Raw genomic sequence first — 72089 nt, 5'->3', positions numbered from 1 at the left:
GGTACTGCCTGTGTGGAGTTTGCAAGTTCTCCCTGTGACCGCGTGGGTTTCCGCCGGGTGCTCCGGTTTCCTCCCACAGCCAAAGACTTGTCAGGTGGTAAGCAAGTTGGCCATTGTAAATTGCCCCTAGTGTAGGTAGGTAGTAGGAGAATTGAGGGAAGGTGGGGATGTGGTAGGAAATATTAATATATTAATATAGGATTAGTATAAATGGGTGGTTGATGGTCGGCACAGACTCGGTGGGCCGAAGGGCCTGTTTCAGTGCTGTATCTCTAAATTTAAAAAAAAAATAATACAGTGTGACAGGTTTATGTGCATTTATTTCTCACCTTTCATGACCTTAGAATATCCTGATTCCTCAGCATGCAATAGAGAAACTTCTACGCTCCAACCAATTCTATTCCTGTTTCCCAAATTGCTGTAAATGTTCCTTTTTAACTATATATAATAACATGAAATCAAGACAGTAAATAAAATAGAAAGCTTTTGAAATTAAGGAAAAAGTTATTGAGACAAAGTAATTTTGAAGGAGTTCCTCGAAGCAAGGGAATAATTTCAGAGCAATTGAAGGATAAGAAGATAAGTACTAAATGTATACAAGGAGGAGCATGTGTAAGCTCAAGAAGATTATAGTCACATTTTGAAATTTTTACCTGATTTGGCAAGGAGTTTTTAGTTGATTTTTAAAAAATATAAAGCCAGATACAGGACATTGGGAATTAACATCTCCTGAGTTTCACTCTGGGACCAGACCAGTTAGTTTGCTGCACACCTTTGCCCTCCCTGTCCTGTGCTTATGACCCAAGTTCAAAAAGGGCCTCCAGGGCAGGAGGACAGGTGCACATTAAGCATTGTGGTTCTTGTCTCTCTTTGGGTGAAAAAGGCAGTCTGCAGTAGGCTTGAGATTGAAATAGTCAGTGACCAGTATTGCCGATCCTGAGATAATATCTGGCGCAGACCTGAAATTTGTAGCAATTATTCAAATACGATGGTGCAAGGCGTGGAGGAATTTGAACATGAGGGTAACGATCTTGAAGATTGTAAGGTGTAGAAAATAGTCCCATCATACAGGTAAATGAATGAATGACTAATAAGCGAAAATGCAGTCTGTCGCAACATGGACATGTGTAACATTTATGGTTTTGACTATAAAAGTCTGAACACTTACTAATGAATGCAAAAGATGCAGTTCTCACTTAGAGCAATATTAAGAAAACTATAACACAAAAGGTATGCAATGAATATGAAGTTTTGGTTATAATACTAATCTTAGATAAATCTATGGGCAGAACTTTCAACTTTGGTGGGAGCAGAAAATAGGAGGGTAGGAGATCGCAGCCATCGGTTACATACCCTGCCCAATGTTCCTTTCTATAATGTAGGAGAAAATAAGGCTGGGTGTTCAACAGGCAGCAGATTCACTGTGGTCCGTTTTACGCTCTTGTTGAAGCTGAAAGTTCCAGCATATATATTTTGATAACTATTTTTAGGTAAAGGGTTGTCACGCTAAATTTGGCTTGCTGTCATTGTTGGTATCCAGCTCAAAATATGCAATCTACTGTGAATAAGATGTGTGACTTTTATATTCAGTTGAATAGAGAGGACATTTTTAACAATATAAATGCACTTCATTTGCAAAACCTATTAAGAGTAGACGTACCTCTAATGCAAACAATTTGTCACAATGACTAGCTTTGCTCTGTGAATGGGCCATTAAGATAAAAGGAGTTTTGTAATCAGGTGACAACTGTATTTGAGCCTGATATTTAAGAGATGGACATGACTAACACTGTTGGGAGTGGTCCGCAGAAATAACTCTGCATCTTTAAATATATACAAGATTGGCAAGTTTATTTAATTTCAAAGATAAAATTTTGATTTCCATTGTTCCTGGTTGAACATCAAAGGATAATGGCATATATTGCAAATTCTTCTGAAGCTATTCAGAAAAGGCCTGGTGACTACAAGGGAAAATAAATGATAAACCTAACAAACAAACATACGAATTAGGAGCAGGAGTAGGCCACTTGGTCCCTCGAGCCTGCTCCGCCATTCAACAAAATCATGGCAGATCTGATTGTAACCTCAACTCCACATTCACGCCTACCCCAGATAACCTTTCACCCCTTGCTTATCAAGAACCTATCCACCTATGCCTTAAAAATATTCAAAGATTCTGCTTCTAATGCCTTTTGAGGAAGAGAGTTCCAAAGACTCACAATCCTCTGACAGATAAAAATTCTCCTCATCTCTGTCTTAACTTGGCGGCCACTTATTTTCAAATATTGACCCCTTGTTCTAGATCCTCACACAACAGAAAACATCCTTTCCACATCCACCCTGTCAAGACCCCTCAGGATCTTTTATGTTTCAATCAAGTCACCTCCTACTCTTCTAAACTCCAGCGGATACAAGCCTGGCCTGTCCAGCCTTTCCTCATAAGACAACCCGCCCATTCTAGGTATTAGTCTAGTAATCCTTCTCTGAACTGCTTCCAATGCATTTACATCCTTCCTTAAATAAGGAGACCAATACTGTACACAGTACTCCAGATATGGTCTCATCAATGCCCTGTATAACTGTAGCATAACCTTCCTACTTTTGTATTAAATTCCTCTCATAATAAACAATAACATTCTATTAGCTTTCCTAATTACTTGCTGTACCTGAAAACTAACCTTTTCCAATTTATGCACGAGGACACCCAGATCTCTCTGCATCTCAGAGCTCTGCAATCTGCCTGGAAAACCAGGCAGCTGCCAATCATACTGGGGGGGGGGGGTTGGGAGGGCCTGCTTATTGGGCACAGGGTGCCCGATGGAGGGCCACCCCCGCTACCTTAACCACGCTCAGCACCAAACACATCCCCCGTCCCCCCAACCGACCACCCTTGCCTCGCTGGGGCCCGACCGATTACCCCTGGCAAGGCAACCAAAAGTTACCTTTCCTCCCGGCTCCACGTCTTCTACTATCTTCAACTGGGCTGCAGTCCCAGCAGTGGCCACTGGTCCCAGTGACGCTGTTGGGACTAAGAGTTGCCAGGCCACTGATTGGCCAGCAGCTCAATGAGACAGGACATCCTACCTCAAGCAGGTGGAAGTCCCACCTCGGCACAATTAAAGCCTGGGGACCCGCAAAGTACGGAACGGATCCCCAGGCGAGGCTGGCTCCCGTCCTCCCGCCGTAAAATTCCAGTCACAATAGCTATATCCATAATATTTGGCACTTTTTCTGGTGTATATTATACTAAACATCTGAAGCAGATTCAAGATGAATTTTTTTTATTCACTCATGGGATGTGGGCGTCGCTGGCCAGCATTTATTGCCCTTGAACTGAGTGGCCATTACAAGGGCATTTTAAGAGTCAACCACATTGCTGTGGATCTGGAGTCACATGTAGGCCAGACCAGGTAAGGACAGCAGATTTCCTTCCCTAAAGAATATTAGCGAACCAGATGGGTTTTTACAACAATCGACAATGGCTTCATGGTCACACTAGACTAGATTTTTAATTCCATATTTGTCAATTGAATTCATATTTCACCATAAGCCGTGGTGAGATTTGAATGCACGTCTCCAGAGCATTAGCCTGGGCCTCTGGGCTACCAATCCACTGACATTACCACTATGCCACTGCCTCCCCGTATTCTCTGAGATTACTGATTTTCCTTGTGTTGTGTAAATACCATTTCATTTTCTAGGGAAGGTGGGGATGTGGTAGGAAAATGGGATTAGTGTAGGATTAATATAAAGGGGTGGTTGATGGTCGGCACAGACTCGGTGGGTCGAAGGGCCTGTTTCAGTGCTGTATCTCTAAATAAATAATAAATAAATAAATAACTAAATAAAATATGAACATAACATATGCTGCCATGAATTTACAATGTTTGTATAGCTCTAGCTTTTAAAGTTTGAAACAATTGCTTCTGACTCATGCAGTATAAATGGTATTTTCATCATCTATTTTGCATTGACTTGATTCAGTTTCATACTTTGTTAGAAAAATAGCAGTCTCAGCATTAAAGAACTACAAGCATATTTTACATTTGTTTGGCAATGGATTATTATGCAGTACAGTCTATTTGGGCTGAACCCCATAAGCCCGCTGCCGAAATCGGCGGTGGGCAAAAGAAAGGCGGCCCGCCCTTGTGGATCGCATGCCAAAGAGCAGCCATGATTCCAAGCGCAGTGGCTCATTTAAATAGTCGGGCGGGCCACCGCCACCCCCCCCACCCATCGATCACGTGCAGGGAGCGGGCTGCCCATCCCTGGCAATGGCATCAGCCATTTTTAAAGGGCTGTCAGCACTACCAGGAAATTTAAATATTTAAAGGAAGATTAAATGAAATTAAATAAATACATCTCTTTTGCCCCTCTCCCACCCCCCACAATAACAATTAAATTAATTATTTGCCCTTTCCCCTCAAAACACTTACCTTTACCATCTGACCTCCCCACCCCCACACCCCCCACAACTGCACAAACTTTAAACTCTAACCCTTCCCACAATCTGCTACACTTATGACATTAATTTGACCCCATTTCCCCCCCCCCCACCCCCACACACTAAGAAACTTATCTCCTCCCCCTTCCCCACCAGTGTTGCGCCTCGTTTCCCTAGATGGGGATCTGAAGGAGCAGCAGTGCCGGCCGCCGGGATGAAGATCGCGGCGGGACTTCAAGAGGTGATGGGATAGTAATTAATGCAGGTATTTTAGTTTATTTAAATAGTTAAATTGCGGTCCCGTCCCTGAGCAGCAGGACGGCCGCCACGAGGCCTCGCCGTTGTCAGCAATATCGGGCCAGGCCCTGCCGGCCTCGGTGGGCCAAAGGGCCTGTTTCAGTGCTGTATCTCTCTATGACTCTAAGATCCGTGACGGGCCTCATCCAGGGCCATCTTCAGGCTCCCCCCACCATGGATCCCGACATTGAGGGCTTTATAGAATCCAGCCCTTTATTTCTAATTTGGTTTGAGACTGTTAGTAATTTTTGGACCCACTGAAGTTGTATTTTGAACTTGACTGCATAAAAAATAGAGAGTAACAACTGGGATTGTTAGACTGCATGATTCTGTTTAAAGTCAAATCTAGGTTAGAGAATGTCTATCCCATCAAGTCCCCTAGTTCCTCAATTTCCCATGTCGAATGTAACTGGCTTTCAAGCAAATCTCTCAATGACCCAGAATTTGAGTGACCTCAAGTCTATGGAGAAAATGGGAACAAATATGATTGATTATCCAAGGATATACAACAATAGATACAGTAATTCCATCCTGTCACTTCATATATATGGATCTTTGATTAATAAGGGAAACTAGCTAATATTGAACAAAATCATTCTGGTAAAACAATCTATTTTTTCAGTGACCTTTCATTCAAAATATACATACATTTTAAATTTCTTACTATGTTCAATTAAACTATTTTCATGTATGCTAGATAATATGAATAAAAGTTCAATTCTCCAAAAGCGTTACCTTCAATTTTGAAGATCCAAACCTTGCCAACAAGAGGCAAGCTGTCAGAAAGCACTGTAACTCTATTTGACTCTTGCAAACACTAGCTCAGATACTGACACCCCACATACTTCAGAGGCCAGGTTAAAGAAGGTGGCTGCATGTAATGACTCACCAGGCACAAGAGTTAGGGCAGGGGAATGAAGCAGAACAGATAGAGAATTAAAAGTAGGGGAACATCCAGGCAACAGTGACCATAATATAATACGCTTTAAAATGATAATAGAGAAGGACATAAGTATGACAAAACCAGCGTAATAGATTGGAGAAAAACTTATTTTAAGGGGCTACGAATAGAAATTGGGAAAATAAAATGGGCAATAATATTGGCAAACAACGAGGTAGAACAACTTTGGGAAACATTTAAAACAGTGTTCAACAGAGAAAAATATATTCTGCTAAAAGGAAAGAATTAACTAAACACTAGTGAGACTCCATGGATGATTAAAGACATAAGGGAACAATTGAGGGTTAGGAAAGAGGCATACATTATGTACATAGACAGCCGATGATTGCATGGGAAGAGAAAATAGGAAGAGATTAGGAGAGAAGTCAAAAAAACAATTAGGAAGGCAAAGAGGAATTATGAACCTAAATTATCAAGGTACATAAAACAAAATAATAAGATATTTTATAGGCACATCAATAAAAAGGAAGGCTGGGATGGGAATAGGACCATTAAGGGATAGACAGGATAATACCATAGGTAAGATAGAGAGATGGTAAAAATATTAAATCATTATTTCATTTCGATATTTGCCTGGCAGATAGAACAGGTAGACATCACATTAAATGATGAGCTGAGTAATGAGATAAGTGCATTTAAAATAAAAAAAAGGGATGTATTGAATAAACTAATCAAATTCAAAGAGAATAAATCCCTGGTCCAGATGGATTGCATGCACACATTTTAGAAGAATCTAGGCAAGAGATAGCAGAGGCATGACTCCACATATTTCATAACTCACTAGAAAAAGGTGTAGTGCCAGAGGACTGGTGGATAGCTAACATAATTCCTATATTTAAGAAGCAGAACTGAACACGTCCAGGGAATTATAGACCAGTCAACTTAACATTGGTGGTAGGAAAAATAATGGGTTGCTAGCTGGCTTCAAGACAGAAAGCAGAGAATGGAAGTAAAGGTTAGCGACTCACAGTGATGAAGGGTGGCTAGTGATGCTCCATAACAATCAATGTTGGGACATCTGTTGTTCACAATTCACATTAACATTTTGGCCTTTGGGATCAAAAATACAATTTCTAAATTTGCAGATGACACCAAATTGGTAGGGGTGGGGGGATAGTCAATACTAAAGAGGACTGCGACAAATTACGGGGGGACATTAATCAACTTGCAGAATGGGCAAATAATGAGCAAATTAAATTCAAGAGAGATAAATGTGAGGCAGTATATTTCGGTCAGAAGAACACTTATTATTTGGAAGCTGTGAGTCTAGGTGGGGTAGAGGAACAAAAATATCTCGGAGTGAAAATACGCCAAATACTAAAAGCTGCACCACAGGTTAGCAAGCCATAAAAAAAGCCTCTGGTCCGGATGGATTGCATCCACACATTTTAAAAGAATCTAGGGACAAGATAGTAGAGGCATTACTACACATCTTTAATAATTTGTTAGAAAAGGTGAAGTGCCAGAGGACTGGCGCATAGCTCAGGTAATTCCTACATTTAAGAAGGAGTGAATATACCTAGGGAATTATAAACCAGTCAGTTTATCATCAATAGTAGGAAAAATAATGGAATTCCTGCTAAAGGAGAGAATAGAAGAACATATAGAAAAGAAAAATATAACAAAATTCAGCATGGATTTCAAAAGGAAAAATCGTCCTTGACTAACCTGATTGAATTTTTGAGGAGGTAATGGATAGACAACGGTAAAGCAGTAAATGTAATTTATCTGGACTTTCAAAAGGTCTTTGCTGAGGTGCCCCATAATAGATTAATGAATAAGGTCAGAGAAAGCAAAGTCAGGGAAAAGTGGCAGAATAGATTGCTAGTTGGCTTCAAGACAGAAAGCAGAGAATGGGAGTAAAGGGTAGTTATTAAGAGTGGCTGATGGTGGGAAGTGGTGTTCCACAAGGGTCAGTGCTGGGACCATTACTGTTCACAATTTACATTAACAATTTGGACTTTGCAAACAAAAACACAATTTTTAAATTTGCGAATGACACAGGTGGGGGCATAGTACTGCGGAGGACTGCAACAAATTACAGGAGGACATTAATAAACTTCCAGAATGGGCAAATAATTGGCAAATGAAGTTCAACACAGATAAGTGTGAGGTAGTACATTTTGGTAGGAACAATAGGGAGGTCACTTATTATTTGGAAGGCGCGAGTCTAGGTGGGATAGAGGAACAAAGGGGTATCTGAGTACAAATACACCATCATTAAAGGTTGCGCCACAGGTTAGCAAGGCCACACAAAAAGAAACAAGCACTAGGCTTTATTTCTAGAGGGATAGAAGTGAAAAGTAGGCAAGTTATGCTAAACTTGTATCAAACCTTGGTTAAGCCACACTTAGGAGTGAATTATACACACCTGATGTATCGGTGGCGTAGTGGTATTGTCACTGGACTAGTAACCCAGAGACCCAGGGTATTGCTCTGGGGGACATGGGTTCAAATCCCACCACAGGAGAAGATGGAATTTGAATTCAATTAATAAATCTGGAATTAAAAAGCTAGTCTAATGATGGCCATGAAACCATTGTCGATTGCATCGACCTAGGCATCGGAAACAACAATGGCAAACCCAGCCCTGTCGACCCTGAAAATTCCTCCTTATTAACAGCTGGGGGCTTGTGTCAAAGTTGGGAGAGCTGTCCCACAGACGAGTGAAGCAACAGCCTGACATAGTCACACTCACGGAATCATACCTGACAATGTCCCAGACTCTGCCATCACCATCCCCGGGTATGTCCTGTCCCACCGGCAGGACAGACCCAACAGAGGTGACGGCACAGTAGTATACAATAGGGAGGGAGTTGTCCTGGGAGTCCTCAACATTGACTCTGGACCCCATGAAGTCACATGGCATCAGGTCAAACATGGACAAGGAAACCGCCTGCTGTTTACCACCTACCACCCTCCCTCAGTTGAGGAGTCAGTACTCCTCCATGTTAAATAGCACTTAGAGGAAGCACTGAGGGTGGCAAGGGCACAGAATGTACTCTGGGTGGGGTCTTCAATGTCCATCACCAAGAGTGGCTGAGTAGCACCACTACTGACCGAGCTGGCCGAGTCCTAAAGGACATATCTGCTAGACTGGGTATGCGGCAGGTGGTGAGGGAACTAACAAGAGGGGGAAACATACTTGACCTCATCCTCATCAATCTGCCTGCCGCAGATGCATCTGTCTGCTCCATGACATTATTAGTAGGAGTGACCACCGCACAGTCGTTGTGGAGACAAAATCCTGCCTTCACATTGAGGATACCCTCCTTCGTGTTGTGTGGCACTCCCACCGTGCTAAATGGGATAGATTTCGAACAGATCTAGCAATGCAAAACTGGGCATCCATGAGGTGCTGTGGGCCATCAACAGCAGCAGAATTGTACTCAACCACAATCTGTAACTTCATGGCCCGGCGTATCCCCACTCTACCATTACCATCAAGACAGGAGACCAACCTTAGTTTAATGAAGAGTACAGGAGGGCATGCTAGGAGCAGCACCAGGCATACCTCAAAATGAGGTGTCAACCTGGTGAAGCTACACCACAGGACTATCTGCATGCCAAACTGCATAAGCAACATGCAATAGACAGAGCTAAGCGATCCCATAACTAACGGATCAGATCTAAGCTCTGCAGTCCTGCCACATCCAGCCGTGAATGGTGGTGGACAATTAAACAACTAACTGGAGGAGGTGGCTCCACAAATATCCCCATCCTCAATGATGGGATTGCCCAGCACATCTGTGCGAAAGACAAGGCTGAAGCATTTGCAACAATCTTCAGCCAGACGTGCCAAGTTGATGATCCATCTCGGCCTCCTCCTGAAGTCCCCAGCATTACAGATGCCAGACTTCAGCCAATTCGATTCACTCCGCGTGGTATCAAGAAACGACTGAAGGCACTGGATACTGCAAAGGCTATGGGCTCTGGCAATACTCTGGCAATAGTACTGAAGACCTGTGCTCCAGAACTTGCTGCGCCCCTAGCCAAGCTGTTCCAGTACAGCTACAACACTGGCATCTACCCTGCAATGTGGAAAATTGCCCAGGTATGTCGTGTACACAAAAAGCAAGACAAGTCCAACCCGGCCAATTACCACCCCATCAGCCTACTCTCAATCATCAGTAAAGTGATGGAAAGTGTCGTCAACAGTCCCATCAAGCGGCACTTGCTTAGCAATAACCTGCTCAGTGACACTCAGTTTGGGTTCTGCCAGGGCCATTCAGCTCTTGACCTCATTACAGCCTTGGTTCAAATATGGACAAAAGAGCTGAACTCAAGAGGTGAGGTGAGAGTGACTGCCCTTGACATCAAGGCAGCATTTGACCGAGTGTGGCATCAAGGAGCCCTAGTTAAACTGAGGTCAATGGGAATCAGGGGGAAAACCCTCCACTGGTTGGAGTCATACCTAGCACAAAGGAAGATGGTTGTGGTTGTTGGAGGTCAATTATCTGAGCTCCAGGACATCACTGCAGGAGTTCCTCTGGGTAGTGTCCTAGGCCCAACCATCTTCAGCTGCTTCATCAATGACCTTCCTTCAATCATCTGGTCAGAAGTGGGGATGTTCGCTGATGATTGCACAATGTTCAGCATCATTCGTGACTCCTCAGATACAGAATTAGTCTGTGTAGAAATGCAGCAAGACCTGGACAATATCCAGGCTTGGGCTGATAAGTGGCAAGCAACATAAGTGCCACACAAGTGCCAGACAGTGACCATCTCCAACAAGAGAGAATCTAACCATCTCCCCTTGACATTCAATGGCATTACCACTGCTGAATCCCCCACTATCAACATCCTAGGGGCTACCATTGACCAGAAGCTGAACTGGGTAACCATATAAATGCCATGACTACAAGAGCAGATCAGAGGCGAGGAATCCTGCGGCGGGTAACTCACCTCCTGACTCCCCAAAGCCTGTCCACCATCTACAAGGTACAAGTCAGGAGTGTGATGGAATACTCTCTACTTGCCTGGATGGGTGCAGCTCCAACAACACTCAAGAAGCTCGACATCATCTCGGACAAAGCAGCCCACTTGATTGGCAACCCATCTCCAAACATTCACTTCCGCCACCACCGACGCACAGTGGCAGCAGTGTGTACCATCTACAAGATGCACTGCAGCAATGCACCAAGGCTCCTTAGACAGCACCTTCCAAACCCGCGACCTCTACCAACTAGAAGGACAAGGGCAGCAAATGCATGGGAACATCACCACCTGCAAGTTCCCCTCCAAGTCAAATAACATCCTGACTTGGAACTATATCGCCATTCTTTCACTGTCGCTGGGTCAAAATCCTGGAACTCCCTTCCTAACAGCACTGTGGGTATACCTACCTCACATGGTCTGCGGCGGTTCAAGAAGGCAGCTCACCACCACCTTCTCAAGGGCAATTAGGGATGGGCAATAAATGCTGGCCCGGCCAGTGACGCCCACAGCCCATGAATGAACAAAAAAAAAATGTCGGGGGTCGTGGCTGGGGGGTCAGAAAATGATTCTGGGAGAGGCCCGCCATGGACCTTGATGCCGGAAGGACCAGCCCCATATTGCTGGCGGCGGTGAGGCCTCGTGGCGGCTTCCCCCGCTGCTCGGCGGGAGCATCAGCATTTGAATATGTAAATTTATTAAAAGTAATGAATTAAATACTTATCTGCTCCCGCTGTCAGTCCCGGTGGCCAGCACTCCCACGCCTTTGGATCTCCGTCCGGAGATCTAAGGGGTATTACTGGTGGGGATGGGGCAGCAGGTATGTATTCCAGTGTGGAGGTTGTGCGCTGGGGAGCCAGATCAAACCGATATGATTTGGTGTATGGGATGGTGGGAAGGGTTAAAGATAAAAGTTTGTGAACTTCAGTGGGGGAAGGTCAGGTGCACAAGGTAAGTATTTTGGGGGAGAGAGAGCAAGGAATGAAGTATTTGGTTATTGGAGAGGTGGGAGAGGGGCGAGGAAAATTTATTTAATTTTTCTGGGTAAATTTTAACTCTCTATTTCTTTAACAATTCAAATGAAATGTAAGGGCTCGAAGCCCTTTAACTAATAGCATTGATGCCTGCGTAATGGCGCCTGATGCCATTGCCGGGTATGCACCGCCTGCCCCCCCCACATCATGGGTGGGGGTTGGGAGGCAGGTGGTCCACCCTGGCCATTTAAATGAACTGCCACGTCCACGATGAGCAGTCCGCACGGGCTGACTGCCATCTTTGAAGCTCGCCGTCGAGATCCGCAGCGAGCTTATAAATTCCTACCCGTAAAGTACTACAAGCAGTTCTGGTTGCCATATGAGAAAAAATATATAGAAACACTGGAGAGGGTACAGAGACCATTTACAAGGATGTTAGCAGAAATATATGGGCATACACAGAAGGAAAGGATAAACAGGCTGGGTCACTGGGTCTCTTTTCTCTTGAAAAATGAAGGCTGAGGATTGACCGAACAGAGGTTTTTACAGTTATGAAAGGTTTGATACAGTGAATACAGAGAGAATGGGCTGGATTTTACCTTAGACGAATGGGAATTCGCCACCAAGGTAAAAGTCGGTGGCGAACCTGCTTCCGCCTAGCCCGGGGATCTGTCCCACATTTTACAGGCTTTAATTGTCCCGAGGCGGGACTTCCATCCGGTTGAGGAAGGAAGTCCCGCCTCAGTGATCTGCTGGCCAATCAACGGGCCGGCAGCTCTTAGTCCCAGCAGCACCACTGGGAGTGGTGGCCACTGCTGGGACTGCAGCCCAGCCGACCAGTTGGATCCATGAGTGAAGGTAAGTTGGGCATGCCTCATCTGGGAGATCGGTCCTTCCTGGTGAGGCTGGAGTAGTTGTTTGGGGGTGGGGGGTTGGGGGGCGACTGCCATGGCCACGCCCCCAGGGTGTGGAAAGGCCAGCAGCTATCGCAGGGCAGCCTTTCACATCCCCAGCACACCCGCTTGCCATGGGTAGAATGCCCGTGGGGGCGGGCGAGGGCCCGTAAGTGGCCTTTAAGTGGGCTCTTAAGGGTCTTGATTGGCCTAGGGCAGGCGGGCTGTTGCCCCTCCACCCCCCCATCCGACCGCGGTAAAGTTTACTGGAGATGGGAGCGGGGCGGGTAGGCTTCCCGGAGTCTCCCGCTCAATTTTACGCTGCCCCCATGCCACCATCCGACCCACTGGAGCGACGTAAAATTCAGCTCAATGTTTCCTCTTGTGGGGGAGAGCACAACTAGAGGCCATCAATATAAGATAGTCACCAAGAAATCCAATAGGGAATTCAGAAGAAACCAGTACCCAAAGAGTAGTGAGAATGTGAAACTCGCTATCACAGGGAGTGGTTGAAGCGAGTAGTATAGATGCATTTAAAGGGAAGTTAGACAAGCATATGAGGGAGAAGAGAATAGAGATTATGATGATAGATTTAGATGAGGAATGATGGAAGGAGACTCAATTGGAGCAAAAATGCTGGTATGCATTCGTTGAACTGAATGGCTTGTTTCTGTGTCATATATCCAATGTAATCCTATGTAACAGGATATCACAGGTGCCAGAATGTGAGGTCACATCCTCCATTTGCTGCAGAGGACTCAAATGCTGACATCAAGGGCTTAGAATATCGCAGAATGATGATGGGCATCTACCAGGAATCAGTACAGACGGAGTGCTGCACTGCTGGAGGTGCTGTCTTTCAGACGAGCATTAAATCGAGGCTCCATCAGCCCTCGCAGCTGGATGTAAATTATCCCATGGCATTATTGGAAAAAGAACAACCAAGTTCTCCTGATGTCCTGGCCAGCAGTTTCCCCTCAACAAACGCCTAAAACAAATAATCAAGCTATTTACTGCATTAATTTTTGTGGGAGCTTGCTCTGTACAAAGTGGCTGCTGTGTTTCCTACGTTAAAATCATTTCAAAACTACATTTCAAAAGTACATACTTCAGGATATCCTGATGTCATCAAAGGTGCTCCTCAACTTCAAATCTTCTTTCTTCTTCTAAAATACAGATTTCTTTTCCTACATTGTGGACCATTTTCCTTTTTACTCTGTCCTCAGATTTCTAATTTTACATGCCTTTTTGTAGTTTCAAATATTTTGCTTATATGTTATTCACCTACTGGTACCTTATTCTCTCCAATTCTCTACTTTACTAGTGTTTGCCTTTTGTTTATTCTCTTCCATTTCATATCATACATGTCGTAACTGAGGAGGTGATGTTTTAGTTTTATCATATTAATCACATGACTCTCTGATTTGGGAGTACGAGTCAATTGTTGAAACTTTTGTAAAATTACAGGGCATGAAAAATAATATGAAACTGAAGAATTATCTATTGGATTGCTGTGCATCAAGTGTGATAGCCCCTCCTGTGAGTGGAATGACAACTATTGAATTCCTGCTCAATGGCCTTAGATTATACCCCACCTTGATAACCATTCCAGATGACCTGCCCTGAGAGTCATGCTATGTCAGCCTCAATCATTATTTCTTACCTCTTCTCTGAATGTGTAGAACAAGCCTTTAGCCTTCAAATTAATGAAAAAAAGCCTAAACTGCAACTTTTCCCCAAACTTCCAACAACAATTTACTTTGCCGTAGAACTCCCCATACACAGAAAGACATGTCAAAGCACATTTAAAGGGCAGAGGAATAAGTAGACACTGTGAAAGGGAGACAAAGAAAACCAATTTAGTCAAGCTTAAAAACACTGCACACGAGAAAATGCTTTGGAAAGTAGAGAGGGAAAGGGCTTGGCTAAGCAATTTAGGAAGAGAGCTCCTGAGGGCAGGCCATAGTGGCTAAAAGAATGGCTGCCAATGGTAGACTGTAGCACGTGAGGAGTAAACAAATGTCAGAGAAACAGAGGGCTGAATTTTGTTGCGCTCCCAACGTTGGGCTCCGTGGCAGGGGGAGGTAGTTGTGTGGGGGGGACAGAAGATCGCAGTGGCAGCGACCATCACAGAGCCCAACGCCGGGATTGCCGGGCCCTATCTTCCCAGAGGCGGCGAGGATCCATGATGGCTCCCCACCCCCCCACCGCTCGGCAATGGGACCCGACTTTAACTATTCAAATAAACCTCATGAATACATTTACCTACAGTTCTCCACGATTTTACCGGCTCTCTGGGATCTTCCGTGCGGCAGCTGGCACTGCGTCCAGGGAAAGCTGGCGCCACTGAGGTGGGGAAGGGAGGAACTTAGGATTTTTAGTGCAGTTGGCCAGGGTGGGGGGGAGGGGGGGTGGCGGGGGGCGCAAACAGGGTCAACTCTGCATTTCTAGTGTAATGGGGGAAAGAGGTGACCTCTTCACTTTGGGGGGAAGAGGTCAAATGTTCAATGTTTTGCGGGGAGGGGGGGAACAGGGCGGCCATTTATTTTCATATTATTGGGGGAGGGGGACAGGTCAGAAACTTATTTACAGTGTAGTGGGTGGGGGGGTGGGCATGGGGTTCAACTGTGCAGGTCTGGCAGCCCTTTTAAAATGGTGCCAGCACCTGTACGAGGCAGCTGATGCCATTCACACATTGCAGAGCCTGCCCCCGCCACGTGATTGGGAGGGGGCAGCCCGCCCTGCATATTTAAATGAACTGCTGCGTGCGGCCCGTGTGTGCAGGCTGCTATTGAAAATTCAACCCAGAGTGGTGCAAACAGAGATCACTGAGGCAGAGTGAGGCAATGGCAGATTTGAAAATTAAGACAAGAGGGCCAATTATTTAATGAATTTAATTTTTCTCCTTGCCGGCATCAGTCTTTGATGCTTTTGGCAAGTTCAGCTTCACTCCACTTTGAACCAAACCCATTTATGCATCACAATTTAAATCTTAGACATAATGGATCATGCCTAATCTAAATTTGTTATGGGTATATCTAAAGATGTAGGGATGTCTTTCTTATATCTATCAACTAAAATAGCTCCTATATTGGAAGGTCATGATTCAATATTTCTTATATAATATGCTGAATTTAACATTTATATTTCCTGTTGTTGCTCTACATAGAGACAATGAAGGTGTGAAGAAAATAAAGCGATCATACTAATCTAATGTAAACTGGAAATACCCAAGTTGGCGAAAATCTCAGCTGACATATGTAACACATTACTGTCCTCTGACCCAGTACATTAAGGGCATCACAGGATTAAATCTGATGTGATCAGTCAAACAGTACAAACCAATAAACATATATACATCATTAAAAGGGCCAACTTCGAGGAAATGGGGGAAGAGCTTAAACAATGTGAGTGAAACTTGCTGAGTTTCCTCGGCACCGTTGGATCTCGACACCCAGTAGGCAATTAATCAGATGCACTGCAGGTGCAGTGCCTGTATTTTTCTATCCAAATGAAAATCACCTCAGTCTACCCATGATAAGCTGCCTCCATCGTGCACAGTCCTATTGATGGTTCAAGGCTGCAGAACATTTTCCTTTTGATTGTGGGACAATAATCAAGAAAAGCTCAGTTGAGGACGTTCCACTGAATGTGCAGGATAAGTAGCAAAGGACTTGAAAGCATAAACTAAACAAACATTATCTTAAATTGAATTTTAAAAAGTTAAATATGTTTGAAAAATAGCTACAAAATCCACAAAGTGAGGGAAATGCCAGCAGAGCATCCAAAGAAACATTTTAAATAAAAGACAAAAAGAGGGAACTAAAATTGAGCAATTGAGGCAAATGCAACACTGAAAAGTCTTCCAGTGGTATAACGGTGAAAAAGTTATCAAAGAATTAAAACCCTGAAAGGATGCAATGAGAATTGAAATTGAGGATAAATGAAAAATAGTGAATGTGTTAAATAATTACTTCCTGGATGTATTTGCTGTAGAAAATACTGGTAATATGCTGTCAGTCATAGTAGATTCTACAATTAAACTTAACAGCCCTGATTTTCAGAGGTGCCACACTGTCAGAGGACCTCAATGAGACAAATGTGGTTCAGAAAATTGAGCACAAAGGACAATATAATTAATTCATAGTGCACTGCATGTTATAATGAAGAGAAGTGGTAGGGAAAGTAAGGCTAGACTGGTGGCCTGTGCTAGCCTCAAATTCGCTTCATGATGTCTCACATCAAAATTGTTGGGCTACAAATTTCTGGGTGCAGGGGTTATGATTCGCAGCCTCATCCATTCAGATCGTGGTGGGTAAAACACAAAATTAGTCTACCCACCTCCTCTGCATGTTTCAGTGCCATTACCTTCACTCAAGTGCTGGTTTCCTCTTCTCAATGCTATTGGCGAGCTTTATGCACAGCAGGGGGCACTGGCAGTGTTGTTTGCTGATCACATGGTACAGACAGCCTGCTCGGTCTTAAAGGCAGGCTAGTTCTTAAAGGAAGATGGAGAAAAGATTTCTGCAATGGAAATTCTTGCAAAATTAATGCCAGGGTGCACAGGAGGAGAGACACCAGGGTCCTGGAGAGACACCAAGTTCCTGTGGAGGCCAGGAGATCCTCAACGATTACCCTTCGAAGGAAGTGGGAGCACATGTCCAGGAAAGTCAACTCATGGAGTCTAAACCCAAAGACCCAGCAGCAGTGCTACAAGAAGTCTAATGGCTTACAGGGTGGTCAAGATCAGTGATTGCATGTTCACATGATATCTCCTACTCATCACTCCACTAACCTCTCACGCTACTCAATGCACCACAACACCATCACTCACTCACCAGCACTCCCTGGCATTCAGGACTCACGCCTAACATCCAGATACTCCACCTGACCCTCTACACCTACCAATGCCACCAGCACGTACATACTTACAGCTATTCAGCTATGGTAGGCACATCACCCAAACACTGTTACATAACCACTGACATTCTGCCACCTCTTTTGCAGGACAAGGTGGCACACAATAGAAGGAAGCAGAGCAGAGCCAGTGGGGTGGGGGTGGGGGTGGTGGAGAGGTGACAGGAGTGTTGTAGACAGGGATCCCTGCATCTCTTGAGGCCAACGAAGGAGATGGCCAACAGCATCAATGGGCCAGCTACGACAGGGCCTGCATCATTGAGGATGACAGCATCTTCCTGCCTTATGCCCCTTTGCAACTCCTAGCACACCCTCATCCCGCTATCTGGCATGATGACCAAGTTGCTGATGGTGTGATTGTGAACTTCTTGTTTTACACCCCATACCCTTTCCCACACACCAACCTTCCCCTTCTGAGTTCCTGCTTTCATAAAATGAAGAACAGCTGCAAGCCACAGGAGCCCCAGGAGGAAGAGAGATACAGCACAACACTGATGAAGAGGCCCCATCACTTGATCTGACACTTGCAGGCACCAGCTCAAGACACTACCACTGCACGTATCCTACTGGCCTTAGGTCTTCCACCGATATAGTGCAGAAGTCAGCGACCACCTGGCATGAGAGATGCAACCTTTGGAGGCACTGCTGCTCTGTGAGGTCCAGGAAGCTGACCATTGGCCTATAGACCCTGTGCTGAGGGTGGCGCCTTCTTCTAGGTGCTGCACTGCAGCCATGCCCTCCATTCCATCCAGCTGCATGTGGCTGAATGCTGCAGTTGCTGCTCCTCTTGCAGTTGCTGCCCCTGCCACTGTTGCTGCTGAGTTGGAGGACACTGCAGCTCCTCCCCAGAGGTTTGCCCTACTTCAAAATATGTGGACTCCATGTGCCAGTGTAAGCTCACAGGCAAGAAGGTCAATAGCTCCTTAGAGATCTCCAAGTCACTTCAAGGAAATGACACCAAGTTGCTTTCTCCACACATCACTGCAATTACCCTTAAGGACCTGTTCCTAGTAATCCAGAGGCCCAGGCTAATGCCCTGGGGACATGGGTTCCAATCCCACCACAGCACCTGGTGGAATTTAATTTCAATTAATGAGTATATTCAATTAATTAATAAAAAACATCCGGAATTAAAAGCTAGTCTCAGTAATTGTGCAATGAAAGTCATCAATTGTTGTAAAAATTAATCTGGTTCACCAATGTCCTTTAGGGAAGGAAATCTGCTGTCCTTATCTGGTCTGGACTCCAGACCCACAACAATGTGGTTGGCTCTTAACTGCCCTCTGAAGTGGTCTGGAAAACCATTTAGTTGGGATGGTTAACAAGTGTTGGCTTTGCCAGGGATGCCCAAATCCCATGAAAGAATAAAAAGAAATTTCCAATATTTAATTAGAGGGAATTTCCACTCATCCACTACTGGATGTCAGACAAATTTCTGATAATTTAGCAACAGTGAAGAATTCAAGAAAGGTGTGGACATTAACCCTATACTTTCAGGTTATTTCGATGAGGGGCAGCATGTAGATGAGAAATAGGAGGGGATAGATCCTTGGGGGACAACATAGATCATGGTGCAGCAACAGGAAGAGAAGCTATTGCAACTGATACTCTAGCGATGTTTAGATAGATTAGAATGGAAACAAGTGTTAATTATATATTAGTTTGGCGCAGGTGGTGGGCGTTAACGGGGGATTCACTTGTGCCCCTATTAATAGGAACAGACTGAAATGGTGGTAGTTGGATGAGAAAGCGCATGTTTGTAATGTGTATCTCTGTAAATAAATGCTTATAAAAGTACGTAAAGATTTGGTCCAGTTCTAACCTTTACCCTCTTTTGGCCACATATTTATAGGAGGGCAGGTTAATCAACATAAAAGCTGCATTTCTGCAGAGCAATACTTTTCAGAGAGAAGTGTTTCTGAAACTGCCCAAAGAGGCAACAGATGCAAAAGGAAAACTATGGAAATGAAGCAAATGTGTTGATGGCCTGAATGATGCCTCCAGGGTATGGCATTTTTCAGTGAGATTTGTTTTGCTGAAAATAAGTTGTGTTCAACTAAAATCAGATCCCACAATGTTTTTTTGGTTTCATAAAGGAAAACTTTCAGGAATCTTAATGTGCACGTTAATGATTTCTTATGGGGTGGTACTGTGGAATTTGAGAAATGTATTATTAATCAGAGTACAATTTTAAATTGGGAATCAGGTTTGTGAATCTTTTAAGTATATTGGTTTATATATTAAGCAAAGAAGGTTTGGAATAACTTTAAATCAACAATCCTATTCAGAGAGTGTTGTGCCCATCCAATTAATTGTACGAGGTCATCATTGAAAGATGATGTTATATCTAAAGAGATGGAGCAATTGTGAAACTTAATTGGCCAATTCAACTGGTTGTCCACTCACAGTAGACCAGATGTCAGTTTTGATGTGTTGGAGTTGAGTACTATGATTTATCATCTTAAATTTGCAAATGTTTTAAGGGCAAATAAAACGTTTAAAAAATTACATCTGCATAAATGCTTTTAAGTATATTTGTTTATATATTAAGCAAAGAAGGTTTGGAATAACTTTAAATCAACAATCCTATTTAGTGAGTGTTATGCCCATCCTTAGGTGACCCAAATAACATGAAACTAGTCATTTTTAGCAATGCTTCATGTGCTAATCCTTATGATGGTTATTCTAGTGCAGCTGGTTTCATAATATTTCTGATGGGTGAAAATGGGAAATGTCCTTCAGCTACGTAAGCTAAGAAAATAAAAAGGATTGCTAAAAGTACTTTGGCTGCTGAAACACTCACTGTGGTCGAGGCAGCAGATATGGGATTCTAATTGACAAACATTTTGAGTGAGATTCTGCACAATAGGCATATTAAAGATAGTATGCTCATTGAGTGTTATGCAGATAATCGGTCCTTGTGGGATAATGTACACTCTACAAAAAGTATGAGTGAGACAAGGTTACAAATTGACTTTGCTAGCTTGAAACAAATGCTGTGAAGAAAATCTCAAAAATGAAATGGGTGGATGCAAGTCATCAACTGTCAGATTGTTTTACAAAAAGAAATGCATATGAAGAAATTGCTAGGGATCCTGGCGGAGCATCTTGCAATGTAATGTTTTGTACAGAAAATGGAGGTCTTTGGTTTAATGTGTTTTGAAATTTTGGTTGAACATATAAACTCTAAATTTTATTTAAAGAGAGAAAATGGAACTTGTTAATTGTATATTAATTTATTTAATTGTATGCAGGTGATGGGCATTAATGGAGATTCATTTGTGCCTCTATGTATAGGAACAGGCTCAAACTGTGGTTGTTGGGTTAGGAGGTATATGTTGATAATGTCTTTTGTCACATTCACTGAGGCTGGAACGTTAGAAGTCCATGAGCTCCTCACACTTCTTGTTTGAGATGAGGGTGGAGGAAACAGGAGAAAGGGGTTTAAGTATAAAAGCAAAATACTGCAGATGCTGGAAATCTGAAATAAAAACAGAAAATGCTGGAAATACTGAGCAGTTTGGGCAGTATCTGAGGAGAGAAACAGAGTTAACATTTCAGGTCTGTGATCTTTCATCAGAACTGGGAAAAGTTAGAAATATAATAGGGATTTAAGAAAATAGTTTGCTGTAGAGAAAAGAAGCCGGGGGTTATCTCTGCATTCCAGGATTATCCTGGAATAGAGAGTAGTTTTAGCAGATGAGAGCAGGACCCAACGGTGCTTTATGTGATCCATCCAGAGCTGGCACTGATTGGTGGAATTAGTTATCCAACATATCTGTTCAAGTTTGCATCCCTTATGGGAACAGCGATGAGGGCTAAACTGGGGTAACAGCCAGGGTAATGTGTATATTGGAGACTAGGGCAGAAATGTTGCAGCAAGCAGAGGGTCAATGGTTAGAGAGATGGGATGTTGAAAGTGTAGTTGTAGGTGAGTTGGGGTGTAGTTTTGCTCCAGGGCTGGGGCATGGCAGGGGGATCTGGATGGAGAGTGAATCAAGGAAGTGATCAAAGATGGCATTATCATTGATGGATATGATGGGAGTAGCGGGATCATGTGAGAGGCAAAGACAAGGGGGTGGGCCATAAACACAGGTTAGGGAGTTTACATGGAGCAAGAGATTAAGGGAGGATAAGAGGGCAGTGAAATTGGTGGGGGGTGTGGGGGGGTGGTGCATGCTGATTTGAGATGGAGATTGAAATCACTGCAGATGAGAAGTTACTTGGCACAGAGGCTGAGGGCGGAAAGCAGTAAAGATAGATAGTTGAGTAAAAGCATATGAGGCCTTGATCTTCAGCCCAATTCCCCTTGATTTTTACATGATCTTTATGTAGTGCTTTTAATGCAATGAAACATCCCAAGACGCTTCACAAGGGGCCAGATGGCGAAATTTCACACCCTCTCACAAAAGGTAACAGTATGGTATCTGACCTCTAGCTTGGTCAGAGAGGCTAGTTTTCCAAAATGTCTTAAAAGGAGGAAAGAGACAAGGAGAGGTGGAGAAGTTTACAGAGGGAATTCCAGAGCTTTGGGTCCAGGCAACAGATAGCATGGCTATCAGTGGTGGATCAATTAAAATGGGGATTCTCAAAAGGGCAGAGTTGTAGCAGCACAGGATCTTGGTGGAGTGTGGGACTGGAGGAGAATATAGGGATGGGGAAGAGCAAGGCCATGGAGGGATTTGAAAACAAGGATGAGAATTATTCAATGGCGGCATTTCTGAACAAGGAGCCACAGTAGGCCATCGAGCACAGTGGCGATGGGTGCATGGAACTATGAATTAAAAGACCTCAGCCTCATTTTTCCTGTTGTTGGCAGCAGTCACTGATCGAGAGGCAATCACGAAATTAGCCATGAAGCATGACATTCAGACTGGAATGTGTAGGAGGCCCACTCCAGGTGGGAAGCAGCAAAGGTGGAACCAGCAAGAGCATTCACGTTCACTTTTCACTAAGAAACCAAAGGGCTCTCTGCTCGAATAGTTTGATGCTCATGTGAGACAAGCTACACATTCTGTCTTTTTTTCTTTTTATTGTGCGCTGCTTCTTCATACTGAATGCTCCCCAGACGTTTCATTCCTTCAGCCATCCTTGTTGCCTGACAGACGCCAGCTGACAAACATAGAGCTTCAGGAGGTGCTGTACGGTTGTCGCACAGGTGGGACTCTGCAAGGAACCAGGAGTTTGCTTGTACATGCCAATGTTTTCTTCACTAGTGGTGGCCCGTGAGGTGTCTGACTCTCCCAGTGTGACAGGGCACTGTGAAGAGGGCTCTTCAGGTGGTGGAAGTGGAACAGTGCACAGGTAGGCATACATATGGTCCAAGAGCCCAAGCCTGGTATAGGATCATTGTCATTCAGGGATGGTGATGTCAGACTAATGTCCTCATGACCCTCAGAGCAGTGGCATCGTGATACTGTCAATAGACTAGTAACCCAGAGCCCCAGGCTAATGCTCTGGGGACATGGGTTTGAATCCCACCATGGCAGATGGTGGAGGTTGAATTCAATTAATAAATCTGGAATTTTAAAAAAAGCTAATCTAGTGGTGATCATGAAACCATTGTCAATTGTCGTAAAAAACCATCTGGTTCATGAATGTCCTTTAGGGAAGGAAATCTGCTGTCCTTACCTGGTCAGGCCTACATGTGACTTCAGACCCATAGCAATGTGGTTGACTCTTAACTGCCCTCTGAAATGACCTAGCAAGTCACTCAGTTCAAGGGCAATTAGGGATGGGCAACAAATGCTGGCCTTGCCAGCGATGCCCACATCTCATGAAAGAATACAAAAAAGCATGCAGAATCACCAAAGCCAGTTGGAAAAGTGGGACCCAAAGTATGGTCCAAGTGCTCACCACAGCAGTTGGTAAGATCACTGTCATCCAGGGATGGTGACATGAGGCTAATTTCCTCCTGACCATCGGTGAGTTCTGCAGGATCACGTGAGTCAGTTGGAACAGTGGGGCTGCTCCATACAAATCTACGTCATGCTAATTGTGCAATGCATTACTCAGCTCAGCGCTTTCATCAAGACACTTCATCTCATCTACCAGTACTCGCTGCCAGTTGTGGATCTGACATTCCAGACAGTGCACTCTTCGTTGGAAACTCGCTGCTCCACTGTGTGCCAAGATTCCATGTAGCCAATGCACTATGTTTCTAGCTACAGAGTACTTCTCATGCTTGTCACGGGACCTTGTCTGGGCCTTGTTAAAAACAACTGCAACAGCCACATCTGACTCCGTGTGCGATTGAGATGCTCACCAATGGCTGTTGGGGTAAGTGTTTCCAGAGATAAGCCCAGATGCTTCTGCACAATGATAGTGTGTTTGCAGGGCAACAAATTCTAAATCCAGAAGCTGCTGCAGCAGGTAACTCGGCCATCATGCATCTGCAGTGTGCACTCCTCGTCGCCAGAAGTCACAGAGTCGCAGTCACTGTGCTCATGTCCTGCTGGTTGACGCTCACGGCATGTAGGTGATGATGTTTGGCATGCATCAGGCGCACAGCGAAATTGGTGAACCCTGCATAGAATGTTTATAGATTGGGCACTGACTCTGCAACACACTTGAAGTAGGCTCTTTCCAGGAATGTGGAATAGCAATGCTCCTGATCCAAGATATCATTGTGGAAAACCAGCACTCAAATGTATTCCTTCATGAATGAGGAGGAGGGCAGCGGATGCTTTATCCTGCCATTCTCTGACTCAATCCGATTATTGGTGTTATCCCCAAAAGTTAGAATGTAACTTCAGAAAGCTGATGCCCACATCTCCTTCTGTGGAAACCAGTTAAAAGGCAGATACTCCTGCAGGGGTCAGTGGAGGTGCCTATTCCTTTCCACAGATCTTGTTAATTGCTCCTCCAAGGGTGCATGAACTACCTTAATGTAGACCTCATTGCTTATGATCACTGTCCAGTGTGTAGCTGCACATCCTCCTCCTCATGCTCACATAACAGGAGCACCGTGACAGCTGGGACATACTTCTAGAATGACTTTATCGCAGTGATGCCCTTAACCATAATTGCTGTCTTCACTTAATTGACGTAGATCCTATCATCCCAGCAAACACACTCACAATCTCATCCAGTATCTCAGCTGTCACATTCCTCACCATGGCATAGAACATAGCCCTGTGCCTGCCAAGATTGTCCTGCACAATCACCTGATACAGAGGGTAGCTGTACTTGATGATTTTGCACTTTTTTATTCAATCTTGGGATGTGAGAATCACTGGCAAGCCCAGCATTTCTTGCCCATCCCTAATTACCCTTGAGAAGGTGGTGGTGAGCTGCCTTCTTGAACCGCTGCAATCTATGTAGTGTAGGTACAACCACAGTGCTGTTTGGAAGGGGGTTCCAGGTTTTTGATCCGGCGACAGTGAAGGTACGGTGATATAGTTCCAAGTTAGGATGGTGTGTTGCTTGGGGGGGAGCTTGCAGGTGGTGGTGTTCCCATGGACTTGCTTCCCTTGTCCTTCTAGGTGGTAGAGGTTGTGGGTTTGGAAGGTGCTGTTGAAAGAGCACAGTGAGTTGCTGCAGTACATCTTGTTGCCATTGTGCACCAGTGGTGGAGGGAGTGAATGTTTAATTGGTGGATGGAGCCAACCAAGCAGCTGCTTTGTCCTGGATGGTGTTGAGCTTCTTGAATGTTGTTACAGCTGCACCCATCCAGGCAAGTGGAGAGTATTCCATCATGCTTCTGACTTGTGCCTTATTGATGGTGGACAGGCTTTGGTGGGGTCAGGAGGTGAGTCACTCACCGTAGAATTCCCAGCCTCTGACCTGCTGATGTACCACAGTATTTATATCTCTGGTTCAGTTAGGTTTCGACTCAATGATAACCCACAGGATGTTGATGGTGGGGGATTCAGCAATGGTAATGCCATTAAACGTCAAGGGGAGATGACTAGATTCTCTCTTATTGGAGATGGTCATTGCCTGGCACTTATGTGATGCAAATGTTACTTGCCACTTATCAGCAGAGCCTGAATACCGTCCAAATCTTGCTGCAAGTGGACATGGACTGCTTCAGTATCTGAGCTGTTGCAACTGGTACTGAACACTTTGCAATCATCACCAAGTATCCCTAAATCTGACCTTATGATGGAGGGAAAGACATTGATGAAACAGCTGAAGATGATTGGCCCAGCTCAATACCCTGAGGAACTTTTGCAGTGATGTCCTGGGGCTGAGCTGATCTGTCTCCAACAACCACAAGCATCTTCCTTTGTGCTAGGTATGACTCCAACCAGTGGAGACTTTTCCCCGTGATTCCCATTGACTTCAATTTTGCTAGGGCTCCTTGATGCCATACTCGGTCAACTGCTGCCTTGATGTCAAGGCTAGTCACTCTCACCTCAGCCCTGAAATTCAGCTGTTTTGTCCATGTTTGGACCAAGGCTATAGTGAGGTCTGGAGCCGAGTGGCCCTGGCCCTGAGCATTGGTGAGCAGGTTATTGCTGTGTAGGTGCTGCTTAATAACACTTTTGACAAAATCTTCCATCATTTTGTTGATGATTGAGAGTAGGCTAATGGGCTGGTCATAGGTTGGATTGGATTTATCCTGCTTTTTGTGGTTGGAGGGAGGGGAGAGAGGGTGGGGAGGGGGAGAGGGATGGAGAGAGAGAGGGGGAGAGAGAGATGAGGAGGGAGGGGTGCAGGAGAGAGGGAGGAGCGCAGAGGGAGAGGGGGGTAAAGACGGGCGAGAGGGAAGGGGGAAAGGGGGGAGATGGAGGGGGCGGAGGAGAGGGAGGGGTGCCAGAGGGAGAGGGAGTGGGGCATTGGGAGAGGGAAGTAAATAGGAACGAGAGGGAGTGGGGCAAGGGGGGAGAGGGGGGAGAGGGAGGGGACGAGGGTGAAGGAGGACATGGGGAGAGATGGGGTTAAGAGGGAGCAGTGGAAAAGGGGCAGAGGGAGGGGCAGAGGGCGGGGGAAAGGGGGTCAGGGAGAGTGAGAGGGGGCAGAGGGAGAGGGGAGGGACATGAGGAGAGTGGGGGGAAAGAGAGGGGGACACAGAGTGGAGACAGGAGGGAACGTGAGAGGGACAAGAGGGGGAGACAGAGGGGAGAGGGTGGACACAGAGAGGAGTGAGGAAGAGGGGAGAGAGATGGACACAAAGAGGAGTGAGGGAGAGGGAGGAGAGATAGACACAGAGAGGAGTGAGGGAGAGGGGGGAGAGATGAAGAGAGAGAGAGAGAAAGAGATCAAGATCACGATCACTCCTGACAGATGGACATCTATCCAAATTATTTGCATTTCTCATCAAGGATGCGGGCAGACATTGACTACTTGTGCAAGCAAAAACAATGTCAAGTATCTCAATAAATAGGGAGAAATGTGTTTTAAATTGGACTGTGTTTTGATGGCATTAGGTTGGCTATACACTTTATATACAGATTAATAGCACCCATGTCCGTGGCTCAGTCATTAATTTTGTCAAATGTCCATGTTGGTGCCTACTCTGTTAATGCTACGAAGCACTTCGTTATGCAAAGAATTATTAGTGCCTGGAATGATCGCTTGGGTAGGGTAGTGGAAGCAAAATTCTAGAATCATTCAAGAGATAGTTGGATGGTCTGGTGATGGGATCATAGATTTAATAGTAGGCAAAACTATCTGGGAATGAGCAAGCAACATTGCCTTAAGAAGCTTAGGTGAAACAAAGAGGCTGTGATGTAATTGCACCAGCTCCTCAATGCAGATAGGATTAAACATCCATACAATGCTGTCATTAGCCTGAAAGTCAACCAGTTCCTCAGTTTCAGGTGTTGGGGTCATTTCAGGTGAGCAATGGTTATATATGCAGTGTTAGCCAGATTGCTATCCATAGATGTATGAAGGTCAGTTATGCATTATTCAGCAGGGCTAATAAATTCATTCATGATTGACTATCTAGGGCAGCAGCTTCCTACAGTTCTGCTCTCTTCCCAAAAGCCCGGAAAGTAATTGATTGCCCATATATTGTCATGTGGGTCTCCGTGTGCAATCCATTGTCCTATACGACTTGTTACAGCTTTTATCCCATCAGTGTGCAGCTGTTATGTAACTACTAATGCAACATAATTCAGATAAGTGCCTTCTTATGTGGAAAGCTGCCACATGTCTTCATTTTAAATTACCTATGACACCTTCTTTTGAAAGAAAAGAAAGAACAGTGGTGGTTCCTAAGACGTCTATGACAGCATCCAACTACCTGTTTTATAATTCTAATGATTTTCCTCTATTACCCTACTCATAAAGTACCAGCTTCAGCCATGACTCACTTGCAAAGAAATCTTATAATGCAATCAGTATTTAAAGGTCTGTCATGAAGCCAGCATTATTAGACTTGTTTACTTTTCTGTCACTGAAAAATCAGCCTGCCAGCACAATCAGTGACCAATATAATTAGAAAGACATATTCATAGATTAAGTGAATGGAGAAAACTGTGGCAAATGGATCTCAATGTCAGCAAATGTAAGGTCATCCACTTTGGACCTATAAAGGATAGAACAATGTACATTCTAAATGATGAAAAGATAGAAACGGTGGAGGTCTAAAGAGACTTGGGGGTCCAGGTACATAAATCTTTAAAATGTCGTGAACAGGTACAGTAAATAATCAAAAAGGCTAATGGAATGCTGGCTTTAATATTTAGAGAACTAGAATACAAGTGAATAGAAGTCAATCTTCAGCTATACAAAGCCCTGGAATACTGTGAGCAGTTCTGGGCACCTGAGGAAGGATTTAGTGGTCTTGAAGGGAGTGCAGCATAGGTTTACCAGAATGATACCTGGACTCCAAAGATTAAATTATGAGGAGAGATTACACAAACCAGGCTGTATTCCCTGGAATTTAGGAGGTTAAGGGGTGATTTGATCAAAGCTTTCAAAATGTTATGGGGAACAAATATAGTAGGTAGAGAGAAACTATTTCCGCTAGTTGGAGAGTCAAGGACTGCGGGGCATAGTATAAAAATTAGGGCCAGATCTTTCAGGAGTGAAATTAGGAAACATTTCTTCATGTCAAGTGTGGTAGAAGTTTAGAGTTCACTTCCGCAAATGGCAATTGATGCTAGATCAATTCTAAATTTTAAATCCGAGATTGATAGATTTTTGTTATCCAAAGGTATTAAGGGGAATGGGGCAAAGGTGGGTATATGTAATTAGGTGACATATCAGCCATGATCTCATTGAATGATGGAACAGCTAAATGGCCTACTCCTGTTTGTATATTCCTAAAATAAGACAGAAAACAGGCAGCACCCTGTTTTCTCACCAAAGTTGACAAGCTACACATGTCCTGAAGGATGTAGTTAATGAGCTTAAAGGGACAGAACCCTGGGTGAAGTAAAGTTCACAAGTGAGATGGAGCAAGTGCTGACAGTAGAACATGAACATTAAAGCGCTGGAAGAATGGTTACATCAGTGACCTCCTTTACCTTCTGGAATTTGGTTGTGTCGTGAAGTTGCTCTTCAATGGGAAAGGAGCTGAAAGTGCTGACTATGTTGACCAGCATCAGGCACCTGCTTGATTCTCACATGGCCAGCACAATACCTAATACAGCAGTATTAGCCTGGAATGAACCAGAGACTGTAAAGTTGTGAGTGAAACTACCATGCCTATGTTAGGCTGCAGATGTCCTTTCTGCAGATCTGAAAGATTTGCAATGGACTTCCTACTCACCAAAAGCCTGCAAAGGCAATTGTCCTTGGTCACTGGCAGACAGATGTACCAATGCCTGCAGTTATGAGTGGTGGCATTTGGCAGGTGTGACCAATGTAGCTGAGATGTCTGCAAATCTCCCTGGCATGCTTTCTTTCATCTTGCACCACGAAATACTGTTTTTTGGGGTGCAATGACACCAAAGCCCATCATTAACTTTACCTTAATTTCTGCAGCTTACACCTGGTGGGGGAAGTTTTAATCTGCATGAGGAGTGGAGTTGCTGGTGTCAGTGTGTGTGGGGGGGTTAAAGATGGAAAAAATACCAATGTGCTGGACACCCTACATGACCCTGATGACTTCTAGATTTAACCGATGCATGTTTCAAGCATGCGGGAAAACTTCTGTGGGACAGTGGATTGGTGATTATCATATGCAAAGTGGCAATTGATTGACGTTTTAGCCCTGCATTCTTGCTACAACTGCCTGCGCACGAGCTTTCCAAGCTATCTGAAACTTGCCAAGGACAACAGGCGAGACGACAGCAGGGATCGACAGGGCTGTGAAACTGACAGGCTGAAAAGTCTTTTAATAATGAACTAGCACAGCTGCTTCCTTGCCTAAGTGAAAGGCTTTTGCTCTCAGAAATTGTTCTGGGTGTGTGCTTTCACTTTTTGGAGGTATTTTCCAACATTCTAGAAGTCATTTATGTAGTATAATGTAATATAGGGTTGTTACGTATGTAAATAGTCTGCCACCACAGGAAGTTATGTAACAGAACTTGTACAGAACCTTGTGAAGAGTAAAAGTGAAAGCCTTAGTTGTCAGACGTGTGTTAATAAACTCCTGTTCATGTAACTGTCTATCTCTCAGATATTCTGTTATAAGACCTATTGGTATCAGAATATTACATGGTGGCAGCGGTAAACTGAAGAAGAAATGAAAAAAGCACTGCTCTTACCGGAAACGTCAGAAAAGTAGCTGGACAGAAACAAGCAGAAGTGTGGCCAAAATGGGTCTGAAGGTTTGCCAGCTACCATACTGCATTGGGTCTCATGCAGAAGCCAGACAAGGAGCAGGTCAATACATTATTATATGCCATGGGGGAAGTGTGCAGATGACATCCTCATAACAAAGGGCATAGACGAAGGAAAAGCTATGTAGGAGGAGGTCATTAAGGCTCTGGAATCTTACTTTAATGTAAGGGAAAACGCAATCGTCGAGTGCACCAAATTCAATAATTGGTCTCAGCAGAGAGGAGAAAGTATTGATTCGTTCATCAATGACTTATACAAACTCATTGAAGATTGTGAATAGGGCAGTTTGCGCGAAGCATTAATTAGAGATAGGATCATGGTTGGAGTAGCAAACGATGCTCTCTTGGATCATCTGCAGTCGAGGGATGATCTTACATTAACCAAGGCAATTCAGATAAGCAGGCAAGCAGAGGTTAGAAAACGTAACTGTGTTGTCATTCGAGGGGACAGGGAGAGTCCAATCTTGAAAGTAACAGACTCCGTTGCATACGAAAGAAAGCAGAGGCGAAAATTGAAGGTCAAAGATGGGAAAGACAGGAAGAGCATCTAGAAGCAGCAGCATTCCATTGCAGTAGGTGTGGCACTGGTGGGAAAATTGCCCAGCCAGAAAAGCGAAGTGTTTTGTGTGTAAAAAGGCGGGACACTTCCAATTGATCTGCCACAGCAAGAAACCAGGGCTGCAAAATATAAAAATCAAACCCAAAGAAAATTTAAAAAGTTAACGAAGTACAGGATGTACAATGTGTCGAATTACCGTTCTAGGAGAAATCCACAAAGCAAGTGAAGATTCCTGGATGGCAGAGATTCTTGTAGGAAGCTATAAGACAAGGTTCAAACTGAACATTGGAGCAGCAGTTTCCATACTGGCAGACATGGAACTGTGGCTGAAGAAAATGAGCTTCAGACCTACAAGTAAATAACTGTATGGACCTGGAGGCATCGAGTTAAAGTTAATAGGAGAGTTGAAAACAATTCTGAGTTACCAGGGGAAAGAAATTCCTGTGATATTATTTATCATCAAGAATCAGAATTGCTCTTGATTAAGCAGAAAAGCTTGCACAGATCTACAGTTAATATGTAGGGCTGAAGAGCTTAAAGGTATAAAGGAACAGTCAAAGAACTTTGGGGCTGAATTCCCTAAATTATTCAAAGGATTGGGAAAACTAAAAACAGCCTACCACATCACATTAAGAAAAGTTGCAAAACCATTGTGTTTATATACCATACCCACTCCTAGAGAAAGTTAGGAAAGAAATTGAGTTAATGACCAAACAGGGAGTCATTTTACCTGATACAAAGCCTACAGGATGGTGCTCAGCTGTGGTTCCAGTGAAGAAACCAAATTCAAATTTCTGGAGACCTTACACAATTAAACAAAGCAGTAGAGAGAGAAATACATCCAATGGCGTCAGTGGATGAGAGTTTGGCAAAGCTAGGGAAAGGCATGATTTTCACTAAATTAGATGCTAACAGCGGATTTTGGCAAGTACGTTTGGATGAAGAATAAACAATTGACAACTTTCATAACAGCATTTGGAAGATTCTGTTTTAACAGATTACCTTTCGGAATTACGTCAGCACCGAAAAATTTTCAAAGAACGACGTCAAGAATTCTGGAAGGATTAGATGGGATCATCTGCCACATGGACGATGTGTTGATCGACAGTGCAAGTCAGCAGGAACACTATGTGAGAGTGCGAACAGTGTTGCAGAAATTGCAGGAAGCTAGTCTAACGCTGAATGAGAAGTGTGTCTTTGCACAACAAATGGTGAAATTTCTAGGTCATATTATTGATCGATCAGGCATCAGAGCAGACCCTCAAAATATTAAAGTCATGAAAGACGTTCCTGAGCCTAAAAAAATCACAGAATTGCAAAGGTTTTGGACATGGGCAGTCATGTGGGAAAGTTTCTGACGGATCTAGCTGAGATAAATGAACCACTACGATTTTGTTATGGCCACATGGTGAGGAGTGTGGGTGGTTCCCACTGTTCAACTCCCACCTGACCGCAGCAAGTGTTTTTTTTGTTATTAGAGTTTAAGCCCTTTGTGTTTTATTTGTCAAATAAACAGACAGTGACAGGTTTTCTTGTAGGTTTAAAACAGAAGATTAATTATTTATTGAGCAATATGCCTTGTTCCGAAATTGTCGCAACCGCATCTACTCACGCATTCACTCGTATACACACACACACACATACACACAAGAGACAGATAGAGAGGAAAAGGGGTATGTTTCTGGGGTCACAGTAAACCAGTTAAATTCTCTCAGAAGTCAGATTCTCGTTGGTTGCAGGCCTGAGGTGTTTTTAGGTATCTCTCTTGGTAGAAAGTTCAGTTGAAGACAGTGGATCACTTCTAATTCACTGCTGTATAAGTAAAGATGTAGAATTCCACAGCAGGCACTTTCCTTCTGGTTTGCTGGATTTCTCCCAGCTGCTTAGCTGGAAACAAGCTTCTTGGTGATGCTACATTCTGGGTGTCTCCCTCTCACTCTTCAGGGAGCTACAATTAAGGTCAAAAATGGTTTCACACCTTTGCCTCTGTTGGGAGATGTGGCTCTCCCTCCCTGTGGTGACCAACAATGGCCTAGGATGTGGCTACTTCACACCTTCTTTGTTTCAGAATAACCCATTCAATTCAAAAGTGTCTCTTGATGGGTTCAGGATGAAAATAATCTGGTTATGATGTTTCCACATTATACATTCTTTGTTTCAGAAGAACGCATTCAATTCAGGAATGTTTCAGGATGGGTGTAATTGATCCCTCCCAGCTCAAAAGGTATGCCTTTGGCCCTGTCAGACAGTTTGAATATACAAAGGCCAAATCGTTTACCTTCAGTGGCCCTTTTTAGCAGCATTGTTTTATAAAGGTAAAGTCAATTTTTATAACTCTTCAGTTTTAGTCTGTATTTTTCATCGTCGCACTTCCTGTACGCATGACAACAGTTATTAAAGAATGACAAGGCCTAGTGTTGGAGCAAGGTCCAACAAGAATCTTTTGAAAAATCAAGCAGAAACTACTTTCTTCAGAAGTATTAGTACATTATGATCCAAAGTTACCAGCCATTATAGCAAGGGATGTATCAGCAACAGGGCTAGGTGCAGTCTTGTTTCAGGTACAAAGCGATGGGAGTCACAGGCCTATATATTTTGCATTGTGTTCTTTGACAGGAACAGTACAAAGATATGCAGTCATAAAGAAGGAAGTGTTGGCAGCAATTTGGGCATGCAAAAAATTCCCTTTGTGCTAGGTCTTCAATTTAAGATTGAAACAGATCACAAACCGTTAGTTACTCTGCTCAATACGAAGGAACTAGCAAAGTTACCTCTGAGAGTGCAGAGGTTTCAATTGAGATTAATGAGATTCGACGCACAGTTAGATAAGGTGGTTAGGAAGGCATATGGGATACTTGCCTTTATTAGCCGAGGCATAGAATATAAGAGCAGGGAGGTTATGATGGAGTTATATAAAACCCTAGTTAGGCCACAGCTGGAGTACTGTATACAGTTCTGGTTGCTACACAATAGGAAGGATGTAATTGCACTGGAGAGGCTGCAAAGGAGATTCACCAGGATGTTGCCTGGGCTGGAGCATTTCAGCTATGAAGTGAGACTGGATGGACTAGGGTTGTTTTCCTTAGAGCAGAGAAGGCTGAGGGGGAACCTGATTGAGGTATACAAAATTATGAGGGGCATAGATAGGGTAGATAGGAGGAATCTTTTTCCCTTAAAGGAGGTGTCAATAACCAGGGGGCATAGATTTAAGGTAAGGGGCAGGAGATTCAGAGGGGATTTGAGGAAAAACATTTTCACCCAGAAGGTGATTGAAATTTGGAACACACTGCCTGAAAGGGTGGTAGAGGCAGGAACCCTCACAACATTTAAGAAGTATTTAGATGAGCACTTAAAATGCCATAGCATGCAAGGTTATGGGCCCAAGTGCTGGAAAATGAGATTAGAATAGATAGGCTTGATGGCCAGTGCAGACACGGTGGGCTGAAGGGCCTGTTTCTGTGCTGTATAACTCTATGACTCTATGTTCCTCGAAAACAGCAAGTAACAGTGGATGCATTATCATGCATTGCAACAGCAGGACCTGAAGAAGGTGACATTCTATTTTTTGAGGAAGTATAAGTATTTGGTCTAACAACTACAGAGTACTTACCTGCTACAACCCAGAAAATGAGTGAAATCTGGAAGGCTCAGAAAGATGATGAAGTATGTGCAGCAATTAGAGAATATTGTTTGCAAGGATGGCCAGCATACATGCCACACAACCTAGTTTTAAGACAATATTATGAGAAGCGAGATCATTTGAGTATCGTCAATGATCTGTTGATATTTGAGCAAGATTAATTATCCTCAGGATACTAAGATTAGAAATCTTGGAAAGATTACACCAAGGACGTTTAGGAATTACAAAGTGCAGTGCCAGGGAAAGACGGTGTTTTTGGTGGCCTAGTATATTGAAAGCGATTGAAGAGGTAATATTGAGGTGTATCATGTATGCTGTCAATCGGGAGCCACTTATGTCATGATTTTTTCCTTCTAGACCCTGGGAATGTCTAGGTATGGATCTCTTCGAGCATAAGAATATGATATTCTTAATCGTTGTTGATTACTATTTGAGGTGGATTGAAGTGAAGCAGCTACAAGGTCAGAGCTCAGAAGCTGTAGTCTCATCCTTGAGAGAAATCTCTGCTACGCATGGGATCCCAGACATGGTGATATCCGACAATGGGCCACAATTTGCGAACGAATGCTTCAAAGAGTTCACAGAAGCATATGGCTTTACTCACATCACTAGTTCACCAAGGTAAACCTCAGTTCACCGAACTCAGGCAAATGGTGAAGCAGAGGTGTAAGGACTTGAAAAAGAATGAAGATTTTCAATTAGTGCTTTTAAGCTATTGAGCAATACCACTTCAGATTAACCCCATGCGAATTGTTGATGGGACGAAGGTAAAGAACACAACTTCCTATACTTCCAAGAACACTTAAACCACAAGAGAGTGCAGATGACTTGTAAAAATTGAAGGAGAGAAAGGATAGAGGATGATCTATTCAGTCTGAGAATTACGGCAAATGTCACAGAACCAAAAACTTGACAGATATACAACCTGGAGAATCAGTTTAGGTTAGAGATCAGAGAAGGTATGGAGAAGTGATAGAACAATTACCATATCCATGATCATACGTTGACCAAACTGATAAAGGTATAATAAGAAACAGAAGGTGGTGATATCAAAGAAGCAGTAAATACAAGAGGAATGAACTCCTCAAGAAGTTGATGAACCCACAGAGCTGCAATCAGTCATCAACCGTCTGGACAATCCAAGTGAAGAACTTGAGTCATCAAATAGTTCTACTGAAGTACAAAAGAATGATAAGGAAGAACGAAAAGACTGGAAACCCCAGACATCTTCTAAAGAGAGAAGAACACGTTATGGCGGACTTGTAAAAATGCCACAGCGGCTAACGTTCTGAGAAGAAAAGTCAGAGACTTGGGGGGGGGGAAAGTAATACAATGTATGATAGGGTTGTTACTGAGCAGAGTATGTAAATAATCTGTGAGTGTCATCACAGGAAGTGATGGAGCAGAATTTGTACAGAACCTCGTGCAGAATGTAAGTGAAAGCCTTAGATGGCAGACGTATGTCAATAAATTCCTGTTCCTGTAACCGTCTATCTCTCAGATATTCTAAGACTTACTAGCATCAGAATATGACAATTTATGCTGCCTTGGAGTTTTGTAACTTTGATCTGCACTACCCAACTGTCAGCCTTCTCAGCAACATGTAAGCAGCTTATGCAGCCCTATCTTGGATCTCTGATGAGGAACAAGAGGAGCTACACCAGCAACACCAACAGCAGAAGGAGCAGCACCTGCCACTCCACAGAACAGAAGGGATGAAGACAGTTCAAAGGAGTCAATGCCCCCAACAGAGGGCATGCAAAAAAGGATCAGCTTTCTGGACATGACTGAACAACAGTGCCTTAGGAGGCTCAGAGTTTCTTGGCAGTTTGTTGCTGACAACTGCAGGCTCTTGAAACAAGACCTCCTTCCAAGGGGGTCAGATGGACATACATTGCCAATGGCCACCACAGCCCTGAATTTCTTCGCCTCCAGCTCCATCCAGGGATTTGCTGGTGTCATCTGCAGGATTTCACAATCTGCTGTGCGCAAGTGCATCTCCCAGACCGATACCATATATGACAGGGCTACCACCTATGTCGACTTTACTGCTGATGAGGCCAATCAGAATGTGAGGGCCCTTGGATTTTCTGCCATGGCTGGATTTCTCTGAGACTAGGGAGTTATTGTAGTCATGTGGCAAGCAAAGTGCCCTCAGATCATTCAGGGGTATTCATCAATCAGAAGGAAATTTCATTCCATCAATATTCAGCTGGTATGTAACCACCGAAGGTTTTCATCCATATCTGTGCAAGATATCCTGGAAGCTGCCTGTATGCCTTTATTCAGTGCCAGTCAAGTATCCCACAGGTCTTTGCACCTCCAAACAGAGTAAGCAGATGGCTCCTTGAAGACAAGGCCTACCCTCTAAGGAAGTGGCTGATGACAGCTTTGAGAAACCCTGCAACTGATGAAGAGGAAAGGTACAACAGGAGTCACATTAGCACAAGAGTGGTCACTGACCAAGTCTTTGGGTTGCTGAAGATGCGATTCAGGTGTCTGGACAGTATTCAGTATTGACTAGCAAAGGTGTCCAGAATGATAGTGGTCTGCTGCCCCTTTCACAACATTGGGCAGCAGCGAGCACTGGAGCACTGGAGCTGCAGGAGGAGGAAGGCAATGACAGCTTTACAACTTCAGAGGAGGAGGAGCCTTTAGTGGCCAGAGTCCCTGCAGCCACTCAGCAAGCTGCCAGAGATTATTGCAACAGTCTCATATAGGCACGATTCAGCTATCCTGTTGCTGTAAAGCATATGGAACCCAGTGGGTCCGTCCCTCCCCCACCAACACAATGCATGCCCACAGTCAATAATCCTTCCATCTAATCAATACCATTGTTCGTCTTCTACTCTGGTGATAACATTACCTCAAGGCTGATGGCCACTTGTCAGGTGAGAGGCAACAATGGAGATGACTGAACTATGGAGAGTTGAAAGAAAGTTTATGATTCCTGAACATTGAAAGAAACTTGACATACAGAGAGATTAGGAAACACCCAACTGAATCCCCTTGTGAAACGACAAGGTCTTTCTCTTCCTTTTCCTATTACGTGATGCTACCCCTGTGGCTTCAGCAGAGACTGAGGCAGGATTAATTAATGAACTCAGAATAAAGGCACCTCTAGGTAGCAGCAACCACAATATGACTGAATTTTACATCCAGTTTGAAAGAGAGAAGAGTGAGTCTAAGAGTAGGATTCTTGAATAAGGGCAACAATGTGGCCATGAAAGCTGAGCTAGCGGAAGTGAGCTGGGTTACTGGGCTTTGAGATAGATCAATAGAAAAGCAGTGGCAGACATTTAAGGGGATATTTCAGAATACTCAGAGTAAGTATATTCCAAATAAAAAGAAAAATTCTACGGGGAGGACCCACCATCCATGGTTAACTAAAGAGGTTAAGGAAAGCACAAACTTAAGGAAAAGGCATATAATTGTGCAAAGATGAGTAGCAGGTCAGATGATTGGTCAGTGTATAAAGAATGGCAGAGAATGACTGAAAGGTTAATCAGGAGAAAGAAATTAGAGTATGAGAGGAAGCTAGCTAAAAATGTAAAAATTGATAGCAAGAGTTTCTACAGGTATTTAAAAAGGAAAAGATTAAGTAAAGTGAGTGCTGGTCCTCTAGAGAGTGAGAATGGGGAGTTAATAGTAGATAATAAGGAAATGGCGGATGCAGTGAACAAATATTTTGCTCCTGGAGGATACAAAAACATTCCGGCAATAGCTATAAATCGGGAGGTGGAAGGAAGAGAGGAACTTGGTGAAATTACAATCACCAGGGAAGTGGTACTGACCAAACTGATGGAGCTGCAGGCTGAAATGCTCCTGGGTCCTGATGGATTTCATCCTCGGGTCTTAAAAGAGGTGGCTAATGAGGTAGTAGATGTGTTTGTGTTAATTTTTCAAAATTCACTAGATTCTGAAAAGGTTCCATCAGACTGGAAAGTAGCAAATATAACCCCTCTATTCAAGAAGTGGGTGGTGGTGGGTAGAAGCAGAAAACAGGTAAGTATAGACCAGTTAGCTTGACGTCTGTTATGGGGAAGGTGTTAGAATCGATCATTAAGGAGGTTATAGATGGGCACTTAGAAAAACTCAAGGTAAGCGGGAATAGTCAGCATGGTTTTGTGAAAGAGAAATCATGTTTAACCAATTTGTTGGAGTTCCTTGAAGGAGTGACATGTGCTGTGAATAAAGGGGAGCCCATTGACGTACTTGGATTTCCAGAAGGTATTTGACAAGGTGTCACACAAAAGGTTATTGTGCAAAGTAGGAGCTCATGGTGCAGGGAGTAACATATTAGAATGATTAGAAAATTGGCTTATTTCTTTATTATCTACTAATCCTAATTGGCAGGATGTGACGAGTGGAGTCTCACAAGGGTTTGTGCTGGGGCCTCAACTTTTAACAATTTATATCAATGACTTAGATGAGGGGAGCAATGGCATGGTAGCTAAATTTGCAGATGTCATAAAGATAGATAGGAAAGGATGTGGTGAAGTGGACATAAAGAGGTTGCAGACCGATATAGATAGGTTGAGTGAGTGGGCAAAAATCTGGCAGATGGAGTACAATGTGGGAAAATATGCAATTGTTCACTTGGCAGGAAGAATAAAAGAAGCAGTGTATTACTTAAAGGGAGAACAACTGCAGAATTCCGAGGTGCGGAGGGACCTAGGTGTTCTCATGCAGGAGTCACAAAAAGTTTGTTGCAGGTACAGCAGGTAATAAAGAAGGCTAATGGAATGCTATCCTTCATTACGAGAGGAATTCGAAATAAAAGTAAGGATGTTATGCTTCAGTTATACAGGGCATTGGTGAGATCATGGCTGGAATTTTACAGTGGGCAGACGGGAGCCGGCCTCTTGACGTAAAAGTTAGCGGCGAACCCGCTTCCGCCCTGCCTGGTGATCCTTTCCGTATTTTACGGATCCCCAGGCTTTAATTGTGCTGAGGCGGGACTTCCACCCACTTGAGGTAGGAAGTCCCGCCGCATTGAGTTGCCGGCCAATCATCGGGCCAGCAGCTCTTAGTCCCAGCAGCACCACCGGGAGCGGTGGCCACTGCTGGGACTGCAGCCCAGCCGAAGATAGAAGACGTGGAGCCGGGAGCAAAGCGAAGTTTTGATTGCTTCGCAGGGGGTAATCGGTCAGGCCCCAGGGAGGCAAGGGTGGTTGGTTGGGGGGAAGGGGGCGTGTTGGGTGCTGTGTTGCCCCCTGTGCCCGATAAGCAGTGTACCCACCCCAGGACAATTGGCAGCCACCTAGTTTTCCCAGGCAGCTTTTCCCGGCTCCAGGACACCCGCTTGCCATGCGTAAAATCCGCGTGGAATCGGGCGAAGGCCCTTAAGTCGCCGGTACGTGACCACTCAAGGGCCTTGATTGGTCTGGGGCGGGCGGGCCATTTTTCACCCCCGCCACCCTACGTGAAGAGCGGCGGAGGTGGGAATGGGTCGGGAAAGCCTCCCAGAGCCTCCCGCTCCATTTTACACCACCATCATGCTCGTTGGGGTGGCGTGGAACTCCGGCCCACATCTCCAATATTGTGTGCAGTTTTGGTCTCCTTATTTAAGGAAGAATGTAAATGCATTAGAGGCGGTTCAGAGGAGGTTTATTAGATTGATACCTGGAATGAGCAGGTTGTCTTATGAGGAAAGGTTGGACAGACTGGGCTTGTTTTCACTGGAGTTTAGAAGAGTGAGGAGAGACTTGACTGAAGTTTATAAGATCCTGAATGGTCTTGACAAGGTGGATGTGGAAAGGATGTTTCCACTTGTGCATGAGTCCAGAACTAGGGGGCACTGTTTTAAAATTAGGGGTCACCCTTTTAGGACAGAGATGAGGAGAATTTTTTTCTTTCAGAGGGTTGTGTGACTTTGGAACGCTGCCTCAGAAGGTGGTGGAGGCAGGGACATTGAATATTTTTAAGGCGGAGGTAGATAGATTCTTATATAATAAAAGAAAAATACTGCAGGTTCTGGAAATCTGAAATAAAAACAGAAAATGCTGGAAAAACTCAGTAGGTCTGGCAGCGTCTATGGAGAGTGAAGCAGAGTTAACGTTTCAGGTCAGTGACCTTCTATCAGTTCTGATGAAAGGTCACTGACCTGAAACGTTAACTTTGCTTCTCTCTCCACAGATGCTGCCAGATCTGCTGAGTTTTTCCAACACTTTCTGTAGATAGATTCTTGTTAGGCATGGGAATCAAGGGTTATCGGGAGTAGATGAGAGTGTGGAATTCGAAACACAAACACATCAGCCATGATATTATTGAATGGCGGAGGAGGCTCGAGGGGCTGAATGGCCTATTTCTGCTCCTAATTTGTACGTTCGTATGATACTTGATCTCCTCCTCTGAGAGCTGAGATGCTTATGTCCAAATTCCACTGGATTTTGGACTGCACCAAAGACTGCCCCACCTGCGTCTGTGGGACAAGAGTCAGCATCTCGGGCTCTGACTGAGGGTGGGGCAGGTGGGACAGGGCAAAGGGGGAGGAGTGGAACTGCCTTGAACAAAATTTCCATTTCCATGTGCCCTGTCTCCATCTTCCCTCTCATGGCTCACCTGCACTTCCCTGTTACCCAAGAGCTGTAGAGCAGTTGGTTGTATTTCACTAAGTTGAGGCTTTTCTCCATCCTATTTAAACTGGCAGACACAGCATGCAGGCCGTTGGTGAGGGCAACCATGTACTTGGTTGTTGCTGCATCTGCTGCTCCATGCAGATGGCCACTCTTTCCAATGAGGTGGACATCAGCGCAAATGCCTGGGACATCATGGCACACATGCTGGAGACGACTCCTCCAATCTCTCTCCACGAGTGTACAGTGTCTCTGGAAATGCTGACAGAACCTGACTAGTCCTCTTCATGGATAGCCCCCATGGCTCAGCATCTGTGTCCAGCTGAGCAAAGCTTGGAGGGTTCTGCACCCTCCGATGTGGGACTCTCCATTATTGTCCTTGTCTCCAACACCTGCTTCTGTGATGTGTGACTCACCATGTGACAACATAGTTACCTGTCTTGGTGGCCCCACTGAGATGTGTGTATCTGAGCTGGTGGAGGGTGTGGCATGAGTCATGTGATGGTGCTTCCTCAGAATGAGTGACCTCCTCTGATGACTCCGCAGCCTCCTCCTATTCCAGCTCCTGTGTCACACTTGAAGAACCTGTAGGAGATGAACAACATGAACTTGAACTGACTGGCGAAAAGTTTAAAAGTCATCATTGTGCAGATGATAATATTTTAGTGGCTGGTGACATTAGTTCAACGTGGGGGATTGTTGTGTGCCATGTTTCTGTGTGATATCTATTCCTGTCACCAGATATCTGGGAGACCTCTACCTCTCCATCATCAATGGCCATGTACTTGAACACTCTGCTAATCTCCATCGCCTCCTGCTCTGCAGCAGTCAGAGTGACGATGGCTGGAGGACCACCATCAGATCTCTGCTTCTCGCTGGAGTTCTGCTCTCTCTTCTTCGGTAGGAGTGGAAGAAGAGAGTGATGATCATGAGAAATGGAATATTTTGAGAGGAAAACATTTTAGGAGGATGACTGTGAGGGATGGGTGTGAATAACAATAGCAGAAGTTGAGTGTCAATGGTGGCTGTTCAGATGGGAATGTGAGGAGGTGCCTCCAGAGAGAGGAATGGTTGGAGCTGTCAGGTGTGCTACTCTGAGGAGTGCTGTGGAGGAAAATGCTGAGAAAGTCAGAGTGTTGGGATGTGGCATGTCACTCACCTTTCCTGTCCTGATGAGGTCATTGAACCCCTTTCAGCGCTGTATCCATGGGCTGGATTTTGTGCAGCCGAGGGGCTCCCGGCACCAGAGCGAAAAGGCACTTTTTTGAGCCCCTCCGGCATGATCCTCTCTTATTCTGGAAGTGAAGTTTCCGGCGCCGGGATCTCCATCCCTTTAAACATGGGGATCCTGCTTCCAAGAGCTGTGATTGATTACAGGGCTGGCAGCACAGCAGTATTGGCAGTGCCACCAGGAGCCGGTACTGACGAGGCCTTGGACCCAGGCCCAGCGCTGGAACCCCGGACCTCAGGTAAGTGAGGCGGAGTCAACGGGGCCAGTCTGGAAGGCTCCAGTGAGCAGGGGTGGGGGAGTGGGTGTGGTCCTTTTTAATTAGTCATTCATGGGATCTGGGCGTCGCTGGCCAGGCCAGCATTTATTGCCCATCCCCAACTGCCCTTGAGAAGGTGGTGGTGAGCTGCATTCTTGAACCGCTGCAGTCCATGTGGGGTAGGTACACCCACAGTGCTGTTAGGAAGGGAGTTCCAGGATTTTGACCCAGCGACAGTGAAGGAACGGCGATATAGTTCCAAGTCAGGCTGGTGTGTGACTTGGAGGGGAACTTGCAGGTGGTGGTGTTCCCATGTATGTGCGTTGCCAGCGGAGGTGGTAGACGCGGGCACGATAGCATCTTTTAAGATGTATCTAGACAGATACATGAATGGGCAGGAAGCAAAGAGATACAGACCCTTAGAAAATAGGCGGCAGGTTTAGATAGAGGATCTGGATCGGCGGAGGCTTGGAGGGCCGAAGGGCCTGTTTCCTGTGCTGTAATTTTCTTTGTTCTTTGTTCTTTTGTAGATGGGTGCCAATCAAGCGGGCTGCTTTGTCCTGGATGGTGTCGAGCTTCTTGAGTGTTGTTGGAGCTGCACCCATCCAGGCAAGTGGAGAGTATTTCATCACACTCCTGACTTGTGCCTTGTAGATGGTGGACAGGCTTTGGGGAATCAGGAGATGAGTTACTCGCTGCAGGATTCCTAGCCACTGACCTGCTCTTGTAGCCACGGTATTTATATGGCTACTCCAGTTCAGTTTCTGGTCAATGGTAGCTCCTAGGATGTTGATAGTGGGGGATTCAGCGATGGTAATGTCATTGAATGTCAAGGGGAGATGGTTAGATTCTCTCTTGTTGGAGATGGTCATTGCCTGGCATTTTGTGTGGCGCGAATGTTACTTGCCACTTATCAGCCCAAGCCTGGATATTGTCCAGGTCTTGCTGCATTTCTACACGGACTGCTTCAGTATCTGAGGAGTCACGAATGGTGCTGAACATTGTGCAATCAGCAGCGAACATCCCCACTTCTGACCTTATGACTGAAGGAAGGTCATTGATGAAGCAGCTGAAGATGGTTGGGGCTAGGACACTACCCAGAGGAACTCCTGCAGTGATGTCTTGGAGCTCAGATGATTGACCTCCAACAACCACAACCATCTTCCTTTGCGCTAGGTATGACTCCAACCAGTGGAGGGTTTTCCCCCGATACCCATTGACCTCAGTTTTTCTAGGGCTTCTTGATGCCATCCTCAGTCAAATGCTGCCTTGATGTCAAGGGCCGTCACTCTGACCTCACCTCTTGAGTTTAGCTCTTTTGTCCATGTTTGAACCAAGGCTGTAATGAGGTCAGGAGCTGAGTGGCCCTGGTGGAACCCAAACTGAGCGTCACTGATCAGGTTATTGCTAAGCAAGTGCTGCTTGATGGCACTGTTGATGACACCTTCCATCACTTTACTGATGATTGAGAGTAGGCTGATGGGGCGGTAATTGGCCGGGTTGGACTTGTCCTGCTTTTTGTGTACAGGACATACCTGGACAATTTTCCACATTGCAGGGTAGATGCCAGTGTTGTAGCTGTACTGGAACAGCTTGGCTAGGGGCGCAGCAAGTTCTAGAGCACAGATATTCAGTACTAGGGGGAGGGGTATCCATGGAGGTGGAGGTTTTGTTGGCAGGGGTCCTCCATGGGCCATGGTTTGCTTATGGAGGAGGACACCCCAAGAACGTAGGGAGGGTGCTTCGTATTACAAGGCGCTCTCTCTGCGTGGTGGAGGCACCCCCTTCCACTTGTTAAATGTTAGTGGCAGAGGGGTGGGTGGGGCAAGAGGTCCTGAAGTGGTTGTTAATGGGCCATTTAGAGGCCTCAATTGACCTCTGGCAGGAAGGCCATTGTTGGCCTATCCCGCCCCAGCTAAATCACTTAGCAACAGGACAGTGATGGGCCTTCTGCGCCCCGCCTCCCGTCACAATTCTACGGGTCCCCTGCCTCTGATCCCATAAAATCCAGCCCCATATGCGAAGCACCACACTCCTGCTGCAGATCTCTGAGCCACATCCAGCCACACCTGCTTGGCTTCAGAGCCTGGACTGTTCCTCCGGTCCACTTACAGCCTGCAACATGACCTCCAAGGATGTCTCAGAGTATCGGGGTCAGCCTTCACAAATTGAGACTGCATCATTGCACTTACTGTATCTATCTGACATTACTGTAACAGATCCATTCTGACCCCTGATAGGGTTCCTTTAAATAGAGAGCTTTTAACTGTCAGATGCAGATCGTCATCACGCCCGTCCACTCTGATTGGTCAGGAAACATGGAAGTGGGATGTTAATACCATGGATGAGTTAAAGACCCATGATAAAACCCACTCTACTAATTTTCAGGTTCCTGATCTACTTCCGGCCTCCTCCACTGTGAGTGAGTCTAAATGTTCCAATTCTGCCCTAGATGTCTGTAACTTCCTGAGTTCCCATGAAAGTTGATATTGAAAGATTTACTTTTCATCTGTTCTTCTCAACTCCTTCACTTACAGCCCACTGTTCAGTTACTTAGTGGGAATTAATGTACTTTTTTTTCTGGATGTTTAAAAACTTGATCAAGATGATTAACTATTGTCCCCAAAATATTTGTTTTCAAAAACACATTCATAATTTCATAAATATTGAAACATCCCTAATAGAAATGATGGTAAAGATATTCCAAGCATTGCAACAAGCCTGTTCCCTTTAAAGAGTTCCATTTCGCTTGAAGCCTCACTCACTTCTATTCAAATTGGACTTGGAGAAAAAGCAAGTCGAGCACAAAATGGCAAAAAAATTGTTCAGAATATTCATTTCACAATATTTCAATGGTTTCTGGGGTTTTATTGCACAAAATGTGTAAGAGCACTCCAGCATGCAAAATACAGCCAGATGGAAAATTGCAAGCAGAAGGAATCAGGTGCAATATATAGCTGACAGTAATTTCCAGATCCCCTGTGCACTTCCTGCACCTGCACACTGATGAGAAAATCTACCCTTAGGTGTTTTCCCAGTGGGTTCGAGGAAACCTAAGCGACCAAATTGATGTTGACCATGTCCTTCCTAGTACAAGTCAGAGAGCAGCTTTGACAGAAACCTAACAGAAGGTTGTCTGTTGGCTCACTTGATAAGGTATGGCACACTGGTGAAGCAGGAGGAAGAATTGTAAAAAGAGGAAACAAAACAAATGAAGTAAGTGAATTGTAGATTTTTTAAACAAATGAACATCAAGATAGGGTAGACGGTGGCGTAGTGGTATTATCACTGGACTAGTAACCCAGAGACTCAGGGTATTCTTCTGGGGACATGGGTTCAAATTCCACCACAGCAGAAGGTGGAATTTGAATTTAATTAATAAATCTGGAATGAAAACTAGTCTAATGATGGCCATGAAACCATTGTCGATTGTTGTAAAAACTCATCTGGTTCACTAATGTCCTTCAGGGAAGGAAATCTGCTGTCCTTACCTGGTCTGGCATACATGTGACTCCAGACCCACAGCAATGTGGTTAACTCTTACATGCCCTCTGAAATGGCCTAGCAAGCTACTCAGTTGTACCTAACTGCTACAAAGTCTATAAAAAGGAATGAAACCGGACGGACCACCAGGCATCGACCTAGGCACCGGAAACGACAACAGCAAACCCAGCTCCGTCGACCCTGCAAAGTCCCCCTTACTAACATCTGGGGGCTTGTGCCAAAGTTGGGAGAGCTGTCCCACAGACTAGTCAAGCAACAGCCTGACATAGTCATATTCACGGAATCATACCTTACAGACAATGTCCCAGACACTGCCATCACCATCCCCGGGTACGTCCTGTCCCACTGGCAGGACAAACCCAGCAGAGGTGGTGGCACAATGGTATACAGTAGGGAGGGAGTTGCCCTGGGAGTCCTCAACATCCACTCCGGACCCCATGACGTCTCATGGCATCAGGTCTAACATGGGCAAGGTAATCTCCTACTGATTACCACCTACCACCCTCCCTCAGCTGATGACTCAGTACTCCTCCATGTTGAACACCACTTGGAGTAAGCACTGAGGGTGGCAAGGGCACAAAATATACTCTGGGTGGGGGACTTCAATGTCCATCACCAAGAGTGGCTCGGTAGCACCACTACTGACCGAGCTGGCCGAGTCCTAAAGGACATGGCTGCTAGACTGGGTCTGCGGCAGGTGGTGGGGGAACCAACACGAGGGAAGAACATACTCGACCTCGTCCTCACCAATCTGCCTGCCGCAGATGCATCTGTCCATGACAGTATTGGTAGGAGTGACCACCGCACAGTCCTTGTGGAGAAGAAGTCCCGCCTTCACATTGAGGATACCGACCATCGTGTTGTGTGGCACTATCACCGTGCTGAATGGGATAGATTTTGAACAGATCTAGCAATGCAAAACTGGGCATCCATGAGGCACTGTGGGCCATCAGCAGCAGCAGAATTGTACTCAACCACAATCTGTAACCTCATGGCCCGGCATATCCCCCATTCTACCATTACCATCAAGCCAGGAGACCAACCCTGGTTCAATGAAGAGTGCAGGAGGGCATGCCAGGAGCAGCACCATGCATCCCTCAAAATGAGGTGTCAACCTGGTGAAGCTACAACCCAGGACTACTTGCATGCAAAACTGCGTAAGCAGCATGCGATAGACAGAGCTAAGCATTCCATAACCAACGGATCAGGTCTAAGCTCTGCAGTCCTGCCACATCCAGCCGAGAATGGTGGTGGACAATTAAACAACTAACTGGAGGTCGTGGCTCCACAAATATCCCCATCCTCAATGATGGGGGAGCCCAGGACATCAGTGCGAAAGATAAGGCTGAGGCATTTGCAACAATCTTCGGCCAGAAGTGCCGAGTTGATGATCCATCTCGGCCTCCTCCTGAAGTCCCCAGCATCACAGATGCCAGACATCAGCCAATTCGATTCACTCCACGTGATATCAAGAAACGATTGAAGGCACTGGATACTGCAAAAGCTATGGGCCCTGACAATATTCCGGCAATAGTACTGACACCTGTGCTCCAGAACTTGCCGCACCCCTAGCCAAGCTATTCCAGTACAGCTACAACACTGGCATCTACCCTGCAATGTGGAAAATTGCCCAGGTATGTCCTGTACACAAAAAGCAGGACAAATCCAAACTGGCCAACTACTGTCCCATTAGCCTACTCTCAATCATCAGTAAAGTGATGGAGGGTGTCATCAGCAGTGCCATCAAGCAGCACTTGTTTAGCAATAACCTGCTCAGTGACGCTCAGTTTGGGTTCCGCCAGGGCCACTCAGCTCCTGACCTCATTACAGCCTTGGTTCAAACATGGACAAAAGAGCTGAACTCAAGAGGTGAGGTGAGAGTGACTGCCCTTGACATCAGATGCAGCATTTGACTGAGTATGGCATCAAGGAGCCCAAGCAACACTGAGGTCAATGGGAATCAGGGGGAAAACCCTCTGCTGGCTGGAGTCATACCTAGCACAAAGGAAGATGGTTGGGGTTGTTGGAGGTCAATCATCTGAGCTCCAGGACATCACTGCAGGAGTTCCTCAGGGTAGTGTCCTAGGCTCAACCATCTTCAGCTGCTTCATCAATGACCTTCCTTCAATCATAAGGTCAGAAGTGGGGATGTTCGCTGATGATTGCACAATGTTCAGCACCATTCATGACTCCTCAGATACTGAAGCAGTCCGTGTAGAAATGCAGCAAGACCTGGAGAATATCCAGGCTTGGGCTGATAAGTGGCAAGTAACATTCGCGCCACACAAGTGCCAGGCAATGACCATCTCCACCAAGAGAGAATCTAACCATGTCTCCTTGACATTCAACGGCATTACCATCGCTGAATCCCCCACTATCAACATCCTAGGAGCTACCATTGACCAGAAACTGAACTGAAGTAGCCATATAAATACTGTGGCTACAAGAGCAGGTCAGAGGCTAAGAATCCTGAGGCGGGTAACTCACCTCCTGACTCCCCAAAGCCTGTCCACCATCTACAAGGCACAAGTCAGGAGTGTGATGGAATACTCTCCACTTGCCTGGATGGGTGCAGCTCCAACAACACTCAAGAAGCTCAACACCATCCAGGACAAAGCAGCCCGCTTGATTGGCACCCCATCTACAAACATTCACTCCCTTCACCACCGACGCACAGTGGCAGCAGTGTGTACCATCTACAAGATGCACTGCAGCATTGCAACAAGACTCCTTGGACAGCCCCTTCCAAACCCGCGACCTCTACCAACTAGAAGGACAAGGGCAGCACATACATGGGAACACCACCACCTGCAAGTTCCCCTCCAAGTCACACACCAGCCTGACTTGGAACTATATCGCCGTTCCTTCACTGTCGCTGGGTCAAAATCCTGGAACTCCCTTCCTAACAGCACTGTGGGTGTACCTACCCCACATGGACCGTAGCATTTCAAGAATGCAGCTCACCACCACCTTCTTAAGGGCAATTAGGGATGGGCAATAAATGCTGGCCTGGCCAGCGACGCCCACATCCCATGAATGAATTAAAAAAAAACTAAAAACCTTTCATTAAAATAGTCATGATAAGTATGTAAAGTTGTGTTATGGGATCTGATTTGAAGTTTGATGCTGATGCTGATGCTAATGGGGTGAATTTCCGCTAAGTTTCTCTTGCTTGTCTACCATAATTTAATTTAATAGGGCTTTCATATCTCTACTGTTGCAGTCACTGTAGTGTTCAATGGTTTGATTGTTCGGAGTTTGATTGTATTAGTTTGTCCACTGATCTGTGTTCACTGTAATTGTTTGTTTATGCCTAGTTGAAACTGAAACTAAAAGAGACAGGGCGAGAATGTTCTACTGAAACAGAGACTGTTCTGAGGAAGACATTGTACTGAAATCTTGTAAGTGCTGAGATATTTTATAGTACTATAAATAAACCAGTTGGTGATTTAACACAAGTGTAATATCTGCATTGCTCTGAGATAAATCAGATATATAAATATCCAGCAACCTGGTGTAAACATAACAAAATGTGGCAACAAAGATGATTCAGCAAATTTAAATTTTATCAGCTCCAGAACCATTTCTTTCAACGTGTAAAAATCCTCCCTAGTGCTGGGAGCGATGTATTTCGGGGTTCGAGACCTACTTTCTCACTATGGGGATGGATAGCCCAGCTGCAGCAATGAACTGTATGGAAGCAATACTCGTACATTGTCTCAAAACAGAAGGCCAGTGTATATTCGAGCAGTTCACAGAAGATATGTCTATATTTGATATGGCGGTACGAGCTCTCAAAAAATAATTCCGGCCAAAGAAAAATGTGATGGTAGAGCGATACACATTCCGCCAGAGATCCCAGGGACACGATGATCCATTAAATAATATGTGACAGCATTGCAGCAATTGGCAGCTAAATGTAAACTTGGCACACTAACTAATACGACCGGGTGAGATAGAGGTCTAGGGTTTCTTTTCAGCCTTCACCTGGTCTTACTCTAACAGGGTTTAATTTTAAACACACTGTGTTTTTAGCTTCCCCTTGGTGAATCCTTGTTCACCGCTGTCCAATTATAAGGCAAAGAAACCAGCACAAACAGGTTTTCTTAGGTTTAAAGAAGAAAAGTTGAAATTTATTAAACTTAAACACTAATTCGGTTGATGCCTACAGATACACGATGCACCCATGTTAGCATTCATATGCGATTTGCACATACAAATAGAGATGGAAATGAGCAGAAGTAAAATAAAGTGGAAAGGTTTGAGGCAATATCTGAAGAGTTGACATTACAGTTCTTCAGGCTCACTATAGAGTCCTTGATTGCAGGTAGATCTTGCTTTTCGTTGGGGCCCAGTATTCTTCTTAAACCTTGTTCGCTGTAGGAGACTTTTCTCTCTTGGGGTTCATGTGTCTTCAGTAGATTTAGAGGCTTGTGAGAAAGAGATGGGAGCAGACAGACAGACAGGAGGTGTTCTTCAGTCTAGGAACATTCTGCTTTCTGCCCAAACTGTTTGTACAAATTCAAAAAAACTCAGGTTGCCCAGCAGGTTAGTCATGTGACTAGCTGGTTTGACCATGTCCATTTGTGTATTCGGTCATCTTAGCAGTCAACCTGGAATGCGAGCTCCCCCACCTTCAACGTCTGGTGATCAAAAGTCTATTGTGGGTTGAATGTCAGGGAATGGCTGCTTTGTCCTTCCAAACACTATCTGTTAATATGCAAATGTATTTTCCAACCAAGGCTGATCTGTTCAACAAGTCCTCCCCTCACTCCAGAAACAATTTAAAATAAATGTTCATGACAAAATTAATGTGCCTCATTCTTGACAGGTGGGGGCCTAGCATGACACCTCCATACCCAGCAAAATGAAATGCGATTTGAGAAAAGGTGCATTTCATTACAAGGGTCAAGAAAAATGTAAGATACAGAAAAAAACCATGCATTTTTCCCATTCATTCCCATTCATTCATAGATCCTAAAACTTCTTCGAGCCTGTCTTCTCTTGGTGCCAGTGCTGCTTTAACTGCCCCCTTTTTGGCATCCCAATACACATGTGGTTCTTTTTTTAGGGAAGTTTCTGGTTGCCCATTTCCATGGCTGCACAGGGTCTTTGATCCTGCTGAGGTAATTAAAAAAAAAATAGTCAGTCATGGGCAGGTCTATCCCTAACTCTCTTTCAATGCTTTGCTGGGTCATGCAAGGTCTTTTGACTTCTGGGGATGGGTGCTTCGCTTTTCCTCTGACTGTGGGGGAGGATTCTTTGTTAATGTCCCCTTTGTCCCAGAGGACACTCCTGCCTGCAGGTATTTGTACAGACCCTACTGCATTCCCCTGTGGCACTTCGGCTAGGTGAGGCATCACACTCATAGTTTCTGTACCCCCTCTATAGGTCTTTCTTTGTCTCTGCAGGTTCCTGTAAATGCTGTTCGCAACTCTGATGGGGTGCTTCTAGTGTCTGTATTTACGTAGGAGGATTTTTCACGTTTTCCAGGGTTGGCTGACCGGACAGTCGGGTTTTCATCCGAATTCTTCCTGGACTTCCTTTAACCTGCCCTCTTGGTCATTTTTTCCCCTTCTCTGTCTAAGCTTTTGCCAGCCTTGTGCCTGTCTGTCCCCTTTTTGTTCTTGGCAGAGGTCCCTTACAGTTCACCAGCCCTCTGCTGGAGGTTCCTCATAACACAGGCCTTAGGGGTGCAGGTTTCACTGTAGATTGGGGTTTCCCCTCAACCTGGCACATGTGGCAACTCCTGCAGTACTCCATCACATCTTTGTGGAGTTTTGGCCAGTCAAACTGTTGTCTTATGCAGGCTTTGGTCTTTCATATACTGTCATGTACAGCTGCTGTAGTCTCGTGGACCCTTCTTAATATTTCTCTCCGGTACCTCTGTGGCACCACTAACTGGTGAACTACTGTCCAATCCTTGCTCTCAGGTCTGTGAGGAGAACTCCATTTCCTCATCAGTACCTCATTCTTTAAATAGTAGCAATCAGGGACTCCCTCTGCGTCACTTTCAGACTGGGCAGTTTGTGCTAACTCTTGTCATACTGGGTCAGCTCGCTTAGCCCCAGCTAGGGAAAATCCTTTTAATTCATTCCCTGGGTCTCCTAACGTTCCAAAGAAAGTCTCGGACAGGCAGACCTTATGGTCATCTGCCTGCAGTGTCAATATAGTCTCCTCTGGGGGAGCAGTTTGATCATCCACTAGACATTCAGGGAAACTGCAGGGATCCGTCTCCTGCCACTGCCCAGACTCTCTGACCTCCTGTGGTCTTTCTTTCACTACTGAGAGGGCTACCACCTTCACCCCCACCGGATCATTACCTAGGAGCACGTCAACACTGTCCACAGGCAAACTAGGGACAATCCCTACGGTCACCGATCCTGAAACTAGGTCACATTCCAGGTGCACCCGGTGTACAGGTACAGGCATACACTGCCCTCCAACCATTCACCACCATTTTGGTTTTCACTGCACTCTCTGGGGGAAAGATCAGGCCTTTTCCCAGTAAAAGGGATCTAGTGGCCCCTATGTCCCTGAGAATCACTATGGGCTTGCTTTCCCCACTCAAGGGGTATGGGGTTACTTTCCTTCAGACACAAAACCCTGATACTCTTCAGGAATCCTATTAGATTTTCCTGCACTTGCAGCCATAAGATTCCTGGGTCTCACTCTTACTGCAGTTAAAGCCACAGCTTGTTCTGCTGTGCTTTCCATCAGGTTTCCATCTTCACTGAGTGGGTGTGCCCTGATTAGCCCTACCAGCTTTCCCTTTAGTTTCCAGCAGTCAGCATTTGAATGCCCTGCTTTATTACAATGGAAGCACACAGGTCTCCGGGTCTCACTCTTGCTCACTGCTCCTTCCTTTTGGCTAGAGGAGAGCCCCATGTGTATCCTGCTTTCCTTTCTCTCCCAGGACTGTTTGGGCTGCTATCACCCTCCCACTCTTTGTCCTTTTTGGATTTGTGGGGGTGATTAGGAAAGGTTCTCCCCTGGGAAATCGACTTATAAATTAAAGCAAACTCATCAGCTAGAACGTCCGCTTGCTGGGCTCTCTGAACCTGCTGCTCCTCTACATGGGTCTTTATGGAGAGTGGGAGCGAGTTTTTAAACTCCTCTAACAGAATTACTTCTCTGGGATTCTCATAGCTGAGCTGTACTTTAAGGGCCCTCAGCCACTGGTCAAAAGCCAGCTGCTTACTTCTTTCAAGCTCCAGATAGGTTTGATTAGCTTGCTTCTTGAGGGTTCTAAACTTTTGGCGATAGGCTTCGGGAACTAATTCATACGCCCCAAGGATAACACTTTTTGTCATTTCATAATTTGATGAACTCTCATTTGGCTTGATTTGTAGTAAAAGAGGCCAGGTCTCAGCTGGCAATTTTAGCTGCCTTGCCAGTTTCTCAAAGGACACAAAAAATAGTTCTACATCCTCCTCATTAAATCTTGGAATTAGTTGAGCTAGTTTTAACAATTTTGTACCCAGACCTGAATTACGCTGCTCCATATTGGCCATGCTTTCACTGGGGTTACTCTGTCGCCCCGTAGTTAACTCAAGCCGCTTCAGCTCTCTTTCTTCGCATTCTTTCTGGAATATTCTTTCTCTCTCTCTCTCTCTCCTCTCTCATTCCTTCTCTTGTCTTTCATTTTCTTCACATTCCTTCTGGAAGGCTCTTTCTTTCTCCCTCTCTCTTTCCTCAAATTCAAGTTTCCTCTGTTCCAATTGTATCTTTGCTAACAATACCCTGTCAGATTCTGCTTCTAACCCTATTTCTGCTTCTTCAGATTCATTTGAAAAATGGTTGGCCACTAGCCTTAAGAGTTCAGACTTCCTTGCCTTGCCACGTACAGTGATCCCACACTGCTCAGCCATTTTCCTCAACTCCTCCATAGACAGTGCTCTTAACTTATCCCAAGTTACTTTACCCCGGCTTGGAGAGCTACTAGCTTCAGTTGCAGACACATTAGTATTCAATCACACACAACCACAAGAAAACCTGGATTGAAATCTTGCTCTTTTTTGCTTGGGAACAATTTGGCTTCCCACTTCCAATTTCTTTTGTTTGTCTGTGGGTAAAATTCCGAATGCTAGCACCCAAATTTCTGTTACGACCAGGTGAGAGAGGTGTCTAGGGTTCCCTTTCAGCCTTCACCTGGTCTTACTATAACAGGGTTTAATTTTAAACACATGTGTTTTTAACTCCCCCTTGGTGAATCCTTGTTCACCGCTTTCCAATTATAAGGCAAAGAAACCTGCACAAACAGACCTTCTTAGGTTTAAAGAAGAAAAGTTGAAATTTATTAAACTTAAACACTAATTCGGTTGCCACCTACGGATACACAAAGCGACCATGCTAGCATGCATACGTGATACACATCTTGTACATCTACAAGGCACAAGTCACGAGTGTGATGGAATACTCTCCACTTGCCTGGATGGGTGCAACTCCAACAACACTCAAGAAACTCAATACCATCCAGGACAAAGCAGCCCGCTTGATTGGCACCCCATCTACAAACATTCACTCCCTCCACCACCAATGCACAGTGGCAGCAGTGTGTACCATCTACAAGATGCACTGCAGCAATGCACCAAGGCTCCTTAGACAGCACCTTCCAAACCCGTGATCTCTACCAACTAGAAGGACAAGGGCAGCAAATGCAAGGGAACACCACCACCTGCATGTTCCCCTCCAAGTCACACACCAGCCTGATTTGGCTCAAGAAGGAATCGCCATTCCTTCACTGTCGCTGGGTGAAAATTCTGGAACTCCCTTCCTAATAGCACTGTGCGTATACCTACCCCAAATGGACTGCAACGGTTCAAGAAGGCAGCTCAGTACCACCTTCTTAAGGGCAATTAGGGATGGGCAATAAATGCTGGCCTGGCCAGCGATGCCCAAAAAAGTTCCATGAATGAATAAAAAAAATACACACATGGAAATAGAGAATTAAAATCAATGTTCAGGACAAAATTAATGTCCCTGATTCTTGGCAGGTGGGGGCCTAGCATGACAGTAACCAACAAACTAATTTGTGACCAATTAATCAAAAAGACTTCAATTCCACAAATTGGGGAACGTCTCCTCATGAAGGATGATGATTTAATCTTGGAAAAAGCCATAACCTTGGCAGTCCAGATTGAATCTGCCATGTTAGATTCAAAAAGGTTACACACACACATGCACCCTTAGACTCAGGAATGCAGCCACAGCTTGCCCAACCAGCTTCAGTGCAAGGGTTAAAGACAAGAAGACCTCAGCAATCTCATCAAAATGTGCTCCTTCAAAACTGTGCCCAAATTGTGGAAATGTTCAAGTCACAACACCATGTCCAGCTCGAAGGGAAAAAATGCAACTCATGTTTAAAGTGGAACCATTTTGAAAAGATGTGCAAAAAAAAAAGACTTCATTGGCTTGACATGGGCTAAAGTCTCTTCCTAAGAGTGAAGTACAACATGTATTTACCATCACAAAAGGTAAAGCACCAGGTCATTTTAAGGAGTGCTTAGTTGAGATTGTTGGCATCTCAGTGTCATTTTTTATCGATGTTGACGTGAAAGTATCTATTTTGAGTGACAAACTCTAGCATCAGTATTTTTCACAATTCTTTCTCATTCCTGCAACAGACACTCTTCAAACTTATGACGACATTATCATTCCAGTTTCGGGGATGATCACAGTTCCAGTACGCTACAAAAGTGTCACCCCAGACAGGTTCACTTTCTCTGTAGCTAAAGGCCGAAGCTTTATTGGGGGTAAACATTTTCAATAGGCTTGGATTCAAACTTGAATACCCCACCGGAACGCATATTAACTGGATTGGTGATGCAGATTATACACGCCAGTCTCCTTCCTTAATTACTGGATTTGGGGAGATCAAGAGGTACTATCATCCTCCTCATGCGGACTCATCAATTCTACCAGTTTCACAAAATTTGAGATGGTTGCCATTTGCAATCGTGCCGAAGTGTCATAGGAGCTGAAACGACTCGAAGCAGATGGTTTCATTGAGCGAATTGACTCATCACCGTTGTTATACCAATGTGTTTTGCTGAATGGATAATTTTCTTAAATTCACTGACTGGAGATCTGAATTTATATTTTTTTTAAAGACATTTTTTAAAAGACAAGCTGCCAGAAAAGTCAGCCTTTCATCTTAAGATGATTACTTAGTTTGCAATACTGTATCCTACATTGCAAAGGACTGTGTTGAGGGAGACAAAATGTCTATGCATTTCCCAGCAAGAACCAAGACCCAGGTAGTTTAAAGGAACTACCTGTTCTGTCAGCAAACAGAGAAATACTGCTAACTGCTATGTTTGAATGACTGAGTGACTGTCATGTGATAAACCCCTCCCCATATTTTTAAGCTGGTGTTTTTCTCTGCATCAGAGAAGAAACAACTGGACTCTGACATGAGCAGACCCGAAGTGGAGGTCCCTCTCATTCCATTTCAGCTTGAAAGCTTTCAAATCCTGCTTGTTGACTATCCATTTTTGTATGCTCTGGCTACAATCCGAAACTCCGTTGGAGGAAATCATCTGCATCGCTATCTCCAACAGACTCACTGAACAGTCATCTACCTCTTTAAACTAAAAGCCTCAGGAACACTGAATTCAGCTAGAAGTCAGCTGAATCACCAAACTCCACAGACAATATACCTTTTTTTACAGACTCTAACTCAACCAATCTACCTTTCCCCACTCTGTAACCTATTTGTGTATGTGTAAACCTCCAGAGTGTGTGTGTGAGTGCAAGTTAACGCGTTGTTTATTATTTTATTCATTCAGTTTTGGTATAATAAAGTTAACCTCTTTCTTTGTGAACTCAAGAAAACCTGTCTGATTTGTTCTTGTTATGATCATAGCAAGTAAGTAATCAAACACCAAAGAACTGGCTAGTACATCCACTTTAAGAAAGAATTAAACCTGTTGTGGTCAAACAAGGCGAGGAAAAGAGGGAAGCCCTTCGACCCTTCCTCACTTGACCTTAACACCGTGGATCTCAAATCTAATCATTGCACACTGAAAAAATGGAGAACTTAGACTATGCATTGATCTAAAGGCAATCAACAAAGCTATCACACCAGACAAGTATCCACTTCCTACAATTCAAGAACTGTCAGTGTCATGTCTCCGCAGTCTGCACAAAGCTTTATATGCGATGGAGTTATCTTCAGATACCTCCAGCAGAATAAAACCGATATCTTATAGCTTTTGTTTCCCATGAAGGTGTGTTTCAGTACCACAGAATGCCATATGAACTAAGTTCAGCACCTAGCACATTCCAGAAGATCATTTCTTCAGTCTTGTCAGATGTTGAAGGAATGCTTAACCTTCTTGATGACGTTGTAGTCCATGGAAGGGACAAAGCTGAACATGATCAATGATTACCAGCAGTGCTGACTCAACTAACAAAAACAATTTGACACTCAGCAAGGAAAAGTGCACATTTGCAGCACCCAAGATTGACTTTCTAGGTTACAGAGTGACAGCAGCTGGAGTAAAACCTGCACACTCTCTGATCGGAAAGACACCAGCCGAACTTATGATAGGTCGTAACTTTCGCATGTCACTGACCATTCTCAAGCCATCACTGCCAGTTAACGAGAATGTCAGAGTGAAAGCAGATGAAATCGCAAAGTGACAAGGTAAAGCAAAATCATACTTTGATAAGCGTACAGGCGCAAGGGAACCACGATTTAAAGTTGGAGATTGGGTGCGAAGCAAACAGCCAAATCATGACCACAAACTTGTTTCATCAGTTTCAGGTCCAAAGTAGATTAAACATTTGCTCAGGACCAATGCTTATCTGTTGGATGACAACACCACGTGGAAGGGAGACGTTTGATAGGGAGAAGACCAGGATATTTTGAGGATAGTGATTATGAGGATACATTTCCTTTTCCTATGAGTGATGTTAATAATCTGCGTCATCAAGCTGATCAAACCAATCCTCAAATTTGTACATCTAATCGCAGACATAAGAGACCTTCCTATCTCAAAGACTATTTCTGTACTTAGAGAAAACAGACAAGTTTATCATTAAGAAAGTACTTGATGTATATATGTTTGTTATTTAAAGTACTTTAATTCAAAAATAATGTTTTTCATCAAAAGGGGGAAAATGTAGGCCAGAATTTTACCGGTAAGAAACGGGTCCCATCGGGGTCGTGTGGAGGGAAAAATGGCGCACGGGTCCCCGGCGTCATTATGCGCTTACGCAATATTACCAGCATGGGAAGTCGGGCACGATCGAGTTTGCGCTCGCCGCCCAACTAAAATCAATTGAGAAGTACTTAAGGTACTTCAGAATCCAATTGACAGAGATTTTACGCTACGTATCTGATTTTACGGCCATTAATTAGGTCGTCGGGCGTGTCAGGAACCCAGCAGGTTCAAGAGGGCGGCAGGCATTGAATCATGAGGGAGTTGGAGGTAAAAATGAACTTTATTAATGCTGATGTTATTTGTATGTCCTAACAAGGGGTGTAACTTGCAGGTTGTACAGAAGGTTTAATCTGAATGTTATGCACTGCTGATCGGGACCCATCTAATATTAGTTATTGCCTGAAAGGAAGGACCTGAAGTGAGCCAGTCACAAAAGCTGGAAGCTATTACCTGTGGTCAAAGCATTTGTTCTGCTGTGCAACAATGGGAATTGTTCACTCTGGAAGTGGATTTTCAGATGAGGAGGACAATGATTCAATGAGTGACAGAAGTACAAATGGTCAGGGGAACGTACAGCAAGCTGCACCAGTGCATCTTCGTGCTGCTGGAGGGAGAGTAGTTCGCAGAGTCACTCAGGAGTGACCAAATGTCAGGAGATGTGCCTACCCAGTAGTAAGGGCATACCGAACGCGTCTGAACTACCTGCAGCTGTTAGAACGCCAGTGCAGAAGAAGACTGCAGCTGTCACGGAAGACTGTTACATCTCTTTGTGAGATGCTGGCGTTGGATGCTGCATCAAAATGTCTTGGTGGCCATCCAATGCCAGTCGCTCTAAAGTTTACAATAGCTCTTAACTTCTATGCGTCTGGCACCTTCCAAGCCTCAGCTGCAGACTTGTGCGGTGTCTCACAATCAGCAGCGCACCATTGCATAAAGGTTGCGACTGATGAATTGTTTCAACGTGCTAACCATTTCATCACGTTCAAGATGGACAACACCAGTCAGGCTGAGAGAGCCAGAGGCCTCAGCACTATCTAACATCTGACTTCCCAATGGTACAGGACATGATAGACTGTACTCATGTGGCCCTTAGAGCACCAGCTGGACAATCGGGGGCATTCATGAACCGCAAGGGATTCCATTCAATGAACGTTCAGCTCGTTTGTGATCATCGGAAGTGAATCATGCAGGTGTGTGCACGTTACCCTGGTAGTTGTCATGATTCTTTCATTCTTCACAACTCACAGGTGCCTGCAATTTTCAGTCCTCCACACAGAATGGAGGGATGGATACTTGGCGACAGGGGTTATCCTCTGAAGATATGGCTCATGACACCAGTGAGGAACCCAAGGGGTGAGGCGGAGGAACAATACAATGGGAGCCATGCGGCCACCAGAGTGACAATCGAACAAACTATAGGCCTCCTAAAGATGAGATTTAGGTGTCTTGACCACTCTGGTGGATCACTGTAATACACACCGTCGAGGATTTCAAGAATCATTGTCGTCTGCTGTGCCTTGCATAACCTGGCGATTGAACATGGAGATGCCCTAGAAGATGAGCAATGTCAGCGCGATGTGTCATCGGATGATGACGACGTTTCTGATGAGGAAGATGGGCATCAGTCTAATGACGATCATGGAGAGGAAGCTGAATGTAACTTGGTTCCAAGTGCTAGAGAAACAAGGGATTCTCTAATAGGAATGCGTTTCAATTGAAATGATATAAATCTTCACAACTTTCAAACTGCTTTATGACATTAATAATTGTGAGGATCTGACAGTGCAAAATCTCTAACTTTTAGGGGGTGAGACAATGCGATGAACCAATACATCATGAGGGACGCGACCCAAGTGTGTGGCCTCACATTTGAGACAACTTGAGTTGACTAACTATGTCATATCTGACTTCAGGAATGACATGTCCAATAGTAAAATCTCCAAGTTAATCAAACACTATTATTTAACAAATCAAATAAATGTATTTCAAGTCACCCAGTGCACCAGTAGTGAAATTAAAGTGTTTTCTTAATTCGTTTACGCGTGCTCATTCGTGTGCATGAACTCTCGCCACCAGACTTACCAGAGGCAGGTGGCTGATCTTGTTGCCGCCCTGCTTTTGATGACTTTGGCAGACGTCCTCTGCCTGCTCGTGGCCATGGGGGCCCTGGCATCTCAGGGTTCTCATGACAAATATCATGAGCACCCTCTATCACCCCGGGATTTAGCAGTTCACATGACCCTGGCAGAGGGAGCAAGGAGCTGCAGGATGCATCAGAGGCGCCGTGAGAGGAGCTCCCATATGTGATCTTCTGCTCCTGTGCCCTCGTGAGGCTCGTATGGTCCTCAATGGTGGCATCAGAGTGATGAGTGGCCTCAACCTGGCGCAGTTGCATCAGAGCACTGCTCTCTGATGCTTTGGTCCAGGGAGGCCACACTCGCTCTGAGGTCCCGAATTACATGAAGAACTGGTCCCTCCACTGCAGCCGCCAGTCTTTCAACAGAGGAAGCCAGATGTTCAAAGGCCTGTGAGTTTGCTGAACTCGTACTCTGGATGGATGTCTCCAGAGTATGAGTCATAGCGCGCAACCTCTCAGGCAACTCCGCCAGATTTCCATGGATCGCATTCTGCACCTGCAACATCGCCCGACGAAAGGATGATCTCAGAGGCATGTCATCAGCTTGTGGCTCTGCACTGGCCTGGCATCCCACGCTCCTCCGAGTGTGTGATGCATCGGCCGATTCTGCCTCTGGTGTCTGGCCCGGCAACTGTGCTGTGCTCACACCAGTATGTGACATTGATTCCCCAGACACAGTCATCTCAACCGAAGTGTCAGTATCTGCTGTGGTACTTGGCGCATTGCGATGATGTGACGGTGCACCCTCTGAGGTGCCCTCCTCCACCTCAGAGGTGGATGGTCGGGCAACGGAAACACTTCCTGGCACATGCTGGGTTTCACCTGTTGGGAAAAGCATTGTGATCAGTTTCATCATCAATCCAGAGTTAAGCACAAGTTTGTGCCTCCAGCATGGTTACATCTGGGTGATGTTACAATTAGAATTAGAATTAGAATATTACAGCGCAGTACAGGCCCTTCGGCCCTCGATGTTGCGCCGATCATCTGACCTACACTATTCCATTTACATCCATATGTCTATCCAATGACCACTTAAATGCCCTTAAAGTTGGCGAGTCTACTACTGTTGCAGGCAGGGCGTTCCACGCCCCTACTACTCTCTGCGTAAAGAAACTACCTCTGACATCTGTCCTATATCTTTCACCCCTCAACTTAAAGCTATCTCCCCTCGTGTTTGCCATCCTCATCCGAGGAAAAAGACTCTCACTATCCACCCTATCTAACCCTCTGATTATCTTGTATGTCTCTATTAAGTCACCTCTCCTCCTCCTTCTCTCTAACGAAAACAACCCCAAGTCCCTCAGCCTTTCCTCGTAAGACCTTCCTTCCATACCAGGCAACATCCTAGTAAATCTCCTCTGCACCCTTTCCAAAGCTTCGACATCCTTCCTATAATGCGGTGACCAGAACTGCACGCAATACTCCAGGTGCGGCCTCACCAGAGTTTTGTACAGCTGCATCATGACCCCGTGGCTCTGAAACTCGATCCCCCTACTAATAAAGGCTAACACACCATATGCCTTCTTAACAGCCCTATTAACCTGGGTAGCAACTTTCAGGGATTTATGTACCTGGATACCAAGATCTCTCTGCTCATCTACACTACCAAGAATCTTCCCATTAGCCCAGTACTCTGCATTGCTGTTACTCCTTCCAAAGTGAATCACCTCACACTTCTCCGCATTAAACTCCATTTGCCATCTCTCAGCCCAGCTCTGCAGCCTATCTATGTCCCTCTGTACCCTACAACACCCTTCGACACTATCCACAACTCCACCGACCTTCGTGTCATCCGCAAATTTACTAACCCACCCTTCTACACCCTCATCCAGGTCGTTTATAAAAATGACAAACAGCAGTGGCCCCAAAACAGAACCTTGCGGTACACCACTAGTAACTAAACTCCAGGATGAACATTTGCCATCAACCACCACCCTCTGTCTTCTTTCAGCTAGCCAATTTCTGATCCAAAGCTCTAAATCACCTTCAACCCCATACTTGCGTATTTTCTGCAATAGCCTACCGTGGGGAACCTTATCAAACGCCTTACTGAAATCCATATACACCACATCCACGGCTTTACCCTCATCCACCTGTTTGGTCACCTTCTCGAAAAACTCAATAAGGTTTGTGAGGCACGACCTACCTTTCACAAAACCGTGCTGACTATCGCAAATGAACTTATTCTTTTCAAGATGATTATAAATCCTGTCTCTTATAACCTTTTCCAACATTTTACCCACAACCGAAGTAAGGCTCACAGGTCTATAATTACCAGGGCTGTCTCTACTCCCCTTCTTGAACAAGGGGACAACATTTGCTATCCTCCAGTCCTCCGGCACTACTCCTGTCGACAATGACGACTTAAAGATCAACAACAACGGCTCTGCAATCTCCTCCCTGGCTTCCCAGAGAATCCTAGGATAAATCCCATCTGGCCCAGGGGACTTATCTATTTTCACTCTTTCCAAAATTGCTAACACCTCCTCCTTGTGAATCTCAATCCCATCTAGCCTAGTAGGCTGTATCTCAGTAATCTCCTCGGCAACATTTTCTTTCTCTACTGTAAATACTGACGAAAAATATTCATTTAACGCTTCCCCTATCTCCTCTGATTCCGCACACAACTTCCCACTACTATCCTTGATTGGCCCTGTTCTAACTCTTATCATTCGTTTATTCCTGATATACCTATAGAAAGCCTTAGGGTTTTCTTTGATCCTATCCGCCAATGACTTCTCGTGTCCTCTCCTTGCTCTTCTTAGCCCTCCCTTTAGGAGGGCAACATTCAGTGCATTTGACATTCACCAAATCATTGGCACAGTAGCGCAGCCTCACCACCACCGCCACCCCTCCACCTCTATAATGAAGTGTTACACCACATTTGGATCACTCACTCTCATGGCCTGGTCCACCGGTCTCGCCATCTGCCACGGCACGTCCTCCTTCCTCCCCTGCTATAATTAAGGCATCCTCCTCCATTCTGGTGAAGAATGCCTAGGTCGCCACACCGTCACCAGTACGTGACCTCTCCCAGGCATTGTGTGCCCTCTTTTCCTAAATAAACAAAAATACTTATTTTATACATAGTCAATGGCATATGACGCTGTCACCCAAAGGGTTGATGTTGCATTTCACTGCTGTGACAGTGCTGGGCGCAACTTTAACACCACAGCATCAGCGTTCATCTCAGACTTGCCCATCATGCGTCTCATTTCAAGGCAGCAGCCAAACATTGATCATGCAGGGCTTCCACATTGCATCATGAGTACACAAAAAACCTCCCTTTGCACATAAACGATTAGATGAATGATGAATGCCTCTTACCCGGGCAGAGCGAAGCAGGTCATTGAGGCGCTTGCGGCACTGTATCCATGTATGCCTCACTACGCCTCGGCTGCTGACCTCCTCTGCAACCTCCAGCCAGGCCCTCTTGGTCACTTCGGAGGGTCTCCTTCTCCCATCTGAACTGAATAGAATGTCTCTCCTCTCCTCAACGGCCTTGAGGAGGATCTGCAGTGAATCATCAGAGAATCGGGGGGCAATACGATTGCTTCTGCCCTCCATCACCTCTACCAGTCATATTGTTGTCTCCCAGTCTTCCTGTGTTTCAAGGTATGGAGCCTTTGAAATCTCCAGAACTTATGACACTTGTATCTTCCTTGACATCCAATGAAGAACTCACTGCTCTGTATAACTTCAGTACTCCTTCATATAGGGCTTACAATCAGCCTTTTGCGTATGTGGCCCCGCCCCCAATGATGCTGAAGTTCCCGCCTGCGCATGGCATTTCTTCTCAGAGTTACACCGCGGGCCCGCTGATTAGGTGATCAGCGCGTGATGCAGGCAGCCAGGCGACGCAGAGCGGGATCGGGGACCTGATCCGCTTCGGGCGCATCGGCCCCGGAGCCACCGGTAAGTGCAAAATTCCGGCCGTAGTGTTCAATGGTTTGATTGATCTGGGTTTGATTGTATTAGTCTCTCCACTGATCTGTGTTTCCTGTGTTTGATTGTTTAAGCCTAGCTGAAACTGAAACTAAAAGAAATAGGGCTAGAATGTTCTACTGAAACAGAGATTGTTCAGAGGAAGGCATTGTACTGAAATCTTGTAAGTGGTGAGATATTTTAAAGTACTATAAATAAACCTGTTGGTGATTTAACAAAAGTCTGATATCTGCATTGATCTGAGACAAATCCTATATATAACAATCCAGCAACTCAACGTACACATAACAGTCACAGTGATGGAGTGGGGGACCCTCTGAGGAAATCAATCCCCAAAGTGTCAGAAGGGGTAATATTATGACTGGGTGAGGAAGGGGTCTCAGGCTCCCCTCTTGCCCCTTTCCTGGTTTTGCCCAAACATGGTTTATCTTTTAAAACACAGTGATTATAGCTTATCACCACAGTGAGCCTTTTCTCACTGCACTTTAATTGTAATTGCAAATAAACTAATCAGACAGGCTTTCTTAGGTTTAAACAAGACAGATGTAAGTTTATTATGCTTATCACTCTAACCTGGTTAAAATTACTAAAATACACGATGCAGCCACACTTGCATGCATACAAGACACACACACAAATAGATATAGAGGGGAAGAAAGAATTGGGGGAGTTGAAGTAGAGTTTTTAATAAATGGAATTCAGTTACTGGGTGGTAATCTCCTTGATACAATGTCCTCAACTGAAGTTAAGGCCTTGCAGTCCTCACTGGGCCTCAGTGCGCAATTTCAAGTTTGCTTCTCTTGTGCCAGAAGTCCGAAGAGAGGCTTTGTCTGTAGTCTTGAAGCAGAGTAACTGCCACTGTGGTTTTCTGGGACTTCGCTGGAGCGAGAGACAGACAGAGAGAGAGAGATCTCCTTGGTTTTTCAAAATTGCAGCCTGTTCCTTTCTGTGTCAGGCACAATTCAAAAAGTTCCAGTCTTACTGGCAGGTAGGTCATGTGACCATCTCTTGGTTTGAAACAGCAACTTCTGGGAGGGTTGTTGGATTTCAGAGCCTCCCAGATAGACACCATGGGGGTTGGAGTTTTGACTCTGACAAAGTCAAAAGCTGTTGGTGTCTTTTGATCATCACGATTATCCAGACCAATCTTGTTAACTGAATCAAGGCATACCCCCATTGTCTCTCCATTCATGTCTCTCAGAATGCAAATGTGCAACCATGTTTTCAGCCATTCAGTTCTGTGTTTTTTCAAACAAGTTCTTTGCAATGTCCAGTAAAAAAGTTTAAAGTAGTGTCCCACATGACAAAATTAATATGTTTCAATTTGACAGGTGTGATTTCCATTACAGTAACTATTACGTTCTCCAGAAATGATGTCACCTCACGTTGGTAAACAAAGAAAAAAATTCCCAAACATCAGCTGCCCAAATGCCGGTGCAGTAATATTTGCAGAGGCAATTAGCCATATGTGTTTAAAGATGACCACGTTGTCAACAATGACTACCAAGTTCATTGCGAAGACTGCAGCTTTGTTAGTTTGTAGAGCTTGAATGCTAACAGGCCTGGAGGTATGGCTGAAGGATCTGGAAGCCTGATCATATACCTCTGTGGTATTCAGTTGCAGACTGACGTGTGCCAGAACTACTATTTACATGGTTATTGGAGCTTAATGTGAGTGTCTGCAACCTTGATTTGAGACCACCAGACTAAAGTGAAAGATTACAATTAGGGGAGAATAGTAATGGGGGAATATACAAAAATCTTTGAACCATGAATAAAGATATTCTTCCTGGCATTATTACTGCCATTTTTTTTTTCATTCATTCATGGGATCTGGGCAACGCTGACCAGGCCAGCATTTATTGCCCATCCCTAATTGCCCTTGAGTAGGTGGTGGTGAGCTGCCTTCTTGAACCACTGCAGTCCATGTGGGGTAGGTATACCCACAGTGCTGTTAGGAAGGGAGTTCCAGGATTTTGACCCAGCGACAGTGAAGGAACGGCGATATAGTTCCAAGTCAGGATGGTGTGTGACTTGGAGGGGAACTTGCAGGTGGTGTTGTTCCCATGTATTTGCTGCCCTTGTCCTTCTAGTTGGTAGAGGTCGTGGGTTTGGAAGGTGCTGTCTAAGAAGTCTTGGTGCATTGCTGCAGTGCATCTTGTAGATGGTACACACTGCTGCCACTGTGCGTCGGTGGTGGAGGGAGTGAATGTTTGTAGATGGAATGCCAATCAAGCGGGCTGCTTTGTCCTGGATGGTGTCAAGCTTCTTGAAAGTTGTTGGAGCTGCACCCATCCAGGCAAGTGGAGAGTATTCCATCACACTCCTGACTTGTGCCTTGTAGATGGTGGACAGGCTTTGGGGAGTCAGGAGGTGAGTTACTCATCTCAGGATTCCTAGCCTTTGACCTGCTCTTGTAGCCACGGTATTTATATGGCTACTCCAGTTCAGTTTCTGGTCAATAGCAACCCCTAGGATGTTGATAGTGGGGGATTCAGCGATGGTAATGCTGTTGAATGTCAAGGGGAGATGGTTAGATTCTCTCTTGTTGGAGATGGTCATTGCCTGGCACTTGTGTGGCGCAAATGTTACTTGCCACTGATCAACCCAAGCCTGGATATTGTCCAGGTATTGCTGCATTTCTACATGGACTGCTTCAGTATCTGAGGAGTCACGAATGGTGCTGAACGATGTGCAATCATCAGCGAACATCCCCACTTCTGACCTTATGATTGAAGGAAGGTCATTGATGAAGCAGCTGAAGATGGTTGGGCCTAGGACACTACCCTGAGGAACTCCTGCAGTGATGTCCTGGAGCTCAGATGATTGACCTCCAACAACCAGAACCATCTTCCTTTACGCTAGGTATGACTCCAGGCAGTGGAGGGTTTCCCCCCTGATTCCCATTGACCTCAGTTTTCCTAGGGCTCCTTGATGCCATACTCCGTCAAATGCTGCCTTGATGTCAAGGGCAGTCACTCTCACCTCACCTCTTGAGTTCAGCCCTTTAGTCCATGTTTGAACCAAGGCTGTAATGAGGCCAGGAGCTGAGTGGCCCTGGCGGAACCCAAACTGAGCGTCACTGAGCAGGTTATTGCGAAACAAGTGCTGCTTGATGGCACTATTGATGACACCTTTCATCACTTTACTGATGATTGAGAGAAGGCTGATGGGGCGGTAATTGGCCGGATTGGACTTGTCCTGCTTTTTGTGTACAGGACATATCTGGGCAATTTTCCACATTGCAGGGTAGATGCCAGTGTTGTAGCTGTACTGGAACAGCTTGGCTACGGGCGCAGCAAGTTCTGGAGCACAGGTCTTCAGTACTATTGCCGGAATATTGTCAGGGTCCATAGCTTTTGCAGTATCCAGTGCCTTCAGTCGTTTTTTGATATCACGAGGAGTGAATCGAATTGGCTGAAGTCTGGCATCTGTGATGCTGGGGACTTCAGGAGGAGGCCGAGATGGATCATCAACTCGGCACTTCTGGCTGAAGATTGTTGCAAATGCTTCAGCCTTATCTTTCGCACTGATGTGCTGGGCTCCCCCATCATTGAGGATGGGGATATGTGTGGAGCCACCTCCTCCAGTTAGTTGTTTAAATGTCCACCACCATTCACGGCTGGATGTGGCAGGACTGCAGAGTTTAGATCTGATCTGTTGGTTCTGGGATCGCTTAGCATGCTGCTGACGCAGTTTGGCACGCAGATAGTCCTATGTTGTAACTTCACCAGGTTGACACCTCATTTTGAGGTATGCCTGGTGCTGCTCCTGGCATGCCCTCCTGCACTCTTCATTGAACCAGGGTTGGTCTCCTGGCTTGATGGTAATGGTAGAGTGGGGGATATGCCGGGCCATGAGGTTACAGATTGTGGTTGAGTACAATTCTGCTGCTGCTGATGGCCCACAGCACCTCATGGATGCCTAGTTTTGCATTGCTAGATCTGTTCGAAATCTATCCCATTTAGCACGTTGTTGGTGCCACACAACACGATGAATGGTATCCTCAACGTGAAGGCGGGACTTCGTCTCCACAAGGACTGTGCGGTGGTCACTCCTACCAATATAGTCATGGATAGAAGCATCTGCAGCTGGCAGATTGGTGAGGACGAGGTCAAGTATGTTTTTCCCTCGTGTTGGTTCCCCCACCACCTGCCGCAGACCCAGTCTAGCAGCTATGTCCTTTAGGACTCGGTCAGCTTGGTCAGTAGTGGTGCTACCGAGCCACTCTTGGTGATGGACATTGAAGCCCCCGACCCAGAGTACATTTTGTGCCCTTGCCACCCTCAGTGCTTACTCCAAGTGGTGTTCAACATGGTGGAGTACTGAGTCATCAGCTGAGGGAGGGCGGTAGGTAGTAATCAGTCAGAGGTTACCTTGCCCATGTTTGACCTGATGCCATGAGACTTCATGGGGTCCGGAGTCGATGTTGAGGACTCCCAGGGCAATTCCCTCCTTACTGTATACCACTGTGCCACCACCTCTGCTGGGTCAGTCCTGCTGGTGGGACAGGACATGCCCAGGGATAGTGATTGCAGTGTCTGGGACATTGTCTGTAAGGTATGATTCCGTGAGTATGACTATGTCAGGCTGTTGCTTGACTAGTCTGTGGGACAGCTCTCCCAACTTTGGCACAAGCCCCCTGATGTTAGTAAGGAGGACTTTGCAGGGTCGATAGGTCTGGGTTTGCCGTTGTGGTTTCCGGTGCCTAGGTCGATGCCAGGTTGTCCATCCGGTTTCATTCCTTTTTATTAACTTCGGAGCGGTTAGGTACAACTGAGTGGCTTGCTAGGCCATATAATACTTTGTATGCAAATCGACAAATAATAATTCTAAACCCACCCGATAACAAATATTCTTACATGCAAAACAATAATATAGACTTTATTGCCCTGTTGACACACTCTTCTCACTTAGACTTGGATTTTGTTGTGTTTGATTTTGATTTTGTTCTTCCAGCAGATTAGTTTGGATCTCCACTAATCTCCTTCCCTCATTGTACCTGTTTTGCCCCATCACACAGACTCTAATATCAAAGATACAGAATAAATTCTCATTCTTCTGCTCCAGTGGAACATCTGAGGCATAAAATATTATAAAATATGCAGATCGTGCTAATTTGCAGTAATCGACTACAGATGATCAGTGGTAAACTTACAGTTATTGTCAGAGTTGAAGATACCTTTTTTCACTGTGCTGGAATATATTATATGACATACTTGTGGACAGAATATATATACTTTCAGGAGATGAAACCAGACACATTCACTTAACATTATTAAACAGGTAAATAAGCAGTATTCAGTAGAAATAGTATATTTACAATAGTTACAGAATTAACTGACCTCCTCAAAATGACAATTAGACAAAGATACTTCTCCTGAATTAACCCTCAACATGAAATTGACCCTTTTAATACAGTTGTTACTTTTAGCATAACTATAGTGGAACAGACATTGGACAGAAATAGACTTGCATTTATATAGTGCTTTCACAACCATCAGACATCTCAAAGCGCTTTACAGCCAATGAAGTACTTTTGAAGTATAGCCACTGTTGTAATGCAGGAAACATGGCAGCCAATTTGTGCACAACAACTTCCACAAACATCAATGTGATAATGACCAGATAATCTGTTTTTGTGATGTTGATTGAGGGATAAATATTGGCCAGGACACCAGGGATACCTCCCCTGCTCTTCTTCGAAATAGTGCCAGAGGATCTTTTGTGTCCACCTGAGAGGGCAGGTGGATTAGCATCTCATTCAACAGGTGGCACCTCCAACAGTGCAGTACTCCCTCAGTACTGCACAGGAGTGTTGGCCTTGATTTTTGTGCTCAAGCCCTGGAATGGGACTTGAGCCCAGAACCTTGATGGAAGACACTCATGCCATTGTATCGGTGCTGACTCTTTGCTATGCAATCCAGGACTATTCTTAATGCCCCATTTTTTTGCTTGTATCTTCCTCAGCTTCAAATATTTATCCAATTTCCTCTTAAAATATGCAGTGGGATCTTCTTCAACCACTCCTCTGGAAAAACTTACAATATTCAAATAATTCTGTGCAAATAGAAGTTCCTTAACTTCTCCCCTCACACTCTTGCCTTGTTATAAGGGGGAACACAATATTCTATTGTAGTCTAGACAATGTTTTGCACAAATTTATCACATGCCTATTTATAAAACTCAAATGCTGTTCACGTTCTTTATGGTTTTATCTACCTGCATTTGCAACATCAAGGAAATATGCATTTGAATACCAATGGCACACTGTTCCTCCACATCGACATAGGAACAGGAGTATGCCATTCAGCCCCTCGAGTCTGCTCTGCCATTCAACTAGATTGTGGCTGATCTGTACCTCAACTCTTTTTATGTACCTTTCCTCCATATTCTTCGATACCCATACCAAATAAAAAGTGACGATCTCAATCTTGAAAAATTTAATTGACCCAGCAACCACAGCTTTTTGAGGAAAGAGTTCCAGATTTCTACTGCCTTTATGTGAAAAGGTACTTCCTGATTCAGTCCTGAAGGCATAGCTCGAACTTTAAGATTGTGTGCCCTTATTCTGGATTCATCCAACAGAGGAAATCTCTTTGGCCTCCTTATCTCGAGAGACAATGGGTAAGCGCCTGGAGGTGGTCAGTGGTGTGTGGAGCAGCGCCTGGAGTGGCTATAAAGGCCAATTCTACAGTGACAGGCTCTTCCACAGGTGCTGCAGAAAAATTTGTTTGTCGGGGCTGTTACACAGTTGGCTCTCCCCTTGCTCTTCTGTCTTTTTTCCTGCCAACTGCTAAGTCTCTTCAACTCGCCACACTTTAGCCCCGCCTTTATGGCTGCCCGCCAGCTCTGGCGAACACTGGCAACAGACTCCCACGACTTGTGATCAATGTCACAGGACTTCATGTCGCGTTTTCAGACGTCTTTAAAGCGGAGACATGGACGGCCGGTGGGTCTGATACCAGTGGCGAGCTCGCTGTACAATGTGTCTTTGGGGATCCTGCCATCTTCCATGCGGCTCACATGGCCAAGCCATCTCAAGTGCCGCTGACTCAGTAGTGTGTATAAGCTGGGGATGTTGGCTGCCTCGAGGACTTCTGTGTTGGAGATACGGTCCTGCCACCTGATGCCAAGTATTCTCCGGAGGCAGCGAAGATGGAATGAATTGAGACGTCGCTCTTGGCTGACATACGTTGTCCAGGCCTCGCTGCCATAGAGCAGGGTACTGAGGACACAGGCTTGATACACTCGGACTTTTGTGTTCCGTGTCAGTGCGCCATTTTCCCACACTCTCTTGGCCAGTCTGGACATAGCAGTGGAAGCCTTTCCCATGCGCTTGTTGATTTCTGCATCGAGAGACAGGTTACTGGTGATAGTTGAGCCCAGGTAGGTGAACTCTTGAACCACTTCCAGAGCATGGTCGACAATATTGATGGATGGAGCATTTCTGACGTCCTGTCCCATGATGTTTGTTTTCTTGAGGCTGATGGTTAGGCCAAATTCATTGCAGGCAGCCGCAAACCTGTTGATGAGATTCTGCAGACACTCTTCAGTGTGAGATGTTGAAGCAGCATCGTCAGTAAAGAGGAGTTCCCTGATGAGGACTTTCCGTACATTGGACTTCGCTGTTAGACGGGCAAGGTTGAACAATCTGCCCCTTGATCTTGTGTGGAGGAAAATTCCTTCTTCAGAAGACTTGAATGCATGTGAGAGCAGCAGGGAGAAGAAAATCCTAACAAGTGTGGGTGCGAGAACCTGTTTCACGCCACTCAGGATAGGAAAGGGGTCTGATGAGGTGCCGCTATGTTGAATTGTGCCTTTCATATTGTCATGGAATGAGGTGATGATACTTTGTAGCTTTGGTGGACATCCAATCTTTTCTAGTAGTCTGAAGAGGACATGTCTGCTGACGAGGTCAAAGGCTTTGGTGAGATCAATGAAAGCAATGTAGAGGGGCATCTG

This window comes from Heterodontus francisci, chromosome 13 (assembly GCF_036365525.1).
Source record: "Heterodontus francisci isolate sHetFra1 chromosome 13, sHetFra1.hap1, whole genome shotgun sequence".
Classification (NCBI taxonomy): Eukaryota; Metazoa; Chordata; class Chondrichthyes; order Heterodontiformes; family Heterodontidae; genus Heterodontus; species Heterodontus francisci.
This window is presented reverse-complemented; position numbering follows the sequence as displayed.